Source organism: Acomys minous (genome assembly GCF_964271855.1).
Source record: "Acomys minous genome assembly, chromosome: 8".
Lineage (NCBI taxonomy): Eukaryota > Metazoa > Chordata > Mammalia > Rodentia > Muridae > Acomys > Acomys minous.
Genome location: NC_140489.1, coordinates 120,987,482 through 121,059,570, shown reverse-complemented (window position 1 = coordinate 121,059,570; position 72,089 = coordinate 120,987,482). Strand labels below are relative to the sequence as shown.

Here is a 72,089-nt window from a genome sequence, read left to right as displayed (position 1 = left end):
CCACACTACACAAAGAAACCTCATCTCAAGAAAAAGAAAAAAATAGACTAGTAATTGGCATGACCATGATTTGGTCACCTAACAATTAACTTGTATGAGTTACTTATCCTAAACCGCCTGCAATAGCACCTTCAAGGTATTAGAGGTAGACCTTATATTCTACTTGAGTTGTATAGGTACAATACCTCATATTAGAGGATAGATAGATAGATAGATAGATAGATAGATAGATAGATAGATAGATAGACAGACAGATAGTGTGTGTGTGTGAAGAGTAATCTTAAATTTTAATTCTACATGAATGTATCAAAAATAAACTTATTTTTATCAATATACATAATTCTATATCAGTGAATTAGAAATAACCTTATGAGAAACAATTAGGCCCTTAAGTTGAGGAGTAGATTCAATAATCTACTTTTTGTCCTATCATCCCTATATATTTCTATATTCTCCCTTCTTTCTTTTCAACCCTATCTCCAAACCTAAGAAAGAAAGATAAAGGAAAAGAGAAACATCTCTTAGTCCAACCTCGCTTTGTCTCCGAATAAGACCATGGTAACTTATAACCAACTCCCAATGAAAATAAGCATCTATAGCCAAAGAAAGCAACCAAAGACCTACCCAAAACCCCTTAAGGGAAATGGGGCATCGTTCTCTTAAGGTTTCTTCTGGCTGATTTTGGGACAAATAATACCTTTGTAGAGGCCCAAATAAAATTGGGGAAAAAATTGTTAAACAAGCTAGGAATATCATTTGTGGTCCAGTTTCTAAATGTTGAGAAATTCCAGGCTTGATAAAAGTCTGTGTGGGACAGTCTGAAATACTGGACCAATTGGGACCGAAGCTTTCTTCAAAGGTGTCCTGGGAGCCGTCCTGCTCTGATGAGGAACAGCAACTGAAGCTCTTGGTGCTGGAACATGAAGGATGCAGGATGTCAGTGTCCAGTATACTGGAAGGAAGGAATTCTGTCAGGTCTGATGCAATGGCAGTGTCTGGTTCTTTTGTTATGAAAACATACAATTTCTCACAAGCATTATACAGTCCTAAAATTATAAATATATGAGGTGTGCAGGATGCACAGAACAATTAAGGCTGGGTCTCTGCTCTTTGCATGAGCCGAAGAAAGACATCTGTAAATATTCGTTCATGGCATCTAATAAGTCACAGGGATTCTGTAGCCAACAAGAAGCATTGTGTATGCATAGACATTCATGTCTCAGCCTCAGCTCAGTCTCAGAGCTATTCCCATGTAGTGGGATTGCCAATATAAATTACCTGCTTTTTCTGCAATTTGAATTATTTACATCCAGGATGTCGCCGCCTCCCTCATTACCTCCTGATGCCACCCTCTTTCCCTCATCTCCTCTCCCTCCCTCCCCTAGTCCTTAGAAAGAGGACCCCCTCCTCCCCTGATACCTGATCTCAGCCTATCAAGTCTCATTTGTACTACCTGTATCCTCTTCCTCTGTGGTCTGCCAAGGTTGCCCTGCCAGGGGGAAGTGATCAATGTTGGCAGGTCAAGGGTGCATGCCAGAGGTAGTCCCTACTCCTCATATTGTGGGACTCACAAGGAGACTGTGCGGCCTATCTACTACATCTGAGCAGAGTGCCTAGGTCCTCACCATGCGTGGTCCTTGGTGCATCAGTCTCTGCAGCACCCTCCTTCCTCGGCCCAGATTTTTTAATGTACATTTTATTTATTGTAATTTATTCAGTCAGAGGTGATAAGATTTTACCCACACACCCCAAAGTCATACTGAGGAGGTGACTGCTGAGGGTCCAATACATTCTCAGTTTCTGGAAGTTTTTGCGCTGTGCAGGTGAGACAAGAGCTGATCCCACTCTGTGGTAGTCACCCTCAGGATGATGCTACCTGCATCTTTTCATCTTAGAACAAGATACAGAGTCAGCTGATGCCCACATTCACATCCTCAGATCTGAAACAGATGCGCTCAGCTCTCTTCATGGCCTCAGCTGTCCTCCCACACAGGCCAGGCAGTGAATTCTGACATAAGCACATGTCCCAGATGAAAAAATAAACATCAGAGAAATTATTTAAATCAAAAGTGATATCATGGCTAGAAATGCAACTTGAACCCTGAGCAGACACATGTCAGTACCTTGTTGGGTCCCCACTACACATCTCTGTCTTTAACCAAATACTAGCACACAGCGACAGGCAGCCACAGACTGACCCAGAGGCCCAGGCAGCCTGCATCCCTACTGATAGGCATAGAGGGGCTAGCGGGAATGCATGCCGGACAGCGTGACCAGATCACTGTAACCATTTCTGTTGCTAGGAAAACAACCAAAAGAATAATCTTGCTTATGTTATCAGTCAAGGTCCTAGAGAAAAACAATCTCATTCTGAAGAAGAGGATGTAATTATGGAAGGCTGCCTTCAGAGGGATATGCAGGACTAGCGGACCAACATGAGTATTTGGCTGCCAATTCTAGCCACAGGAGGAGGCAGGCTGTTCCTACCCTGCAGCCTGAAAGGCAAGGAGCAAAGTGGTATCACTACATCCTGGTGACAGAGAAGCAATAACAGGAGCTGTGATCACCTAGCCATGTTGGTAGCTAGTAAGGATGAAGTCCAAGTCTCTGTCTCCTGTTGGTACCCTCCTATTGGTCCTAAGCAGAAGTCAGGTAGTCTATGAATGTCAGCCCACTCAGACACTAATGGAGCAGGGAGAATATGGAATAGGCCTGAGGAGAAGAAGGCAGGGCAAGCGATGAATAAGATGAATAAAAAGATACCTTTACAGGGTATCTATGCACAGTGTAAGGAATTGTTTTACAAAAAGGTTTCTCCAGTAAATCCCTTAAAGACAATCCTTGTGTCTTAAGGTGTCTCTTGTGTGGCTGACACTGTTAAGAAGCTTCACAAGTGGGGCAGGGTCAGAAGGTTCAAGAAATTGAGCACATATTCATGGCTGTAAACTAACTTTCATTCTGGATTCCCATCCTACTCAACTGGCAGGGCCCTTGACACCAGTGACCTTTAGTTCTTTCCCAATCCGAGGAGAGTCATATCACACACACACACACACACACACACACACACACACACACACACACACACGCTTTGACAGGCACATACACTGTCCTGCTGTCACACACCTTTATATCCAGGGGCTCACTCTATCATCATCTGGGGCACTGGGCATCCCACCGGGAGCTGCCCAGCCTCCAGCTGTTCTTCTCTAGGCTTCTATAAGGGTACAGGGTCTAGTCCCAGCTACCAGTGAACAAGAAGAGCCTCTTGGTCAAATGTGAGGCACCAGAGTACGTGAGAAAGTCATATCCCACTCTCCACTCTACTGTGGAGAATGTTCTGACCATTGGCTGGATCTGGGTAGGGGTTTAAAGTTTTACCGCCTGTATTGTCCTTGGCTGGTGCTTTAGTTTGAGCGGGACCCCTGGGCCCAAATCTGCCTATCATAATGTTCTACCTGTAGGCTTCTAGGACCCTCTGGATCCTTCTACTTTGCCATTCTCCAATGCTTCTCTCATCTAGAGTCTCACTCAGAGGAAGGACAGCAGGTTACTAAGAAGAGACATGATACCCTATGAACATATACAGGGGGAGGTAATCTCCCTCAGGAACAGTCATAGGGGAGGGGAATAAGGGGAAAATGGGAGGGAGGGAAGAATGGGAGGATACAAGGGATGGGATAGCCATTGAGATGTAACAAGAATAAATTAATATAAAAATAAATAAACCAAAATAAATAAATAAATAAATATTTTTTTAAAAAGCTAAAAAAAAAAAAAAAGAGCCTCTTAAGAAATCTGGAAGCCTTCCTCCAGTGTGAGGAAAATCTTTGCTCTCCCCAGGTCTCTCTAATCAGCCTGTCTTCCACAAGTCTCTTTTTACTTCCTTTAAAATACTTCCAGGTTCTCAGAAGTTTGGGGTTTTAAAAGCAGAAACTGGGGGGCGGCAATTGAAAAGATGTTTGTCTGTACCCCACAGATCTTCTTTGGCACTGCTTTGTGCATCACTGGCTAGGAGGACCAAAGGTAGAAGGAGAGATCCAGACAAGACATAAGATAGCTCAGATAGTGATGACATGGCATCTTTGAGCCTGGACAGACTGCCCCTCTTGGGGTTAGCTAATTTGGAGGCGGTGAGGGACTTGGTTGTGAGCATGTGTTTGATATGCAAACCAACCAGTTCAAAGCCTGTCCTCTGAACCAGCTCTTTCTCTAATCTGGAGATAGCCCAGAAGGAAATGGTTTGGGGCTAATCCTGACAAGGAAGTTGCTTTCCATCTGGGATGAACGACCAGCCAGCTTCCTTCTTACAGAGTGACACAAAAGCCCTAGCCACACTTTCCCCTTTGCCCTGCTTGTGCCTCCTGATCCACTCTGCTCACCTCAGTGATCCCCCTTCGTCCTCTTTGGTGTACTGTGCCTCTTGTTTCTGGGGATCAGTTGAACATAAACTCTTCCTTCATGACAATTGTTTCAGAGCAGCTCAAGTCTACACAGAAGTAAGGGTGTGCATGATAAACCCATTCCTGGTTACCCACAAAGCCTGCCTTCCCAATTAATTAGTTTAGAGATGGTGAACAGATTTTACTGTATGGGCCAGCCTCTGACTGCTGACATGGCTGTGGAAAAGCTATATTGAAACAATATTGGTTCCATAAGAACTCAGTGTCATTATTGATTGCCAACGGCTTATGTGAGACGATTACATACTGGCACAGGTATTTTGGATCTGTTTACTGAAAATTAAACCATGTCTAATAACTATATGATGAAATGAGTTGTAAAAAGTAAAAGGTGGTTCGAGTTCATGCAAAGCATCAACAGAAGCACAAGAAGAATGCATCAGGAAGATCTTCCAAGGCTGGAGTTGCTGAGGGAACCCGGAAGTTGGAGGTGGGGGTGGGGGAAGAGCCCCGAAGCTGGAGGCAGGGGTGCAAGAGGAAGGAATGTGCACTGACTGCCGTGGGAGCACAAAGGTGAATAGTGTTCGTCTTCAGAGCCCACCTCTCACCTCAGAGCCAGGAGTTCCGTTGGGTCAGTTTTGTGATAATTATTCTAACTTGTCTTTAAATTTCATGTTTCTTTCACTCGAAGCGCAAGAGGGAAGTAGCAGCTGTTTCTGCTTCATACACCTCTGGCTATGGCTGAGCCTAGAAGCATGTGGCCACCTCCCATTGCCACTGTACTCATCCCAATCAACAAAAATTGAATTATTTCATTCTTATTTTCCTTCCGGAAACTTTTACTGCCCTTCCTCTTAGCACTGTAGATTTGTTGCTTTGCATTGATTTATGTGGAACTAGGGATCTTTGTCAGTTTAATTAAGAAAAAAATTACACTGCTGTATGTACTTGTCAACTTAATTTTCAAGATTTGCCCTGTTTTACATTGTAAAACTTTGGGGACAATTTGTTCTGCCTTTAATCAACCCTTGCAGGGTTTTATTTTATTATTATTATTATTTGTTTGTTTTCATTTTTCTCTTGTGCTTTCAAGGCCAATACAAATAAATATGCTTCCCATTCCCTTTGCTTCCCAGCCTGTGCCAGCAAGTTTATAGTCTCTTCGTTTTGAGGAGAAAGACAAAGCACTGTGTTTTTATGAAAGGAAGCACTTTGAGCATAATATAAACTAGTTTAAAGGGTCTTGAATACACAGTCAGATAATCTACTGCCAGTGCTGGCTTCATCTGTTTCCTAGATGGTTTTAAACAGTCACTTTCTCTTACATATACGGTAAGTATATATCTGAACTTCATGGGCTACATGAGGATTTATGGATTCTGTGTTAATGTTATTATTTGCAAGCAACAGAAAACTATTCTAGCTAGCATAAACTTTAAAATGGCGGGGACTTACATCATCTATAAAAGTGCAGAAAGAAACAAACTGTCAGGTCTAGGGAGTAAAGTATAAAGTAAATAGGTACTGGAAATTCCACAACAGAAAACCTTGGGCCCGTATGGTGATGCGCTTCCACCGGGAGTCAGCCTTCCATCGTCCTCTGCTTTGCCTCCAGCTTAGGAACTCCAGGAGAAACAATGCAGCTGGACCAAGCTTTCCCTAGAGCCAAGGTGTGAAATACTGTTTGGAGGCCAAACTGGACCATGCCAGGCATGCAGCATTTTTTTCTAAGAAGAAAGGATGGGAAAGGGGTTAGAGAGCTTGAAGCTTTGCAAGTATACTAGACAGATACACAATGATTACTATGGTCTACTATTAAGTAGGTGCCTAGTGCACACTTGTGTTCTCCTCCCTCCCTCTCTCTCTCTCTCTCTGTCTCTCTCTCTCTCTCTTTCTCTGTCTCTCTCTCTCTCTGTCTCTCTCTCTCTGTCTCTCTCTCTCTCTCTCTCTCTCTCTCTCTCTCTGTCTCTCTCTCTCTCTCTTTCTCTGTCTCTCTCTCTCTCTGTCTCTCTCTCTCTGTCTCTCTCTCTCTCTCTCTCTCTCTCTCTCTCTCTCTCTCTCTCTCTCTCTCTCTCTCTGTCTGTCTCTCCTATAAAATTCCATCTTGTTCTTAGTCTTATATGTTGTTGTAACTATAAAAATAATCTAATAAATTTACTATTAAACCTATAATTATTATGGTAACATTATCTAACTCACTATAATAATCGATAAAAGACACAGACACTTGTATTTTAGAATAAACCTTATTTTACCTGGGGCTGGGCAGATATTAACCCCCTAAAGTACCTTCCATTATTTCCCACCCCCATCTCAAGCCATCTACTTTAATGATTTCTACTTGGGCTACTTCCCATCCACAATCCCAAAATATTTGCTTATGCTGTTCATCTGGGCCACTTGTTTCTCTGCAGAAGTTCAGAGTTCTTACTCCTGGCCCAAGTGGCTCTTTCTATGCCATGGCAATTCTGTTCCTTCTTCCTCCTGCCATACCCTTTTTTCCTACCCAAGATCCTTCTCTCCCAGAAGCCCAAAAACACTGACCACACCTCCTCACTCTGTTTTGCCCAGGTGTATAGGCATTTATTCAGCCAATCAGGGATAACTTGGAGGTAAGAATTACAAACATCATTTTGACACATGAGTATCTGCTCGTTAAAGACAGCAAACAGACCTCAGTGGGGAAAATAATTGGCAATTAAATACAAAACACCAGACCTACTGTTACACTTATCTGTATGATATTCATTAATGGATGAAATGAGGGGGGGGAGCAAATAACCGCAAAAGGAGATAAAAAAGAAAGGAAGCATCAACATGTTCTATAATACGCAGAAGGTGGAAGCAGGGGTTTTACCATACGATCTCTGTCTGGCTATGAAACTGTGTTGGTATTTGGTCATGTCTAATATTTACTCCAAGTTCTTAAGACCTGACTAGAACTTCTGACAGAACTAGTAATGCTCCCAGAGTTGCAGTCCTCAGTGGCCTTTCCTGTATCCCTAGACAGCTCTCCCACATTAACAGTGACCACTGAGCACGGCTTCCTCAAATCCACCCACTTTAAGGAGTGACCACCTGTCCTCTCCTTGGTAGGCAAGGAGCCACCCGAACCAACTCCATAACCACCTGTGCCGGCTCACTGGTGATGGGAGTGGTCTCTCAGCTTCTGTGCCATGAATCCATCGCTGTCACTGATGAATGAATTCTGCCTTTAGCTACCAAGACTTCTAACACAGCAGAAGCCAGATTCCTGGGCACAAAGCTCACAAAGTAGCTCGTTTTGAATCCTGGGTGTCTCCTCACATCATTGGTAGAACAAGAACAGATGGCAAGAACTGAGCAGCTGAGAGCAACAGAAACAAACACCACAACGGCTTAAGCAAATGGGAGCCTATATCTTTTCTCTCGGGTAATGTTTTACTATGGCAGAGGCCAGATTCTATCTTACTGCTGGTCAGGTTCACTATCCTGGTGATTCGGTGGACTGGTGTGTTTCAGGCTATCACTGTTTACTGTAGAAAGAGAAGAGGAAATCCTCTTCCGCAGTCTACACTAGCCGTTCACCTCATTCTCCCGATTGCACCCACATGACCTCACAGAACAACATGGAAGGTGGAAGTCTATGCTGGCTGGCCATTCAGTCTTCCTGCATTTTTTTTCACTCTTTTCAAAATACTTCTTTGTTCATTATCCCACTAGCAGAACATTCCTTGCCACCTCCTAATACACTCCTTCCTTTCGGGTCCTTTGATGTAATTTCTAGCCATGGATAGTCACCCAGCCAGCTTTCAATAAAGGCCCAGATAGTAAATATGTTAGGCTTTTTGGACCGTCAGTCTCCATCACAACTACTCAATTTTGCCTCAGTTGAAACGAGAAAGGGGAAGCAGGCTATTTGGATGAGACCTGGCAGGCTGTGGTCATATGGTGGGGGAGGAGGTACCCTTCTGTCAGAGGCTGAGGGGAGGAAAAGAGGGTGAAAGACAAAGGGGGAGAATGAGAAGATACAAGTGAGGTGATGACAATCGGGATGTAATCTGGATTAATAATAATAATGAAGAAAAAGAAGAAGAAGAAGAAGAAGAAGAAGAAGAAGAAGAAGAAGAAGAAGGAGAAGGAGAAGGAGAAGGAGAAGGAGAAGGAGAAGGAGAAGGAGAAGAAGAAGAAGAAAAAGAAAAAAGGAGAAAAATAAAACAATAAGCATCTAAAGTCCACAGAAAGACATACACAATTGGATATGGTCATATGCCAATAATAATATAAGCACATATTTGAACTTTATACAATTCTCATAAACTAAAAGGGTTTTGTTCTTGTTGTTTTGTTTTGTTTTGTTTTGTTTTTTCATTTTTTTCCAAGATAGGGTTTCTCTATGCAGCCTGGGATACCCTGGACTCGCTTTGTAGACCAGGCTGGCCTCGAACTCACAGCGATCTGCCTGTCTCTGCCTCCCTGAGTGCTGGGATTAAAGGGGTGCACTACCACACTAGGCTAAGAATATGTTTTTAATCACTTAAAATGTAAAATCATTTATATCTTCTGAACCATACATAGATAGGAGACTGGTTTGGCCCACGGACTACAGCTTTCCAACCGCTATTATGTATAGGAGCTGCTGTTCCCAGAGGACAGAGTGGAAAATGTCGGAATCCAATGTCCTCCACCCTTCCAGTTCTCCTCCTAGACCAGTCCATAGCCAGGGATGAACCTAAGCAGCCTGCACCTAGCTGGCAAGAATACTCAGAACCCAAATACCCAGCTGTCGTCCACCTGCCTCCCTGTCTTCCCAGTTCATGGTCTATTCAATGCTTTTCAGTGTCTAAAGTGGGCTCCCTGATGCAGCTCCGACTGTCTCACTCTTATGGAAAATCTCCCCAAGGTTCCCATGGACCCTTGGGTTCATCTAGTCTTTTTTCCTTTTCTTTTCTTTTCTTTCTTGTTTAATCCTAAAATAAAATAAACTAAAAATAAAAAATTACATATACAGTCTTCTGACTGTATGCCAGAAGAGGCCACCAGATCTCACTATGTGGGTGCTGGGACTTGAACTCAGGACCTTTGGATGAGCAGCCAGTTCTCTTAACTCCCGAGCCACATCTCCAGCCCTAGTTGTTGTTGTCTATTTTGGTTTTTTTGCTTTTTCAGCAGTTCATCCATTGTTTCCCCGGAACCAGCACCTGGCTTCCTTCGCTGGCTTCAGCATCCACTTATGTCTCACATTCCTGTCACTCCACACTTGAAAAGGTCTCCTTCACATCACTGCTGTGTTTCCCATGGCACTCCTCACCTTGCTATCTGCTTCCTCTTTTAGGTTCCACTGCTAATATCATTTCTCCCGGGTGTTTGCTTTATGCTGGCCCCCTGTCTGTCTCCTTGGAGCGCATCCCTTCCTCCTACCCCAGGACTATCAGGCTGCATGGAACGTGCTGGTATCACATTAAGGAAATGTCACTTGATGAATGAAACATCTTTATATTTTCCCACAGCCTTTGAAAACTTTGTCGTCTAGGGTGGATTTAGGTCTGCTGCTGGATGAAAATTCTCTCTGATTTGCTCATCTTAAGTAATAAAACATAGGCCTAGTGGAGAAAATAGAATTACATCCTAATGTATGAATCCTCTCTTGTCTTCATTTATAATTAAGATTTCTATTTATTTACCAATCAGAAGCTTATGGCCTGCTGCCTTGAGAAAGGGAATCCGGCTTCACCTCCCTTTACCTCTCTAGAGTTAGAACATCCCCAAGGAAGAATCAGGACTCAGAAGCTCTCCCAAGACTCACTGGGGTCTTGAAATGGCAACTTACTCTTGTCCTAAGTAAAGTTAAAATTGTTCCTTCAAGAGACTCTGGAGTCCTTTTAGGGGCTCGCCAAATGGGATCTCCTGACTTATGCCTCCAATGGTAAGCTCTCTCACGCTCACTCTCTCTCTCTCTCTCTCTCTCTCTCTCTCTCTCTCTCTCTCTCTCCCTCCCTCCCTCTCTCCCTCCCTCCTTCTCCTTCTTCCACCTCAGGTTTTCTGGTTGTTTGCATCACCCAGAGTCCCTCTCCAATATCAGTGCTTTCTGACCTTTTAGATCACTTGGAAGAGTCACATGATAAAAAACCAGGAAAGCTTCCAGTCATATATGCACAAGGTCTGGGCAACACAGACTTGCCCTGACAGTTTCCTAAAGACAATTTTAACCTGGGTCCTTTTCCAAAGTCATTTCGTCCACATTTCTAGGGCAAAAATCAAAGCCAAGTCCACAAAGACACCAACTACCGGAAACACATCTTAAGTTCTTCAGCTTATCTCTCTGAAATCTACCTCCCTAGATTTAAAGTTATCAGATCAAATTAAGATTTTATTATCTTCTAGATCAAATGAACTCACAAATCTCAGTAGCTTAAGACAATATAGTTCTTGACAGGAGATAAGAGAGGGTAGGGCTGGACTATTTTCTCTAGGAAACGATTCAAGACTTGGGGATATCAGTTGCATTGTCTAGGTATCAAACAGGGGAAGAGGCAGCAGCTTAGGCAACGGGGTCTCTGTAGCTAAGCCTGAGAGTGAGCATTCATGTTCCACCTGTGTTCCATCACCAGCCCCATGGTCACAGACGAGGAAAAGTGAGAAAAGTAGATTTATTTGAACAGTAAGAAGTGAGTGAGCAGATAGATGGTCAGTCCTCGCTACAACAATTGGAACCATATTTTGGCTTCTATATTATTAGTATGGTTGCAGTCTGGGAAGACCATCAGCTCAGAATCCAGATACATAAGTTTATATCTATTCCTAAGTACTTGTTAGGCCTCAGGTAAGCCAGTTCACCTCTCTGTGAACCTGTGTCCTCATCTATTAAAAAAAAAAACAGGATTGGACACCCCAGGCTCCAGCTCTCTTCTTGTGGTGCTACGACACTACGGAGACTATAGATGGGGTGTGGCCACACTCAAATAGTATTAGTGCCTTGGCTAAGGAGGGAGATGTCTGGTCACACACACACACACACACACACACACACACACACACACACACACAAATTGTCCCCAATGATACCTCTTTCAAAGCCATAGAATAAAAGACCTTGAAGGCAACACCTCTAGAAGCTGAGCTGGGGGTTCTCAAAGACCTTCAGAAAATCCCAGCCTTTTTCTATTCGCCTTCCAACTTCATTCTCAAACTCACACTCGTTTCTTGCTCTGCCTTCCTCCCTGTGGCCCCTACAGAAACATTCAAGCCCTTGTATTGTTGTGGTTGCACTACAGATTGCTTATTTCAATTCTACGTTAAAGAGTAATTCAGATCACCGCTTTCTTAAGCACCCATCGCTGGAGCTCAGAATGCCCACCTACCCCACCCATCAAAATAAGTCTCTATACACCCCATTTCTTCCTTTTCCTACTCAAGCCATTACAACTGCTCCATGAAATTACTTAAAGCAAAAGCCTCTTGCCTTGTTTTCAGTCCTTCCATATTTGCCACGCACTTGTGTACTCTGGCTCCAAAACCCACTTATTTGGCTTCACCTTATCTTTTCAACTAGATTGTACGTTTCCTGCAGGAGGAGACCACAGATGACATTGCTTGCACTATGCACCATTCAAGGCGTTTAATTATTTATAGACTGAATGAAGGACTAATAACTGTGGAGGGTGATAAAAGGCAGGTGTTAGGCAGCCCTGTTGGAAACAGCAGCACGTCCTGCCTCAGCTTGGCAAGTATCTTGTCTTCTGCTTGTTTTTCTCAGCATCCACTGTGACCACACTAAATAATCTGAGGGAAGAACTGTAGGTGCGAAACTTCAGCCAAGACAATGATTGCACAGGGGTCTGGTTCACTTCAGGCTGGCGCAGGGACGGTATTTAGAAAGCCAGTTAAATGAGAGATTATATTCTGTCAAATCCTGAGGAAGTGGCTGGCCGCCCGCCAAATGAGAAATTGCAGCTGGACAGCAATCCCTCTCTTTCCCTTGTTTAAATGTGAAGCCGTGTTCTCTGAAACAAAACGGAGGAAGGCCATGAGGAGGTTTCCTGGAGAATTCAATCACTGAGGATGATTGTTCTATTAAATTCAGACAGAATAAGCCTTCCCTCCATGGCAGCAGGAAATTATGAGCTACTTACATGAACTGCTTCAGCCTCCATTTCCTATTGGCCTGTCTGAGTCAATGGCCATAGAAGGTGCTCAGTTAGCTCATAAGGGCACACCACCAGCCACAACCCTGGTACCTTGGCAATCCATTGGCTTCCCTTCCCCTGTGTGCCCAAGTATGACCAGGGAAGGTAAAGAATCAGGTCAAAACTTCCCTTGATGCTAAAAAGCTCAGATGGTGCAAGCTACCAGCACCAGCAGCCTTGTCCTGCAGCTCCGGGCACACAGGAAGGCTTTGTGTCCGTGTGATCATGTGTTCGTGGACATTACTCTCAGAAAATAGCAAACACCTGCCACTGATCTTCTCCTCCAGACCCTGCACAGAGTCTCCAATTTCACACCAATCTAAAGGAGTATAATCCACTTTAAATGTGAGAGCACTGAGCTCTCACAGGGCCCAAGGTCACACGGCCAGCATCTGACAAGGCCAAGATTCAAAGTGATGTTCAGCTCTTTCACCACACTTTCTACTTTGGCCTGCTGCCTAGTTTTATAACGGATGCCACTTATCCCATGTTTGGGTCATGGAGTTATAGAAATAGGGATGCTGAGTGCTCCTTTAGGGTACAGTGCTGCATCATATACATTATCTCATGTGTTCCCCATAACAACCTGACAAGGTTGGTAATGCAACTCAAACGCCTATTTTACAGGTCAGGAAAGTTCAGATTATGACGGATGGTGATCCCATCTCAGTTCTTTTTCTAGGTCTGAAGCCTGTCCAGCAACAGATGACATGGAAACTGAAGTTAAGGGGGAAAAAAGCACCTATGCGAGCTGGGCATAGTGGAGCATGCCTTTAATCCCAGCACTCTGGAGCCAGAGACAGGTGGATCTCTGAGTTCAAGGCCAGCCTAGTCTACAGAGTGAATTCCAGGACAGCCAAGGCTACACAGAGAAAAAAAAAAGAATGCCTATGCCTGGCTTACCTCAGCTGCCCAGAACCATTTTTATTCTAACCCTGACTAATTCATTCTTCCTACTTGAAAATCTCCCATGATTTTCCATGCCTGTAGAATTAAATTTATCCGTATTATGCCACTACCTGAGGATCCTCATAATCTGGTACCTGCTGCCCAACTGGGAACTCTCAGATCCCACTGACATCTTGAACCAAAACAACTGTGTACATAATCTGAAGATGTCACAGTGTCACACATCTCAGACTTTATTCCTGATAGTCTCTCTGCCTGTGAGAGAGGTAAACTCATACTTCCAGGATCAGGCTTTTCTCAGATCCCCCCAGGTATGGCAGGCTGCTCCCCGTTAGTCTTGCCGTGGCACCTGTTTCCTCATCTCTGAGTGACATGAGCCATAAGTAGTATACTGAGTCAGTGTCATCTCCAATCATGGGATTTCCTTCAGCTCATTGCAAGAAAGCCAAGGTCCTCACAAAGGACCAGCTCGCCATTGCTGCCCTCCTCTCTCACTAGCATACTAGCCTCCAGCATTCCTGGCATGCTCTCACCCAAAAGCTCTCTGCTTGCTCTTCTGTCTAGAGAGTCTTCTTCCATGCAGTCCCCAAGGCTATGCCCTTTGACTGAGGCTTTCTCTGGTTGCTCTACATAATCTGTCTCTCTTCCCCCCCCCAGGACCCTAATATTCCTTGAAGACTTATTGTTCACCAAGATATATCTCAATATCTAAAAGACTAGAAGACTGTATATATGTGTATTTTATCTTTAATTCTTTTTGTCTTTGAATTAGAGTAAAAGAATCTTTGTATCCCTAACTCCTTTGAGTCTCAACCATATGCAACGCTGGCTCTAATTATCTAGTAACTTCAGCTGTCTGGGATATTCTAAAGGGCTGGCCAGGGCCATCTGGTTTCTATAAAGAAAGAACACTCAAAGAACCAAAGGCAAAGAAAGCATAATGCAGAGTCAGAGCTCTGGGCCAGGATAGTCACTTTGTATGTAGAGAGCCCTTCTGGCAAGCATACGTACCCTGGAATAGTCACTATGGAGAACAAGTGTGCAGGACACAGAAACAGAACCAGGGACAAAGAGAACACTGGCCAAGACAAGGCCAGTCTCCTAAGGGGATCATAGTATGGGGAAATTACAGAAATGGTGGGCCGTGATACCTGTCTGGTGGCAAATTCCATAGGCAGAGCAGTGTGACGGATAAGCCATGCAGAAGCTGAAGGACCAGTGCTGCACTTTGGGGGCTCCAATGGCTTCCTGGCCTCTTTATTGAACAACCAGGCCATGCGGAGGCTGCGATTTTTATACTCTCAGGGGCAGGAGCCATGACAGCGCTGAGCTCTCCTATAGTGGGGAGTGCTCAAAGCAGCCTGTCCACCTCCTTTCCCTGGGAGTGAAAACAGTGTCCCCTGTATGCTTTGATCATTACGCTTTGATCATTTTGAAACTACTTCACTTGAGGTTTTTGAATGCTTTTACCTCGCTTCCAACCCACGTACCCTAGATGGGAGAGAAAGAGGGTTAATAGGGACAGGAGAGGTAGACCTTTCTTGACTCAGTTTCTTGGGGGAAATTCCACTCTTCCATCCAGCAATCCAGCAAAAGTGACCACAACCACAGCAGCAGGAACCTTGAAGCATTCTCTGGAGTGTTTCTCTCTAGGAGCACCTCGAAGCAGAACGATGAGCAGCCAAGCAATGCGAAGTGATGCAAAGGCAAACTCTTTTTGACTTGGGGCTATTTATATACCCGTCCATAGTCTGTACAGGATGTTTTTCAGCTGTCAAAGACCATGCCCCCACACAAGGTAGTTCCCTTTCTAGTGGACAAACATCACACACCCTCTCACACGTCTGTTTCCAATGGATAAACACCATACACTCTCCTATGAGGCAGTTTCACATCCCACACTTGGGATCAAAACAAAAACATGTTTATATCCACTACACATCCCTCATTTTGTTTTTAAAAAAATACCCTTTTATATAACATTAATAGACTACACACAATAAGAATAATTATGAGAATTATTAGGTAAAATTACATTTACAATGTCCAGTCCATTTGTATTTGACAATCTTAAAGAAAGTATTACACTATCTGTCCTACTCTAGTGAGTCTTATCCTAGTGTCCAAAGTTTTCCTAAATCATTTACTTATCATAAAGTACATCTGTTAACCTAAAAGCATGCTTTTAGATCTTAAACAAGCTTAGTTGTAGTAAAATTATGACTACCTATTTTTCAAACCTATCAGAGACTTGAGAAGGAAATATTATCTAATAGGTAGGAAGTGCAGGCAAGCAGCTTCCAAAAGCACAGACATAACAGAGACAGTTGACTGCCTGGACAGTCAGGAAAGGTTTCTCTGTGTCATTGTGGCCTCAAATCTTCAGCCTACCAGCCTAGTATCTGATAGACTTTTCTGTGAAGCAGGAATTTTGAAGGACTGGCCTACCTAGTCTGCAAAATTGGACAGTCAATTTCCCAGTGTCATGTTTGTTCATAGTTTGGACAAAGCCTGCTATCAGCAGTCAAGATAAGAACAGTTTTTGCCCATTTGCTCTCTTGCCACATTTGTTTCTTTGAAGTCCATCCTCTCCATTGAAGTAGACTGGAGGTACTGCCAGAAACAGATATGTCTCTCTGTCAGAAAAGCTCTTTATCATTAAAACATTGTTCAACACCATATTCTGTAGATTTCTGAAGTGCTTGAAGACCATCTATCTATTTACCATTATGTAGTGCATAATCATATCTATCTCAGTATAGCTAAATAGACAAAATTGCTTGTTTTTAGCTATATACGATCTGGTTAACCTTGAAAATATATACAAGAAACTAAATAAAGCTTATTTCTATAATTAATTAAACTAGTATCTAACAAGACTACAAGTAAAAATATTTATAGGTGACTAATTACTAACTTACATTTCCAATCGTCCTGAACAATTTACAATAGTTAGCTTTCATAAGACTAGAAATTTAAGGAAACAGTAGAGCTGATCAACTCTATCCCTTCATTAATTTGCATCCTCTTTTTTACATATGCATAATTTTTATTTCTTTCTTGCAATCCCCTCTTATTTGTTTTGTTTTGCTTTTTGGTTTTTTGAGACAGGGCTTCTCTGTGTAGCCTTGGCCATCCTGGACTCGCTTTGTAGATCAGACTGGACTTGAACTCACAGTGATCCCCCTGCCTCTGCCTCCTGAGCACTGGGATTAAAGGCGTGCCCCACCATGCCCAGCACAATCCCCACTTATAATGACCAGATGAACAATAAATCCTTGAGAAATTAATCCACTTCTTCCCAAGATTATTCCTATTGTTCTTGAAAGTAAAAAAACATAAACACCAGTGGTTATGTTGTAACATTAAACTTCGGGGGATAGTGTAAGAGACTTATCTGTGTCCAGATCCAAAGTTGCCTTGCCTTTATAGCATATATTAGATCATCTTCTTGCCTGCTCGTTATCTCCTAGCTGGCCCAAAAAATATGGCTCATATTGTTTCTTGAGGGGCCTTGAGCTGACAGTCCCCGCCTATCATTTCCCAATGACAAGAGATTACCTCCTATGGCTCTCTTAGACTTGCAGTCCCTATGCTAATGTTTTTCCTTTCCACAGCAGCTACAAAATACTGGAAGCTTTGGTATAGCATTACAGACAGAATCTGCTTGTTCTCTTCTCTAAATATCATGTTCTCCAGAGTTAACTCACCTGTTATTTTGAGGTCTGGAGCTCTTAACCTTACAATTTCTTTGTAAATGGACAAATTCACAGCAATTAAAGCACCAGGTGTTTTGATATCTGAGACCTCTAGCTATGGCATGGTGCTCCTGAGAGGCAATATCAGTTGTGTCTTATCCCTTCATCTATTGTTTGTGCTTTTAATGGTCTAATTACTCTCTAAAATTGCATTTTCAAAGGTCAAGGTCTGTATCAACTCCTGTCTGACATTGGGGTGTGATATTGCTCTACTTACAGCTGAAGTCAATCTCTGTAAAAAGTCTGTGAAGGTTTCTCCAGGGCCTTGTGTTACCTTAGTAAATTAAGTAGATCTTTTCTCTACCTCCTCAACCATATCCCAGGCTCTTAAAGCTGCAGCAAGACACTGTTCTATTCCAACATCATCAGATTGGATTTGTTCTTGTGGGTCAGCATAACGCCCTTCACTAAGCAGTTGATGTTTAACAATATTTATCCCCCTTGCTATATTATGTTGTTCTATTTTTTATGGCTTCATCTCTCCACCACGACAACCACTGTAATTGCTGACCAGCTTCTAGCGCAGCTGACACCAATCCCATTCTATCTTGGGGAATAAGTCTATGTTGCACAGTCCAGTTACTTAATGTTTGCTTAAGAAATGGGGAATGCATTCTGTAGAACACAATAGACTTCAAAACGCTTTGAGTCTAACATTTCTATTGAGAGACATGTCATCTCATCGTAAGCATTATCACCATCATTAGGAGGGAGGTATACATTGTACAAATACTGGGAAAGCTGAAAGTGCCTGTGTAGTCCCAGGCAATTCTTCGGGCAGTGCACTTGGCTCATTATGAACCCTTTTGCTCTGTACAGCCTCCTGCTCTTCCCAGCCCCTTGCTTCATTCAGGGGCCCCAAACACCTGGCAGCAAAAGTTCATGGAGCAGGGCATAGTGTCCATCTTCCTTCCAGCCTAGTAGGCTTCCCTGTTTCATCCTGCAGGACATTCCTGCCCTCAGACACCAGGACTGAACTCTCTCCTCTCTCTGGCAGATTTCATTTTTCAAGTTCTTCAATCTTTACCGCAAACTATCTTTTAGCACAGTTAACTTCAATCTTTTCCAAAAGGAATAGAGTGAACCTTCTGATTTTCTTATGTCATCCACTTTTTCCTTTTCACACTCCCCCTTATCAACTAGTAACTATTCTAGTTGTTCAGTAATTTTTCCAACCTTTTTAGAAATGGAATACAGGAAGATAATGAAACAAAACCAAAACTCCCCTCTGGGTGCAAGGCAAGACAGAACCCTGCGACAGTAGCTGTCATTTTGCTGATACCCTGAAAGAGTATTTTTTTTACCTTCAAAATCTGCAGTTTCCTCCACTGCATTAGAAATTAAATTATACATTATGCCTAAGCCACATATAGGCACCACCTGTAGGCTTTGATCTTTTTAAACCTACTTTATTTGGGGCACTTTAATGTTTCTACCTCACTTCCAACCCACCTACCCTAGATAGGAGAGAAAGAGGGTTAATAAGGACAGGAGAAGGAGACCCTTTGAGACTCAGTTCCTTGAGGCTACTCCACTCTTCGTCATCAGGATTCCAGCAGGCCCATTAAAAAAAACAAACTAGCAATCCAGCAAAAGTAACCACAACTACAGCAGCAGGAACCTTGCAGCATTTTCTGGAGTGTTTCTCTCTAGGAGCATCTCGAAGTGGAATGATAAGCAGCCAAGCAATGCGAAGTAATGCAAAGGCAATCTCATTTTGGTTTGGGGGCTATTTATATATCCTTCCGTATACCATATGGGATGTTTTTCAGCTGTCAAAGACCATGGCCCTGCATGAGGCAGTTCCCTTTCTAGTGGACAAACATCAGGCTCCTTTTCCCAAGTCTGCTCCCAACGGACAAACATCATACATTCTCATTTGAGGCAGTTTCACATCCTGCACTTGGGATCAAAACAAAAACATGTTTACATCCACTGCAGTCCCCAGCAGATTATCTTGGCAGAATTAAAACACTTGAAAAACAAAATAGGCAATCAGCACCTGCTCTGAGCAAGTACAAAGCAGAACATAAACCAAGAGATGCTACACCTGGAAGCACACTGGTCCAATGTTGTCCACATCTATGTGTTGTATTGGAGAGATGGAAGAGTGGGAACCAGGGCCAAGAAGCAGTCTCTGGTTCGTTTTGAGCCTTTTTGTGCCATCTCTTCATTCTATCAAGAGTGAGGACCTCGCCAGCAGACAGGACTCAGCCCAAGTGTCTGCTTTTAGAAATGCTCTCTGCATTATTTTTTTTTCTGAAAACAAAAATCTATAATCCATTTTAAGTGAACACTGTATGAACTCAAGGCTAAATGATATAAATATGGACACATAGGTCACCATGGACACAGGCAAAGGTTTGGGTATAGTTATAAAGACAAGTACAAACCAGTACATGACCCATTCTGTTCCCCACCCTGCAAAAACACTGTTCTTTCTGAAGGCAACCACCGATAATAACATGTCTTCAACTTATTTATGTATGAGCATATGCACACTTTTTTACATTAATGAGACTATTCAATTTTTATGGCTTTTGTCACTTAACAGAATGTCTCAGTGATCTTTCCATGTCCTTTTAATATTTAATTACAATATAGCATTCCAATGTGGACACACTAAACTGTAGTAAATCTTTTGAGGAACCTATAGAAAACATTAATTTTTCACATCTAAGAAAAGTAACCAGCCTGGTTTTGACTTTTTGTAGAGATGTACAAGAATGCCTTTAGAATTGCTAGGAATTCTAGATCAGTCATGAGTGTGGTTTCGATGTAAGAGGAAACGGATTGTGGAATTGACCACATTCTACTGTATATGTATGAAATTCACAAACAGCAAATGTGTGATTAGATAAAAATAATTAAATAAATAATTAATCTTACATTCTGCTTCCTTTTCTGTGATGATCCATGGGCCTCAGTGGTAATAGGACTAATATAGATGCTCCATTTGAGGCCAACTACTAAATTTAAAAGTTAACTAATTCACTAGCCAAAAGTAAATAAATTAAATTTAAGTATAGTAAGAAATCTACATCCTAGAAGATTTTTACCATTTTCCTGATCAATTTGCCCTTGCACCACAATGAGGATCATCCATCTTTTATATACGTGCCAGTGTGAGGAACAAGAGGTAGGGGTGTGTTTTATTAGAAACCCTGTGACTAAAAGTGCATCTTTTCACAGGGGTGCCCCTGTGACTACCTTACTCTGTGAATTACAGGTTGCTATTCTTGGCCTGATTTTTGCTGATGCTCTCCTCCTCCTCTTCCTCCTCCTTCTCCTCCTTCTTCTTCTTCCTCTTCCTCTTTCTCCTCTTTCCCCTTCTTTTTCTTCCTTGAAAGAGTTTTGAATAACTCCTCAACAAATAAACCAGTACTTTATTTTAATAATGCGGTTTTTTGATGCAGTTGATGTATATTTCATCTGATAAAACCCATTACAGTCTTTCTCAGGTGAGTATACTACGGCAAGTATGATAGTGCTATTTTTCTATTTGCTGAGACGATTTTAATTAAGTTTCTCTGTATGCCAGTGTCCTCATTTAATATTGTCTCAACTAATCTGCAGGTTCATCTTGAGACATCACCTTTATATAAATATAAGCTTCTACCTGGTAGTCTATGTTGCTGTTTTTGTTGCTTTGTTTTGTTTTCTCTTTTTTTCAGACAGGGTTTCTCTGTGTAGCCTTGGCTGTCCTGAACTCTCTTTGTCAACCAGGTTGGCCTCAAATTCACAGAGATCTGCCTGCCTCTGCCTCCCAAGTGCTGGGATTACAGGCGTGTACTTCTTCACCAGGCTCCATCAGGAACTCATATCGGATTCTAATTACAAGGATTAAAGGTGAGGATTCTCTCCCCACTAATCTCATCTGAAATGTTGTGGCCTGAAGTAGGGCAGTTTTCTGTTTACGGCAGTTTGCTATGTGAGCTATAAAACGGATCAGCTTTGTAATCAAATAACAAGGCCTGGAACATAGCTGGGAATACAGCTCAGTATAGTTCATTGATGAAGCACATTCTGAGCATGTGCAAGGCTAAGCTTCAATTCCCAGCACTGAGAAGGAGATAGAATCCAAGGACCTCACTTCAGAGAAAAGATGCTGGGCAGACTTTTAGCCACATATGGCTAAATACTGGCTGCCATCGCTTCTTAGTACACAACTAAAGGTGCCTGCAGACATGGTGTTAAGACCCACCATATTCAGTACAAATGCTGGCTCTCTACAGAGCTCTCTCACAAGGTTGCAGCTGCCATTGACAATCCCTGATCACTCAAGGAAGGTAACCACCTCAGGAAAATCTAGGCTTTCATTTCAACAAAGCCTTAAATTTAGTTAAATCTTCAACTTACTTTGTTAAATTGATGCACATCTCACTTTTCATGAAGTAGGTCTGACTTTCATTGTGCTTCTAGGGCCTGTACAAATACAGGGGACACATTTTAAAAACTATAGTAAGATTAAGATCATATATGTTTATTAATAGCTACATAAATATAAAGATTATAATAATTATGGAGACTTGCAAGTGCAGTTATAATTCAGCCTGAATAGTGAACATAAGACCTATTTTGAAGATATCACCCATCCATCAAAACAAGGCTGAGAATCTGGTCACAGAGTTTTCTTCAGGCTTCTGGAGGCAGCTGAGGAAGGCTCTGTCCAGAGAACAGGTCACGAGGAAGGCCTCCTTGGCAGTGAGGGAGCTTTCCAGTCAGATCCCCTAGCTTGAGAGAGAGCAAGGTGGCCACATGCTTAGCTGGGATTGAGACAATGGAAGTCTATGTCCCTTCCAGCAGAGGGTAGGGAGCCTCTGACTTGTAAAAGGCCAGGTAATGACCCTACTTGGTTAAAATAAAGACAGTCAAGAGTTGTAGAGCTAGATTTTAATTCACTAAACTATTGTTCTATCAAATCTTAAAAGAAAGACAAAGACAGAGAGAAACAAGGGGGTGGGAGAAGGGGGGAAGGGAGCGGCCCCAGCCCAGACCTCTGGGTTTTTTAACTAAGAATATCTGAATTGCAGGAGCCACACCCAGGACATCTCCCCGGGCTTGTCTCCAGGGCAGCTTTGATGTGTGTTTCTTCACAGAGCCAGCTTTTGACACCTTTTGACCTAGGGTCTTGTGGACTGTTGCCAGCAGGGGAACACCCGCCTATATCCAAGCACAAAGCCTCCTGGGACTTTCCCTACAGACAAAGGCCCACATCCTGGTGCCTTCCATTGGTCCTCTGACCCATGTGGGGGCTTCCAAATATCTCTTTTTCAGTCACCTGAGAGTGTATCACCAAACAGAATGTGGCCTCCTCTGTGTAAAGCAGTATCTAACAAATCTTCTCACATTAGTGCGTACCATGCCTGACTCTAGCAACAAGGCCAGTTACTTGACCGCTATGTTTCTAATCCCTAGAAAAAACTGAAATAAATTAGAGAGCCGTAACAATGCGTGACAGGGTGAAGGAAAGATGGCTCCTTCATGATTCTTATTCTCAGAGGGAACTTTCACCATGGTTACACCTTGCATCCAGTAACATTTATACATCCACACAATAACTAACATTCTTTAAATATTAAAGTTTCAAGTCTTCAAAATTCACAATTAACCAAGTACTGTTTCATAAGTAATAAATTGATGCCTGACTTAACAAATTAGACTTTCCTAGACATCCTGACATTGAATGCATACTTTTTAATTTAAATTCTCTTAACCACATAATTATAATTACAAATCTAGTGTCAGAGGCTTATAAATTCAGGAAACACTTAAAGAAGTAGATGAATCCCTTGCAAATTATTCTAAGGAATAAAGAACTTATCAAACAAATATTCTTGTGCTAGTGACACTAAGTGAAACCCTGCACCTTTCTAAAATTTTAGTAACTAGACATAAAAAACCCACCCCACCCCTCAAATCTTAGTCTGATCTGTTGAGCTTGCAGGGTCTGAGGCAGATATCTATTGGCCTTCTGGGTTTGCTGCTTGGTTGATAGGTTCATCTGGTTAACCCTTGAAACTACACGGTCCTTATTATGTCAGTAAGATTGTGAAATCATACTTTCCATTTTGAAGTTTCATAAGTTTCCCTTTGCCAGCAGGAACCATTGTCTCATCATTGAACCTCAGTGGCCCAGCTTGTCACCATTATTAGGAAATCTCATATTCCTAATTACTTCATTATGATTAGCAAATCCATTCAGGGGTTCTGTTTCCTAGGAGACGAGAGATTGATTTGGTAAAATTACCTCTTCTCCGTAGGACATTTGGACAATTAAAAATCTTACCCACACCCTGCTAACCTCTCCTTCTACACAGTTACAATGCTCATTGTGCCAATTAAACTGTATTGCCCCGTGTATGTCACTTTTATGTGAGACAGTGGGCACTGACCACTGACAGCTATACTGCTCCTTATCACTTCTGTTATTTTAATCCAGTGCTATTTGGGGACACATGGTGAATCACTACCATGTCACTACAGTGTAAGAGCAGATATAATATCAACAAGATCAACAAGACGCCAGTGTGTATCAATACTCTCCTGGTGAGGGAAATACACTTAAATTCGTGCATTCCCTTTACTATCATAACTAGGCTTGTTGCACATATTAAGTCTTTGACTTTAGAGTACAGTTCTGAACTTGTGAGCATTCAGATCTGGCTTTCTTTAAATAAATGCAATTTTGAGGTTCATGCGCTCACTTCTTGTAAGCTGGGCCCTTGTTCTATGCAGTGTTACTTGATCCCTTGGAAAATCACTTTCCCCAGCAGCCACAGAATTCTCTTGCCTGCCTGTGGCAGGACATCGAGTCCTGTCACCACCAGGAACCTTTGGCTCCAACTAACGGCCAGAAACTTCCAAATTGACTGTGCTCTGGACCACCTTAGGGGCTGATAGAGCTGAAAAAAAAATTATTTCTTCACAAGGTTATACGTTCAAAATGTTTTTTTCCAATTTAACACATTGTCTTACTCAATGTTTTATTGCTATGAAGAGATACCATGACCAAAGCAGCTCTATAAAAGAAAGCACTCAGTTGCAGCTTTCTTTCAGTTTCAGCTGCTTAATCCATTGTCATTATGGTTGAAAGCATGGCAGTGTGCATGCAGACATGGTGTTTGAGAGGTAGCTGAGAGTTCTACATTTGGGTCTGTAGACAACAGGAAGAGAGAAAGAGAAACTGGGACTGCCTTAGGCTTTTGAAACCTCAAAGCCTACACCAGCGTGACATACTTCCTCCATCAAAGCCACACCTCCTAATCCTTCTCATGTGGTGCTGCTCCCTGATGACCAAGTATTTAAATATATGAGCCAATGAGGACTATGCTTATTCAAATCACCACACTATACACCATGGCTCCCATATGCTTGTAGCCATATCATAATGAAAAAAAAATGCATCCGGTTCAACTGTTAGAGTCCCCATAGCCTTTTAGCCTCAAGACTGCTTTCAAAGTCCAGAGTCTCTTCTGAGACTCAAGGAAATCTCGTAACTATGACCCCTGTAAAACCAAATAAAAAGGCAGATCACAATGGCACAGAATATACATTACCATTCCAAAAGGGAGGAAAGGGAGCAGACTGAGGAAATACTTGACCAAAGCAAGACTGAAAACCAGCAGGCAAACTCCAAACTCTGCATCTCCATGTCTCATGTCAGAGTGCCCTTCAGATCTCCAACTCCTTCCAGCGTTGTTCACTTAAACACTCTTCTTTCTCTTGGGCTGTTTCCATACCCCATACCTGATGACTCTGGCATCTCTAACATCTTGGGGTATCCAAGGCAACCCAGGCTTCATTTTCAGCACTTCACACAACGACCTTTCTGGGCCTCCATGCAGGGACATCCCTGATACATGCCTGACCTCAGCAGCTGTCCTTAGCCATGGAAGGAGATTCCATAACCACTTTCTTATATCTTTGATGCTAAAGCCAGAACCATGTGGCTGAAGCTGCCAAGTTTTCCTGCTTGCTGCAGCTAGAACTTGGTTCCCTCATTCAAATACATTTTCATCAACTTTCCATTTTCTTTTCTTTCTTTCTCTCCTTTTTGTTTTTTGTTTTGTTTTGTTTTTTGTTGAGACAAAGTTTTTCTGTGTAGCCTTGGCTGGCCTAGATTCTCTTTGTATACTAGGCTGGCCTCGAATTCATAGAGTTCTTGCCTGCTTCTGCCTCCCCAAATGCTGGGATTAAAAATCTGTGCCACCATTCCTGGCTCAGCTCCCTGTTTTCAAGCTTCACTGCTTAAGATTTTCTTTAATTCTTTTTCTAAGTTGGAAACTTATCTGGGTGAGGTCTTGCCCTGAGGCCACCACTCTCTTTATTCTACTTAGCATCCAGCTTTTCCTTACATTGTTTGTCTCTTCGAGCATGGAGTTAGCTCCATACACACTTCCCCCTCAGACGGTACATTTTGTGCTTTCCTTACTCAATTTGCTCCGTTTCATTATAGACTTGCAAAGCAATGGCCACAGTCAATACTAGACTGTCCTTCAATATCCTCTGCCAATGATATTTTTTCAAAACTCTTCAATTTAACTTCAGGCAAAATTTTAGACACCGGCAGAAAGCAGTCACATTCTTTGACAAACTCTCCCAAAAACAGTCTGTATGCCACATACTAAAATTCTTCTCCTCTGAGACCCCTTGAGGTGGGTTGTCATAATCTACACTGCTCTCAGCAGTCTTCTATGCTTCTACTAGTGTGGAGCAGTATGTCGCGCTTAAAGTGTTCAACTGTGTTCCTAATCCTAAGTCTCAAAGTCCACATTCTGCCAGCAAACAGCATGGTCAGGTCTGTACAGCAGTACCCTGATCCCCAGTACCAACTTCTGTCTGAGTCGGTGTTCTACTGCTGTGAAGAGACCCTGTTATCATGGCAGTCTTCTACATGAAAACATTTAACTGGGGCTTGCTTACAGTTCAAACATTTAACCCATTTTATCATGGCAAGAAGCAGAGTGTTATGCAGGCAGACATGCTGCAGGAGAAGAAGCCGAGAATTCTACATCCAGATTGGCAGGCAGAAAGAAAAGAGAGACACTGGGACAGGCTTGGGCTTCTGGAACCCCAAAGCCCATACCCACGGACACACTTCCTCCAACCCACTCAAGTAGGGCCTTTCCCTGATGACCAACCATTCAAACATGTAAGCTTATGGGGCCATCCTTACTCAAACCACCACACATTTTATGATCATACACTTTAATGTGTCTTATGGATGATGTTGTATAGTCTTGAACATAGCTCGCTCCGTTATCTATTAAGATGTTTGTTACCTAAATGTTTGATACTGAATTTACAAATGTTCTACTTCAAAATGATTTTTCTCATCATCATCCTGTTACCCAGATACAATGAGATGAGTTGCTTAATCACCATCATCACATGTCCACCAACCCCAGCCTCTACCACCTGTTCCTCACAGTTCACAAACAGAATGAAAACATTTCACCAGATAGCTCACTTGCTGGAGTGTAGTCAGTGCCTAAGCCAGAATCAAAGTTATCATACAACCCATGTTCATCTCCCTGGAGTGAATCTCATTCTTCCTTCCTCAATTGCCTTGAAGATACTCAAACTCAGAAACACCGCAGGGTTGCTCAGACCCAACACCCATAGTTAACATTTTTAGTAGCCTTTCTTTGCTCCCATCCAAATGTTTTGTTCTTGGTTTTTGTTGTTTTGTAGTTGTTGTTTTATTTTGGTTTTGTTTTATGGTTTTGTTTTGTGTTGGATTCTTTGGGGGGCGTGTTTTGGCTTGGAGGGTCATTACGGTTTGGTTTGGTTTGGTTTGGTTTAATTTGGTTTGGTTTGGTTGTTTGGTTAGTTGATTTTGTTGTTGTTGCTTTGTTGCTCTACTTCTCTAGGTAGCAGTGCCCAAAAGTTATGAGTAATGATATAATACTCCTGAGCAGTTAATAAGATTGGTGGGCAGGACCCTTTATCCCCTCAATCTCAGCTAGCTAAGAGACTACCAACTTGATGTTTAAAAATCATGAGAACAAATCAAAACTAGTTAAATGTTTAAATGCAGGACAGCAAGTTTCCAGGGAATTAAAAGGAGGGACCAATCTCTTTATAGCCTGTGTTTCTTTTCTTGTTGGTGTGACACAAAATATGACCAAGGCAGTTTAAAGAATTTGGCTCACAGTTTGAGGGTCCATCATGGTGGGAAAATCATGGAGGCAGAAGCATGAGACAGTTGTTCACTTTGCATCCATGTCCAGCGGCAGAAAGATGGATACAGGTGCTCAGCATCCATGGTCCAGTGGCAGGAAGACTGATACAGGTGCTCAGCTTTTCCTACTTCTTCAGTCCAGGTCCCCAACCCATGAAACAGTGCTGCCCACATTCAGAAAGGGAGTCTTTCTTTTTCTCTTCCGGTAAACATTTCTTATAGAAACACCTAGACATGTGTTTCCATGGTGATGCTAAATCCAGCCAAGTTGACAATGAAGATGACCCATCATACATTTAAGGGAGAATTCTGTTATTGTTCTTGGTGGTGGTGGTGGTGGGGAGGGTGGTTTCATTAGGTTTGTTTTGGTTTTTCCAGGCAGTATTTCAGGATTTCTCTGTGTAACAAGTCTGGCTATCCTAGAAATCACTCTGAAGACCAGGCTAGCCTCAAACTCACAGAAATCCATCTGCCTCTGCCTCCCAAGTGCTGGTATTAAAGATGTGTGCCATCACTACCTGGATATGTCAACTCTTCTCCTAAGAAGAGTATTTTATTATTAAGTTTGTACTTTAGAGATGGCATTTTGAGGGCTGTGTGGTGAATGTGCCAGGCGTGGTGCTGTGCAGGATATAATCTGGAATAGAAATGGTAGATGAACAAGTGATGGAGATAGAAAGGGAGGGAGGAACTTTAAAGGTGCCTGAGATGGAAGGTCAGTCAGAGTCAGGGATGGGTAGGATGTGGAAGGAAGAAATGAAGGCTAAGGCATTTCTCAGTTCTTTGATGAGAATTGCTTGAGTGGTGGCCCTAAGCACTATGCAAAAGATGCTTGAGAAGGTATGGAAGTGAAGCAAAGACCTAGACTTACCATTCGTCTTCCTAGGAGGGAACATACAAGTTTGGCACAGAGAAGAAACCAGGTTCTAAGATGTGGATTAGGGATCACCTACAGGATTAGGTGTCATGCGGTCATAGGTCGCATAGGACAGGGAGGAGGGTGAATCTCACAAGCCTGAAAGATACAGGAAGATGTGAACCCCAGATAACAAGGCCGGAAGTTACCGTGCAGGCAAGAAATAAGAACATAGTGCTTGGTAGAGAAAAAAAAAAAGCACTGTGGTTTCATATTTGCCACTTTAATTAGTTTCCTTATATTCTATCTCATTCTTACAAAGGAAGTTTAAAAGATCTTACAAATTACAAGATAATTTAGTAAGACCCAAAATAGATACGAAAGGAAGCACGAAGAAGAAAGCAAGGTAATTTGGTTTTTGAAACTGTAAGCAAAATGAATGTGCTAATTACAGCATCAGGTTTTCAAGTACACTCGTTGTGGTCCAAATTCACTACAGAGCATTATGGCAGCCAAAACTAAAAGGAAAACATTACCGATTACAAGGATCTCGTGAGATAAGAATGTTTAAAGTCCAGGCTGAGGATATAGCTCAGTGTTAGAACACCTACTTGCCCAGTGTGTATAAGCTCTGTTTTCCATGCCCAGCCCTCCCAGGGCAGAAAAAAGAAAAAAAGAAAAGAAAAGAAAAAGAAATGACTATCATTCAAGTGTTCCTGAGGAAAGCAGATTTACATATCACTTCAGTCTACATGGAATGCCTCTCTTTCTCTCTCGCAAAGGCATGGTAGACTGTAGATGACGACACCTTAGTGCTACACTTTCAAAAGCACGCTAAGCAATTTGCAGCTTTCATATGACTTCTTACAGCATCCTTGTTGCTGAACCTCTACATCCTGCTCAGCAGAAGCAGTTAAAGGAACAAAACAGTGCAGGCCAAGTATGTGGTTCTATGATGACCTGAGTTAATCTAGGGATGGATTTGCAGCTACTTGGAGGACCTGACAGCCTCCCAGTAATCCCCTAAATACTGTGTTTCTCACAACTGAGCTTTCCATAAGGACCTACAGAAAAGCTCAAGGTCATGGCATCCAGCCACAACCTAGAGAAAAGAAATCCAGGATCAGATCTATAATATATAGATATTATAAGTATATATTATGAGTATGTGTATATGTACATATGTATGTATGTATGTATGTATTATGTGCACATGTATTTTAACATATGTATGAAACTCCTAAAAAGGAACATTCTCTTCATAATCATCTCTTCTGTGCCTCACAGGAGGACCCTGGTGCTCTCCCCTATGAAGCCAAACCCCTGCCTTTGCAAGTGAGTCAGCAGACTTCACAAAACTAATGTCCAACAAAGTCTCTGCATCCAGGCCAGCCATATCTCAATGGAACTAGGGATACTAGGAACATTATATTCCTATCTCCATTAGCCTCAGTATTCCTTGTGCTCCTTTCTTTTAGGGGCCCCTAGGGCACAGAGTATTCACCCTGAGTAGCCCAATAGATTTCTAGAATGTTCTCTTTTACCTAAGTTATCATAAAAAAAAACAGGCGCAGTGGCATGTGCATGTAATGTTGGTGCTAGGGATCTTAACTTGGGTCCTTAAGCCTGCTCAGCAGGCACTCTTCTGACCCAACCATCTCCTTAGCTTCTTGTTCATTTTCTTAGAAAGAGCAATGATCACACTGAGACCTGCTGAGACCTGAACTCTCCAAATATCAGTGGGGCATTTAGAGAGCTAACTTAGTTTATTTTAAAGAACCAGAAATATACTTTTTGAGCTTAAATGGTAACCTAGATAAAAGAGAACATTTGAGAAATCTATTAGGCTTCTCATAAGATGAGCATTGGGACTTTGTTTTCTTTAACAAGTTAATGACAACTTCTCTTGATGACTGCACAAAAGTAGGCTACTTGGCAATATTCAGAAATTGTACAGCAATGGTGGCTTTCCTGACTCACTTGTAGTCTTCAGTATCTGCCAGGTGTCAGTTGTATGAAACCCTTGGCAAAACAAAAGGACCACATCTGTCCACCATATTTTAAGGGTTGTTGGTAACCTGGGCATTTCCCTCACATGACCTTGTCTCCTTGTGTCACAAGGTCCAACACCCTCACAGTCACTTCAGTAGCTGAACACTTGATAATTACACTAAGTTGTACATGGTAGGGATGATTGATGGGTTTTTTTTCCATATCCAGGATGGCTTTCATATTCTAGCAAGTTCAGCCCACTCAGTGCTCTGGCAAAACAAACTCCAGATAGAGAGAACTCACTGGGTTACCAGATGCTTACCAATAGAGGCACCTATTCCAGATTCCAAAGCAGCAATGGGAAGAACTCTTGAAGCCAGGACTACCTAGAGGCAATGTTGAGAATGGCCTGTCCCAGCTGTAAAATAAGAATCAAATCCTATAGCAGGCTACCAAGAAGAGACTTGACACCCTAGGAGCATATACAGGGGGAGGAGGTCCCCCTCAGTCACAGTCATAGGGGAGGGGAGTAAGGGGGAAATGGGAGGGAGGGAGAAATGGGAGGATACAAGGGATGGGATAACAATTTAGATGTAATATGAATAAATTAATAAAATATATTTTAAAAAAAAGAATCAAATCCTAGGGAACAGGAAGCTTAGAGATGACTCACTGCCTCAAGAAAATATGAGGACCAGCATTTGGATCACTAGCATCCAGACAAACACTAGACAAACATGGCAGCCAACATTGTAATCCCAGTGCATGAACGGTGGACACAGAGGATCCCCAGAGAAAGATGATTAGTGAGACTAGCCAAATCAACAAGCACTGGGCTGAAATGAGAGAAATTGGTTGAAAGGAACCAAAGTAGGCACCAAACATCACTCTTTGGCTTCCACACTCAAATACATATTCACATACATGAGTAATGTCACATACACAAGCAAACAAATAAAGTTTCCTCTTTTAAAATAAAGAATCAAAACCTATACTGATAGGTATTTTGTTTTCCTAAACCAAATTAATCTTGTTCAGTCCTGTCTGGTGAAAAAGAGGTGTAGTCACCGTCATTTTTCCTTAGTAGAATCAGAGTTAGAAGTTTCATGAGGTAGTACATAAATTGTGATGGACTGCTTACCCCCAGAGTTGACCACAGCACTGACTTTACCTTTAGTCCTTTACTTGCGGCCAGTATTGTGAGAAGGATACAGCAAGCTAGAGAAGCCATCCTCCCTCCTTCCCACTGACAGGTCCGGCATCATTTTGCACATGGTGCTGTGTAGATTTTATAGTAAGACTTCATTTCACACATATAACATGAGCACAGTTTCCTCCAGCAACATCACTCCTTGTTTGCCTGCTGGGGTGAAATACATCACCATTTTATGGCACTCCATAAAGACCGTGGTGTAAGCAAAGAGCACCAGTTTGTCCGACAGCTCTGTCACCCAGATCTGCTTGAAGAGCCTGTGATGTAGAGAATGCTTTGGCTGCCAGTGGTAGAGGCCATAGATTGAGATTCTCTTGCAGCTGTTACTTCTATCTGACCTATTCATCTTGACCCTGCAATGCATTGCTTATAAAGCTCCTTAGCCCCTCATCATTTCTCCTTAAATCCCTTCTCTACCAGAGAACATTGTGGCAATGTAGAGGAGACTTTGTGGCTTACAATATTTGGCAAATGTAAGGAAATCAGGTTTCTTTAACAAACATTAAGACTGTAGCTCCATTAACAGAAACAAGTTCTCCCTCCCTTTGTCCTTCTCTCTCTTTCTCTGTCTCTCTGTCTCTGTCTCTCTCTGTGTCTCTGTCTCTCTGTCTCTGTCTCTCTGTCTGTCTGTGTGTGTGTGTGTGTGTGTGTGTGTGTGTGTGTGTGTGTTTCTGTATATGCACTTGTGTGAGTCTGTGAGGGTGAGATAGATGTTAAACTGAACAATCTAAACATAAGAATGAGTCACCTTACACATTATCAGATACCTTGATTATCTTTACTAGAAAACCTAGTCTCTCCTGTTATAATGAGAAACAAGAATTAATTATAAATACTCTCCAAAGAAAAAACAGAGGTGCTGTCGTTTGATCTAAAGTCAAAGAAAGTGTTTTACTTAGAGTTTTTCCTAAGTACAGATGCAGGCTGAGGCAGAAATGGCAATGGACAAAGTGTAAGAAGACTTGAAAAGAGATAAAGGGAAATAGCCATGCCTGCTAGCTCCACAGTTTTGCCCAGACCTTGTGCTGCTAGCCCTGTGCAGGCCTCTTCAGAACAGGTTCTCCAGGCTATCAAGGGGATGGACAAAGAAGCAGTCACTGGATTCATCCATAGGACAGATTCCATTCTTCATCTAATCAAAGCAGCATCTACTACGTGAGAGCACCCTGGCCTACAAGGGGTGGCCAGTGATTTGGAGGCATACAGAGCATGCACAGAAAGCAAACACTGAGCACTGATCTTCAGTAAGTGCCAAGGGAGCTGAACACCAACAGTGGCCTACGGGAAAGGGAAAGAGTAGTGGAGTTGTCAGGATCAGATAGAGTAGCTTAGGAACGTTCCAGAAGGATTTAAGAACTTAAGGCTTGATCTTGAACAACAATTCTTAGGTGAAAGTCAGTGTTCTCTTAAGAAGTTCAAGAATGGAGACTTATGGACCAGTGAACCCACTGGATTCTCATTTACTGAGATGAGGTTCCATGGCCTTCATCAGATTCTCAAACGGGTAAGTAGAAATGTGAAAAGTCCTTCCCTTACAAGCAATCGCATAAGCAATTAGAAAAAAAAATTATAAATACGGGGGCCAGTAAATAAGGAAATGTTGAGGAAATGAGCAAAACATGTTTAAATAGAAGTAGTGGCTGCATATCCATATAGGCAATGTCAAGAGACTGAACTGGGAAAACAGAAGGTGGTGGAAGAGAGATTTGGCTGTCCAGATTATCCTGTGGGCCAATTTCATTGGAGTTACATGGCAACCTGGTCTTTAAAATGATTACTCTAACTGCAAGAGACAAAGGTTAGTGAGAGTGAAGCCACAAAGAACCTAAATCCAGGGATGAGGTCAAGCAAACAAATTGAGCTGGTGGCTACAGTCAGGCAATAGATATCACTGGATTCAGGAGGTACTTTGAGGAAAACAGCTAAGATGTAGTAACTGTAGATGTTACTGTTTTGGGATACAGGTAGAGAGGAGAAATATCCAAGAACAACTGTGAGCCCAGACTGCATGACTGGCAGAATGAAGGCTTCCTTGTAGAAATAAGGAACTACAGAAAGCCCTTTTCCCCCAATGTCATCAAGCATTTGCTGTGGCCAAGCAGAGTATCAGACATGGCCACAATTGAGCTCTTCCTGCCCAGTGTATCTCATTTGACTTCTCGGGGTGCTCTGCACTGTTTAGCCAACTCGGGGCTGGATCATTCTTGTTTGTTATTAGCACTCGTTCTCTGAATGACGTTCCCACGATGTGATAAGGAGCCGGGCAAGGACATAAACATTCCAGGGAGATAAAAGCAGCCCCACTTTCCCAGTGTTCACCACACTTCAGCCTCATTCGGCTCCATGCTGTCTCATTAGAGCCAATGTCATTTAAGTTTTTATGTTCACGTCAAGGCTATTTGTTTTGACAAAAGGATTTTAAGAAGACAGTCAGAAGTTTCTGGGGTTTATTTAACTTTATAACCATCTAAAGAAATAAGTATGCATCCCTGTTACATTGCTAAAACCCTCTTTACATAACTTTGAAATACAACATAAGAGTCTGCAAGGAGAAAATTAGTGCCAAGAAAACGCTGGCCAGGCTATCTAGCCTTGATGCCAAGGTCCAGGGGCTCCACACTTTACTCTTTAACACGCACATGCTTCTTCCACTGGTATCTTGGTGCTTTTCTGAGAAAGTGTGACTCTGACCCTGCCACACACAAGATAGGTGAAAGGAGCTACCCAGAGCTGCAGCCAGGAGCAAGCATGACTAACAAGGTGTGGGGGTAACTCAGAAGTAAGGAGAATGGGTTGTCGGTTTTGAAGATTTGTCTTCCCCTCTCCTGGTAGGCAAGAGACAGGTGGATCTCTGGTACTATGAGGACAGTTTGGTCTGCCTACTGACTTCCAGGACAACAAAAGCTACATAGTAAGGCCCTATCTTCAGAGAGAGAAAGAGAGACACAGAGAGAGTTGTCCTCTTTTCTCAAAAATGACTCCAATTGATTCAGAGAGATCACTGTCTGATTAACCACCTCATAATTCAAGCCAGTGTTCAACCAAGCATATTTTGTTCAATATTGTTCTCTGCTAGGTAGAATTTCCTCCCTACCTAGGTAGGTACAGCTGATCACAGAGCCAGCTTAAATCATGCCTGTTCCCTGGACTTCTTTCAATTTCTTTCAGGATCTTGCACCACACCTTCTCTCAACAACCCACCCAGCAACAGCTGCCCAGTACCACCTTCTCTCCATGAAGACTGCAGTCACACAAGCCAGGTGGGCTTCCTCCTCAACTCCCGGTCTGACAGCTTGACCATCTAACGCAGGTGACGGTGACATGTCTTCTCTTTCCCTCACAGCATGGCCCCAGTTCTTAAGAAAGGTGTCGGTGAATGCTCCTGTGTAAAAATGTGCTTGGTTGTTTCCAGAGTCTGGCTAATTACAAACAAGGCTGCTATGAATATAGTCGAGCAAACGTCCTTGTTGTATGGTGGGGCATCTTTCCAGTATATTCCCAGGAATGGTATGACTGGGTCTTGAGGTAGAATTATTCCCAATTTTCTGAGAAAGCACCAGATTGATTTCCAAGGTGCTTGTACAAGTTTGCACTCCCACCAGCAATGAAGGAGCATTCCCCTTTCTCTATATCCTTGCCAGCATGTGCTGTCACTTGAGGTTTTTTTTATTTTAGCCATTCAGATAGGTGTAAGATGGAATTTCAGAGTTGTTTTGATTTGCATTTCCCTGACAACTAGGGATGTTGAGTATTTCTTTAAGTTTTTCTCAGCCATTTGATATTCCTCTGTTGAGAATTTTCTGTTTAGTTCTATACTCCATTTTTTAATTGGATTATTTGGTTTGGTGGTGTTTAATTTCTTGGGTTCATTATATACTTTAGATATTAGCCCTTTGTCAGATGTAGGGTTGGAGAAGGTCTCTCAGGCTGTAGGCTGTCATTTTGTTCTGTTGACAGTGTCCTTTGCCTTATAGAAGCTTTTCAGTTTCATGAAATCACATTTGTTAATTGTTGTTCTTAGACCCTGAGCTATTGGTGTTCTATTCAGGAAGTTGTCTCCTGTGTCAATGAGTTCAAGGTTCTTCCCCACTTTTTCTTCTAACAGATTTAGTGTGTCTGGTTTTATGTTGATGTCTTTAATCCATTTGGACTTCAGTTTTGTGCAGGGTGATAGATAGGGATCTATTTGCATTTTTATACATGTAGCCACCCAGTTAGACCAGCATCATTTGTTGAAGATGCTATCTTTTTTCTATTGTATGGATTTGGCTTCTTTATCAAAAATCAAGTGTCCATAAGTATGTGAGTTTATTCCTGGGTCTTCAATTCTATTCCATTGATCAACCAGCCTATTTCTATGCCCGTACCATGCTGTGTTTATTACTGTTGCTCTATAGTATAGCTTGGAATCCAAGATGGAGATTTCTCTAGAAACCCTTTTATTGTACAGGATTGTTTTAGCTATCCTGGTTTTTTTGTTTCTCCATATGAAGTTGAAAATTGATCTTTCAAGGTCTATAAAGAGTGGTGTGAGTATTTTGATGGGAATTGCATTGAATCAGTAGATTGCTTTTGGTAAGATGGCCATTTTTACTGTGTTGATTTGCCCAATCCATAAGCATGGGAGATCTTTCCATCTTCTGAAATATTCTTCAAATTTCTCTTCAGAGGTTTAAAGTTGTTTTTTTTTTTTCATATAAGTCCTTCGCATTCTTGGTTAGAGTTACACCAAGATACTTTATATTATTTGTGGCTATTGTGAAGGGTGTAATTTCCCTTACTTCTTTCTCAGCCAGTTTGCCATTTGTATACAGAAGGTTTACAGGTTTTTTTTTAGTTGACTTTGTATCCAGCCACTATGCTGAAGGTGTTTATCAGCTGTAGGAATTCCTTGATAGAATTTTTGAGGCCACATACATACTATATATATATATATATATATATATATATATATATCATATAATCTGCAAATAGTGATGGTTTGACTTCTTCCTTTCTAGTTTGTATCCCCCTGATCTCCTTCAGTTGTCTTATTGCTCTAGCTAGGACTTTAATTACTATATTGAAGAGATAAGGAGAAAGTAAACAACCTTGTCTTGTCCCTGATTTCAGTAGAATTGATTTAAGTTTCTCTTCATTTAGTTTTATGTTGGCTATAGCCTTGCTATATATTGTCTTTATTTTGTCTGGATATGTGCCTTGTACCCCTGCTCTCTCCAGGACTTTTAACATGAACGGGTGTTGGATTTTGTCAAACACTTTTTTTTTGTATCTAAGATGATCATGTGAATTTTTTCTTCCATTTTGTTGATATGATGAATTACATTGATGGATTTCCATATATTGAACCACCCTTGCATGCCTGGGAGGAAGCCTACTTGGTCATGGTGAATGATAGTTTTGATGTGTTCCTGAATTTGGTTTGCAAGTATTTTATTGAGTATTTTTACATCAAAGTTCGTAAGAGAAATTGGTCTGAAATTCTCTTTCTTTGTTGAGTTTTTCTGTGGTTTAAGTATCTAGGTGACTGTGGCTTCATAGAATGAGTTTGGTAATGTTCCTTCTGCAAGAGAATTGGTATTAGTTCTTATTTGAAGGTCTGGTAGAATTCTGTGCTGAATTCATCTGGTCCTGGCTTTTTGGGGAGTGGGAGGAGACTTTTGATGGCTACCTCTATTTCTTTAGGTGTGATAAGACTATTCATTTTGTTTACCAGATCTTGATTTAATTTTGGTAGTTAATAGCTATCAAGAAAATTGTCCATTTCATTTAGGTTTTCAAATTTTGTGGAATATAGGCTTTTGAAGTAAGACCTGATGATTCTTTGGATTTCTTCAGTGTCTGTCATTATGTCTCCCTTTTCATTTCTGATTTTGTTTATTTGAATACTCTCCCTCTGCCTTTTAGTTAGTTTGGCTAAGTTTGTCAATCTTGTTAATTTTTCTCAGATCAGCTCTTGGTTTCATTGATTCTTTGAATTGTTTTCTTTGTTTCAAATTTACTGACTTTAGACCTGAGTTTGATGATTTCCAGCTGTCTACTTCTCTTGGGTGTCTCTGCTTCTTTTTGTTCTAGAGCTATGCTGTTAAATTGCTAGATGTCCCTCGAAGAATGGATAAAGAAACTGTGGTGCATGTACACAATGGAATACTACTCAGCTATTAAAAACAAAGGAATCTTGAAATTTGCAGGCAAAAGGGTGGGTCTAGAGAATATCATCCTGAGTGAGGTAACCAAGACACAGAAAGACAATGTATGGTGTATACTCACTCATAAGCAGATATTAGCCACATAATAAAGAATAACTACACTAAAATACAGAGACTTAAACAGCAACCAAGGACCATGTATGATGTGAACCTAGACCCTCTGCTTAGATGTAGGAGCACAGTCTTCTTGTGGGTCCCAAAATGTGGAGAGTAAGGACTACTTCAGACATGCACTCTGGCCACCGAACTTGATCACTTCCCCCTGGCAGGGCGGCCTTGCCAGGCTACAGAAGAAGAGATTACAGGTAGTACAGATGGGACTTGATAGGCTGAGGTGAGATGTTAGGGGAGGAGGGCTCCCCTTTCTGAGGACCAAGGGTGGGAGGGAGAGGGGATGAGGGAGGGAGGGGGCATCCTGAGGGGATGGGGGGATACAATCAGCATATAAAGAATTTAAACTGAAGAACAAGCAAGTAACTTATATTGGTAATTCCCTTTATATAGGAATCACTCTGAGAATGGCTGAGACATGAATTTCCAGGCATAGACAATTCTGAATCCCTATGGATTATTATTAGATGCCATTCTTCATATGGAATGAATGAAGATTTACAGATGTTTTTTATTCTGCTCTTACAAAGAGCAGAGAACCAGTCTTAATTGTTCTCTGCATCATGCACACCTTAAACATTTATAATTTTAGGACTGTATAATGCTTGTGACAAACTATATGTTTTCAGAACAAAAGAACCAGACACTGACAGTGGATCAGACCTGACAGGATTCATTCCTCTCAGCATGCTGGACACTGACATTCTGTATCCTTCATGTTCCAGCACCAACTGCTTCAATTGATGTTTCTCATCAGAACAAGACAGCTCCCAGGACACTTTCAAAGAAAACTTCCAATCTCAATTGGTCCAGCATTTCAAACTGTTCCATCCAGGATTCTAATTAAGCCTAGAATTTCTCAACATTTAGAAACTGGACCACAAATGCTACCTAGCTTGTTTAACCATTTCCCTAATTTTATTTCTGCCCCCTACAAATGTATTATTCCTCCCAAATCAGCCAGAAGAAACATTAGAGAATGATGCCCCATTTCCTTTAAAGGGGGGAGGGGTTGGGTAGGTTTGTGGTTGCTTTCTTGGGCTATAGAGGGTTATTTTCAATGGGAGTTGATTACAAGTTATTATTGGTCTTATTTAGAGAGAAAACAAGGTTGGACTCAGGGATGTCTCTCTTTTCCTTTATCTTACATGATTAGTTTGGAGATAGGGGTTGAAAAGAAAGAAGAGGAAATATACAAATATATAGAGAAGATAGAACAAAAAAGTAGATTAGTGAATCTACTCCAAAACTTAATGCTTCAATTGCCACTCACAAGGTTATTTTTAATTCACTGGTAAAGAATTTTGTATATAGATGCAAAATAAGTAAATTCTAGATACAGTGATATATAATTCAATTGTAAGATTATTCTTCACATATATTGTATATATTTTTACTATAATATGAGGTATTGTACCCATATAACTCAATTAATAATACAAAGTTTACTTCCAATACTTTGAATGTGCAATTGCAAGTTGTTTAGGATAAATAAGATATACAAGTTGTTAGTTGACCATATCATGATCAATTATGAGTCTATTTTTTTATGAGTTTATTTTTATCACAAGAATATACATCTTAGGTGCAACAGATAGATATGATTCCACAGAAAGATAAGGTAAAATAGTTAGGTAAGGTCTTCAAAAACCTCAGAGACATACAGAATATGGCATTTAAAATGTTTTTTAAAGAATCATTGACAATGAGACAGGTTAACTCCTGGAAACATCCAGCCTACCTCAAAGAGGATGATGAGCATTAAAGAACCTCCTTATGGAGATAGTTTCAAATGTAGCAAACAAGCCACTGGGCAAAATGTCCTTGTTTATACCACTGACAGAATTCTGCCTTTAAAAAGGAAAGCTTGGAAGCAGTCAGAGTCTATGGCTAAACTCTGCCAAGAGAGGGTAAGCAAGTCCTCAATAGTTCCTGCCTCACAAATATGTCAGTCAGATAAATTGGGCCAGAAAGCTGAAGAAGATGTTCCAACATTATAGAGAACTTTGGATGACTCTTCAGGTAGCAAACTGTCTCTGACATCTTCTCATTTGTAAAGCTACTAACTTGCACTCATGGTATACTCAGATAATCAAGTTTATTCCTTCTCAAGTCTCTGATGGGGTTGAAGACCAGATAGTTTAGTTCTACAACTAAGCTTAGTTGTTTATGGGTTAAGATGTTTTTAGGTCTAGATAGAGGTTTTAAGTTGATAATGATGAGATATGATAGATATTGGTTTACATTCAGAATTTTAGATACAAAGATAGGAATGTGTTCTTCTTCAAGGCTGTCAAATACAAATAGCCAAAACACTTAGCATGTACATTTATATAATTTCTGATTGTGTCATGGTTCTTCTTGCTATAGGTAGTTTATTGTATATATGTGTAATAATAGAAATGTGTGTGTAAAAACTAAAAAAATTTAGTAAAAATCCACTCATAATACCATTAAATGTGCTTGGTGTATTATTAAGGAAAGAAGCAAGCACATCTTTAGACAAATTGGAAGACAAATTTAGAGTATGCAGCTAGATGGTGGTTTGGTTTGGTTTAGTTCTTTTAGCAGAAGAAACAAAATTGACCTTATATGATGGTGCATGCCCACAGCTTCAGCACTCCAGAACTCTAAGATCCCACTCAGGTATGTGCCAAGACTTTATCATTACATACATACATACACACATGCACACACATACATACAAAAGAGAAACAAGACAATGAACCCAATATCTCTAATGCAATAAACTAAGGCATAAGTTTGGGTGTTTCAGAAGATGAAAGTGGGTGCATCTTAGAGGTCTTGTCTTGGTAAGGGTGTGTGCAGACTGCACTTGGACATGAACACCAGCTTGTTCATCTCACCTGTGACAACAGCTGGACTGTGCTTCTAGAAATCACCCTGAAATTCATACACTCTTAAATCCAGATCCAGAAATTAAACTTTCCAGGACATCCTCTGGATACATAGCTTGAACTCCTTTGCAGGGTGGAGTGAAGGTTACCATCATAATCAACTATAGATAGAGGAGAGATAGATAGATAGATAGATAGATAGATAGATAGATAGATAGATAGACAGACAGACAGATACATACATACATACATACATACATACATAGATATAGATACATAGATACATAGATGATACATAGATACATAGATATAGATACATAGATGATACATAGATACATAGATAGCTATATAGATACATAGATAGATAGATAGATAGATAGATAGATAGATAGATAGATAGATAGATAGATAGATAGGGGTGCATCATGATGGAGTATATTCTTATTTAGTGGAAGCTTTTGTTTCTGCTTTTTTCCTGATTATGACGCCAGTGTCTCTATACTTTCTTTCCCAATACAGACTCAACTGTCTCATTTATTTATTTATTTTAATTTTTTTATTTTTCATGGCTCTCAGGTAGCTCATGTTGTCCTCTAGAAAGCAGTAAATAATTGCCCACCTGAACTGCTAGTTTCTCTCACAAACATATGGCAAGTTGTGCAGGCCTCTTAACTATTAGATTTCCATATCAAGTGCATGTTTTACTTAAATCTTTTACTTATAATACTTTTGAGTAAATCCAAACCAGCTGAATATATTCTGAAGCAGAAATTTTAGCAGAGGATTAAAGTTCTTTTTCATTTGTAACATTCATAGCATGGCCATTTTAGTGCAGAGGACACAGGCAGGACAATTAAAGATGTTGCCTATGAACTCAGAGGGAAGAAAGAAGAGAGACCTTTAGTTAAGTAACCACAAAAGAAACATTTCCTCAAACATATCCTTTTCCCAGACCAGAGAGGAGAATACATGATCATGCTCTGTAAGGACAGGAATCTGTGAGAGGGTTGCTGAGAAACTTATCTTTGGTTTCAGTTCTAAGAAGCCACTGATGTTTCTGTGATAAGGTACAAGCACTGAGCAAGCTGTCCTCCACACACATTCCTGTGGGATCAAAAACAACACACTCTTGGAGCTGAACATCAAAATGGTCATGCAGTGCATGAAATGGACACTGTTCTAGTTTCATTTCTGTTGCTCTGATAAAAATTCCTTGACAAAAAGCAGCTTTAGGAGAAGGGATTTATGTGGCTCACAGTTTCAGGTTACAGTCCTTTGTTGTCAAGAAAACAAGGTGGCAAGGACTTAAAATAGCTTACTCAACCATGCCCACTGTCAACACAGAAAGAAGAAACTCACACATGCTGTTTGCGCTTGTTACCGTCTCTACACAACACATCCAGGGGCCCTGCCTAGGGAATGGTGCTGCCAACGGTAGGCTGGACTTCCCCACATTGGTTAACAATCAAGGCATGATCACAGGTGAACCTCTCATTGACACTATCTTCCCAAATGACTCTGCTACGCCAAGGTAACAATTAAAACCAGACATCATGAACGCATTTATTGATAACCCAGCCATTCTATGGCTTCTCTGAGCTTCAGGTACAATGGAGATATAAAAACAGCAGCCAGTCAGCCCTGCAGTCAATACAGAGTATAAAGAAGGCCACATGATGTCCTAAACAGTGTCTGGCTGTCTAACATACAGTAGAAGCTCAATAAATGACTTTTTCTCTTTCTATCTTGAGAACCATTTTTCTATCTTATAGAACAAAATTGCTAAGAAATTGAAGCAGACATTCAGATATGTCTTAAAATAACATTTATTGTGGGCATCTGTGAAATAGCTCTTTGTCTTAGTTACTTTTCTATTGCTAAACACCATAGCCAAGGTAACTTATAAAAGAAAGCTTTCAGGGGTTAAAGTCCGTGATGGCAGAATAAAGGAGCATTTGAGAGCTCACATCTTAATCCAAAAGTGAAAGACTGGCCATTGCATTAGTGCTTTGAAACCTCTAAGCCCGCTCCAAGAGAAATACCTCCTTCAATAAGTCCACACCTCCTAATCCTTCCCAAACAATTCTACCAACTGGGAACCAGGAAGGAGCCATTCTCATTCAAACCTCAACAGTCTTTATATCATTTTGAATATATGCAAAATGGAAATTACATATCTTACCTTACCAACTTACAGTACTGAGGAAAAAAAAATCAGTGAGATGGGAAAAGACAATTCTAGACATGTGATGTTTATCAAACTCCTAAGCATCACTGCTCATCATTTCTCTTACATTTAATACAATCAATGATAATTGTATTACTTATTAGTTGTACTTAAATGTTGATAACATAATACTGACTATATGGGGATGTGGTGCATCCTTCTTTACCATTCTCTCTCTTAACCCTCATGAACTATAAGTTTCAGTTCATCCATCTATCACATAGGAAAAATTCTAGACCTCAGTTAAAGGGTACTAGAGAAATTAAGTGATATACTGACTTGTTATAAATAGAAGACAGTCTATATTTTCAGAATCCATGCAAGAAATAGTCAGCAGCCGAGAGCACCGTGTCGAAGGTAAGAACACAGTGGACCTTTGCAGTCACAAAGAGAGCTTAAAACACACTAGTGAGGAAGACAAAGTTGAATCTCCCACTTTTCCCATTTTCAGTTTTGGTCCCTGTTTCTCTGTTGTGACAAGATGAGCTAAGGGCTCAGGCTGAAAAGGGAAGGCTCCAAGGTAGGACATCACCTCCACACATTTCTGTGTTTACGGTTGGGCCCTTTTAACAAAAGATAAACATTATAATTGACCCCAACTTATGCAAAAGATGTTTCACATGACATGGAAGCTTCAGAAATGAAAACCCAATGCAACAGAGGAGTCTGTGAATTTCTGTACCAAGCTGGATGTGGCCATGGAGAGTTCTGGAGAACCATGACTAGACAAGGGGCCATGGCTCAACAGTTAGACTAAGACCTCTTCGTTTAGGGTCTTCTCTGCCAAAGATCAGAGTTAAAGTCTCTTGTATTGTATGGCAGACATCTCTCCTATTAGGGTCTGAGGAGGTGCAGAAAGAGGGCAGAAGACTTCATGGCTTGCTTCAGAAGACAGAGGAGAAAGATCAGAAACACCTTCCTGCCTCTGCTGTTTCCTCAAATGCGGAGGGTGCCATAATTCTAGCATGCACACACACACACACACACACACACACACACACACACACGCTCACGTGAACACAGAGGCATTGAAGAGACTCAGCCAAGAGGATAAGTGCTGGTTTTAGGTCAGCCTGGGCTGTACAGGGAGTCTAGATCAGCTTGGACTACAATAAGGTCCCATCTCACATACATACATACATACATACATACATACATACATACATACATGAAGCAGAGAAGCAAAAGCATGCACACAGGCATCCATCCCTTACTTCTGACAACTTTAGGTTTGCCAGTTTCTCAGCAGTTCAAGGGACTCACTGAGCAGCAGAAACTGATAGGATTGTTACAATTAAAATACAACTGATGAGCCTTCTATTTAAATATGACAGACTAATAAGTACATTTCTCTTCAAACTCTACTAAAATAATGGTCATGCTTAAATTATGGGAAGCACTAGGTAGATGGCCTGTGACAAACGACCAGAAAAAGTTAAAACATAAACTAAGAGGAAAGATGGCTTTGTCACCTACTCCAGGAAAATTTAAGAAATGGAGTCATCAGCTGGGCTTAATGGTGCATGCATGTAGTCTAAATACACAGAACTGATTGTGGGAGGCACAGACCTTTTTGTGATTCTTAAAGAGAAAGTGCTACCCTGAGGCCTTGATTCCGCCTATCTGTCCTCAGTGTGAGACTGAGGGAAATAAATCCATTCAAAATCCTGCTACTGAGAGCCGTGGAATTGGAGAGCCACTTATTAACATTCCAACAGTCTTTTTTTCCTTAATCTGTCTATCTGTCTATCATCATCTATCTATTTATTGGTCATTTTTGAGACAGGGTTTCTCTGTGTAGCCCTGGCTGTCCTGGAATTCACTCTGTAGACCAGGCTGGCCTCAAACTCAGAGATCCAATTGTCTCTAAAGGCATGCAGCACCACTGCCAGGCACTAACAATCTTTTCAAAGCCAGCTCAAGGTAGCAGAACGTCCCCTTCAACAGTCTGGACAACACCAGAACACAGAGTAAAAGCAGGAGCCAAGGAAGTCAGCCTGGTCAGAAGTGTTCTCTGTATCCACTGCTCAGCCTCAAATGCAGTCTCGAATTACACTCTGCATGCTTGGTTTCTAGGTTGAAGAAAATGTCAACATCCTCATCAAGTGAATAGGCTATAGGTGCCCCTTTCTCTTTACATGACTTCGTTTAAAAGCAAGGTTTTTAAACAATTATTTTAATCATCTGGGTTTCATTATCTGACATAAATGTTTTTGTTTCCTTTCAGTTTTTCCTTTGTTTTTTCAATGCTGGGATCAAACCTAAGGCCTTGACCATGCTATGCTAGATAAGTGTGCTATCTCTGAGCCACAACCTCACCTGTTGGATACACACACACACACACACACACACACACACACACACACACACACACATTTGAGACAGGGTCTCATGGAGCTCAAACTGGCCTTGAACTTGCTATATAGTGAAGATGACCTTGAGTTTCTTATTCTCCTGCCTCTGCCAACCAAGGGCTGGGATTACAGCCTTGTGCCACAATGTCTTGTTTTATGTGGTGCTAGCAGTCAAAGCCAGGACTTCATACATGCTAGGTAAACACACTACCAACAGAAGCCCACAGAGTTTTGAAATAGGGTCTGTTTTAGTTACTATTCAATTGTTATGAAAAAACACCATTACCAAGGTGACTGCTCAAAGGAAGCATTTAACTGGGGCTTGCTTACAGTTACAGAGGGTTAAGTCCATAATCACCATGACAGGGAGTGTGGGAGTGTGCCAGCAAGCACGGCACTGGAGCCGCAGCTGACAGTTCTAGTAGGCAAGTTGCAGGCAGGAGAGAAAGAGGGAGAGAGAGAGAGAGAGAGAGAGAGAGAGAGAGAGAGAGAGAGAGAGAGAGAGAGAGAGAGAGACTGGTTTTGGTGTGGGCTTTTGAAATTTCAAAGCCCATTCATAATAACATGCCTCATCCAACAAGGCCACACCTACTTTGACAAGGCCACCCCTCCTAAACCTTCCCAGACAGTCCACTAACTGGGGACCAAGCATTCAAATATATGAGCCTATTGAGCCATTTTTATTCAAACTATGACAGAGTCAAAGCCAACCTACACTTCACAAGTTCTGAGATTACAGGTAGGTCCCACCTCAGTTACATATTTTCTGCTTCTTGCAACGAAAGATCTATTTTACCTCAGACACCAGTTTAAACATGGAAGTCCTTAAGGCAATCTTCGGGTCAAATACCTGGTTATAAAAAGAGCAGTGATCACCATCATGCTTGGGTTCCATGGTGTCTCTAACATGCCACAGAACTAGGAAAGCTCTTGTGACTACTACTGTGCTAGCAACAGGACCCTGACTGAAGAGAGCAGAGAGCACAGTCTGGGAGAGCCTGTGTGCAAAGCTCTGTAACTCCAGGGACTCACTACCTTAGACACCCAGCATGACAACTCAGATGGACTACTGTAAGCAGAGATACTGACCCAACTTCCAGCATCCAGAATTTTGGGGATTCATCACATGAGAATGGCTACACCAAGAGGCTCTCACAGCCCAAACCATCTAACCACATGCTTGTCCTTTCTGGGCTAGACAGACCCCATCTTGAGTCATCTCATTAGCATAAACTATCAGGTCATGTGTGGAGTGTGTTGGCTACCATCAACAGCAAAGACACTCCCCTTGAGGCAGGAGCAAAGACAATGGCCACACATCTTTTTCAGTGAATTCTCACTCCAGTGAGTCTCGGTCATGGTTAAAAGATGGAGGTCACTAGAAACAAGTGTGGCTCTCAGTTACATAAGACAAACTAGGTCTCGATGAATGCCAAACACATATTCAGATGAAATGGAGGGTTCCACTACTTGCATGGGGCTGCAAAGAAAAGGCAGCCTGCTGAATCAAATTATAAACTAGACTTTTTAAAAAAAAATGTCAAATCTAATCCTTCAGTGTTGATCTACCAGTTAGTGAGAAGGATGAGAGTACCAAAAGAAGTAAGTATTGTCACCTTGAAACTAATTATTGGAGGTGATATAACTAAACACTGATTTAAAAAAAAAAACTCTTCTAAAATACCCAAGGACATCCTCCTCCATTCCTGCCCCACCCCCAAAAAAATTCAAAAAGTATGAAATATAAAAAAATCTAATTGTGCAGAGGCTGAAAATGTGCTTTGTGAAGTCCTGAAGAGTGCAATTTCACAGCTCGGGCACTCCCCAGGCATGGGTGAGGCACTCCTGGGGGCCCATCCAGTCCAGCATACCCTGTACCACACAGCCTTTCCCAGTGTGATGATCCCACAGAGGAGCAGTGGAAGTTCTTATCATGACAAATACTCAACTTGGAAAACAGAATGTTCTTGTAGGAAAGTGAAACAGCTCTGAGAAATGTTCCTCTAAAGATTTCAAAGAGCATATTCATGTGTGTGTGAGCATGTGTGTCCCTGTATGTGTGTGTGCATCTAGGGAGTGTGTGTACATGTGTGTGTGTGAGCATGTGTGTCCCTGTATGTGTGTGTGCTTCTGGGGAGTGTGTGTACGTGTGTGTGTGTGTGTGTGTGTGTGTGTGTGTGTGTGTGTGTGTGTTTAAAAGGAAAAATTGTGAGGTCTCATCTGTTTCCTGACATGTGCTCCCTTTCTTTGAGTTTTCTGAAATGTCAAGTCTACTAGATTGACATGATCTGCCTAGAACTCTAAGAGAAGAGCGAGGAAGAACTATCACAGGAAAACAAAACATGGACTCCCACACTCAGGGAGTTTACAACCTATCTCACAGTATTTCCTTTACATTGATAACATAATAAGTATCTTGAGAATGCAGAGAGAATAAAAATTGAGAATCCACTGAATCTGAAGAAAGACCTGAAATTTAATTTCTTTGCCTAGAACTCTAAGAATCCAAGGTGAAACAATGTAAAACTTAAGCTGAGTTAAAGAAAAGAAAAAACACTATAGGAATTTTAGCCCATAGGGAATGAGGGATATAGAGATACCCTAGAGACGAGAGCTAGTGCTTGGGAAAGCTCACACATGGGAGAGAGAAAATGTTCCCCAAGGAAGCTTGTGGGACGGGAGAATAACCTGAGAGAGAAGGACTGGTCTACTTCATGTTACAATAATTAAATGCTTGGGAGAAGTCATAAAGAGGCTTGAGTTCATGGTTCAGGAGGTTGAGAGACTGTGTAAAGGTAATGTGGCTGGCAGAGTCTCAAAGCAGCATAGAATGTCACGTGGCAATGTCAAGAGACAGGGACTGGATACCAGTGATGTGTCTACCTAGTATCTCTAGGGCCAAGAGGATTCAATCCTAGAAGTCTCACCTATGATCTAAAGCTATCAATGTTCATAAGAGAAATTGGTATGAAATTCTCTTTCTTTGTTGGGTCTTTGTGAGGCTTAGGTATCAAAGTAACTGTGACCTCATAGAATGAGTTTGGTAATGTTCCATCTAGTTCTATCTTTTGGAGTAGTTTGAAGAGTAACGGTATTAGCTCTTCTTTGAAGATCTGGTAGAATTCTGCACTGAAACCATCTGGCCCTGGCCCATAATACGGGCTTTTTTTGGTTGGGAGACTATTAATGATTGCTTCTATTTCTGTAGAGGAAATAGGACTATTTAGCCTGTTTATCTGATCTTGATTCAATTTGGGTAAGTGGACTTGATCAAGAAAATTGTTCATTTCCCTTAGATTTTTCACATTTTGTGGCATATATGCCTTTGAAGTAGGATCTTATGATTCTTTTTATTTCTTCAGTGTCTGTTGTTATGTCTCCCTTTTCATTTCTGATTTTGTTGATTTGGATAGTATCTCTCTGCCTTTTAGTTAGTTTGGCTAATGATTTGTCTATCTTGTTGATTTTCTCAAAGAGCCAGCTTCTGGTTTTGTTGGTTCTTTTAATTGTTCTCTTTGCTTCTAATTTATTGATTTTGGCCTTGAGTTTGATTATTTCCAGACATATACTCCTCTTGGGTGTTTCTGCCTTTTTTTCCCCTAGGGTTTTCAGGTGTGTCATTAAGTTGCTTATATGGGATGTTTTCTATTTCTTTATAAATTCACTTAATGCTATGAATTTTCTTCTTAGCACAGCTTTCAATGTGTTCCACAATTTGGGTATGCTGTTCCTTTGTTTTCATTGAATTTCAATGCTTTGCAAAGTTCCTACCTCTGGACACTGCAGGAAGATTAAGTGTCCACCCTTTCTCTACCTCACAAAGAGGAGTGAACTGCACTATATGTTTGATACCTTTGAGAAAACTCAAACCATTTCCAAACCACAGCAAATACAAAGCATGGCCCGTGCCTCTGAGAACACTGACACAGCAAGTATGAACCGTGGCCAGTGTTCCTGCGTGGATATCCATGGCTCTTAAACCTGTTCAGATAGACAAAGAGAATCGGTTATTTCTCTATTTTCTAATGACAACTTCAAAGGTTTACAGGATAGAGAAACAGCAAATAATACAGTAGGTATCTGAATAGGACTGTGGTCTCTATTCTAGGGTGAAAAAAAAAGTATTATCTCTTAGAGAAACAGTATTACTTAATTATGTGATGGCCCAGAAGGTACTTTTCTGACCCCATATTTTTCTGTGATCCATAATACGGGTGAAATTCAAACATATAAACAGGCATTCATGGGGAATCAGCATCAGAGGAAAAACAACCAGCCTTCAGAGACTTCAATTCTAACAAACGTTCTTCAAATTCCAGCCATGATGGGTACAGGCTGATAATTCAAACTAACATCATTTTAACGTCACAAACCTGGGAGAACTGGAGAATTCACTGAATGAACAGAATTAGTATTTCAACAAAATATAAGATTATATGATGGTTGCAAGCTGACCAGATGTATTTAAACAAAAATAAACCCAGTGTTTCAGTGTTAGGTGTAGAACGTGTAGCTTGATAACGTAAGTAGAAAGAAGTAGGAATTGCAAATGTATCATTTTCCCTAACACAAAAGAGAAACAGATTTGGGCTGTGTTTAAAGATGTCAGTGTCCACAGACAGTGCAGGCAGGGACAGTCCAGTATATTCTGCCCAGACAGCACCATGTGGTGTCACCACCACACACTCAAGATAAGACTGTAAAGGGCCAAGGTGGGTACAACCCTGAGAAGAACACAAGTGTCACTCTCAGTGTCATTTGCTCTCTAGGGCCAAAGTGGAAAACATCAGCCTAGGGAATTAATGGCTGACTTCAGTGTCTGGAAGTCTCACCAAGGGGTTAGATCGATTTTTTTGTTTTGTAACTCCAAAACTTTCCAAATCCCAGGGCACAGGATGAGACAAAGTACCTTTGTGCTGTTTTCAAGTGCATGAGGCAAGCCATGGTGTGTGGTTTGAATACTGAGAGTCAGAAAATTTCAGGACTCTGAGCAACTTGTAAGATGGTATTTGAAGTTCAATATGATGTTCTAGAAAATCTGGGTCTTATATTAAAAGAATGTAATCATAACAAATGAGTAGAAATGTGGGAATGATAACTTTTAGCTCAATATAAAAAATAATATTCCAAAAAAAAAGAGTGAAAATTAACCTTAGCACAAACACTAGTCCATGTTCTATCTGCCTATATTAAATGGGCATATTTACTGTGAATCTGATAGGTAGCAACTACCACTGTACCATCGATTCACTCAGAGCATGAAGTGGAAGACAAGCAAAAGAGCTTTATGAAACCCAGAATCAGAGGGAAAATGTTTAATAGAATGTTCAATAAAGTTCAGACTCGGAGACTAGAGAGCAAATGGTACTGAGAGTGGACACTTTTGTTCTTCTCAGGGTTGGTTTCAGTTGAAACAATGATATTAACCTGGAATGAGAAATGCATGTAGTGAAGGGATTGACATAATGCAGGAAGGCCTAAGTCAGAAAAGAAGTAACTACAACAAATATTATTTTTCTTGTTGTTGTTGTTGTTATTGTTGTTGTTGTTGTTGTTGTTGCTTTTGTTGTTAATAGTAGTTGTTATAGTAGTGTATAGTGGATGGATTTAGCAGCCATTGCTAATAATGTTGGAACAATCAAGACTTATGCTGAATAACTAAGACTGTTGTTGGTGATATAGTTCCTTGACACATTGAAGCTCTATTCATTCAGAGAAAACACATTTTTGTTAAAGATGAATTTGGTCCTAGACAAGAATTTGAAGAACATGAAGAATAGCCACATGGCGAGATCAAGAAGGCAGCTAGATCTGGCTTATATTTTCAGACGTTTGGGCCATTATCATCATGGCAGGAAGCATGTAGCACAGTTTCTTTATCCATTCTTCAACTGAGGAACACTTAGGCTGTTTCCAGGTTCTGGCTATTATGAATAAGGCTGCTATGAACATGGTTGAGCATATGTCCTTGTTGTGTGGTGGAGCATTTTCTGGATATATTCCAAGGAGTGGAGTAGCTGGGTCTTGAGGAAGCTGAGGAAGCCCTATTCCGAGTTTTTTGAGAAAGTGCCAGATAAATTTCCAAAGTGGTTGCACAAGTTTGCATTCCCACCAGCAATGAAGGAGTGTTCCTCTTTCTCCACATCCTCTCCAGCATATGGTGTTGCTTGAGGTTTTTATCTTAGCCATTCTGATGGGTGTAAGATGGAATTTCCATTTTTGACCACCTCCCTTTGGTGAGGAGGCCTGATGGCAATCAAAGAAAGAATAAGCAGGCTACCAAGATGAGATTTGATAGCCTATGACCATATCATGGAGGAGGAGGTCGTCCCCCTCGGTCTTAGACCTAGGGGAGGGGAATAGGGTGAAAGTGGGAGGGAGGCAGGAATGGAAGGATACAAGTGATAGGATAACAATTGAGTTGTAATCTGAATAAATTAATAAAATTAAAATTTAAAAAAGAAAATACGGAAAAGGTCCTTTAAAAAGACGAATATCAAAGAATTGAAAAATATCACAAGAAAAATTTTCAGCAGCAGCATTGTTCACTACAAGGCAGGCAGTTAAGACTACAGTATCCTCTGGGGAAATTATGCCCAATTTTTAAGTCTATACCCAGACAAACTATGAATGTAGAGTGAAGGTAGACATCCAGGTAAGATGGAAGACTAGATGCTGCGGATGTGTGACAAAGTGAAGTTTCAAAATAAGAAAGAAAGAAGGAGAGAAAGAGCTTCCTGGGTCCAGGAAATGGACAGTAGGACAGCTGCAAAACAAAGAAACAGTAGAAAAAAAAAAAAAAAAGAGGGGGGCCAAAAAGAGGAAAGGCAAGGCAAGCACAACCCCACCAGGGCACCTGGAGGCAGAAGCCTCATGTGAAAGAAAGTCCTGGTGAAAAGAAGTTGGCTTTGCCATCCACAGGACAAGCCCACAGCCTCACAAGTATTAGAGCTGGCTGCTGCTCCAGCCAATTGTAGATCAGCAATAGAGAGATGTGTCCTCAGGCCTGAGGGTAACTTCAGGCACCATCTTGAGAGAATGCTGAGCTACCCTAGGTGCCTAAAACTAGGACCATTGTAATGAGTGAGCCTAGATTCAACCTGCCACAGCCCCAGGGTGAGAACTGCCTTGGGAAACAGGGAAAGCAGTGAATTTTCTGTCGAAAGTGAGGCCCACCTGTGGTGCCTGTGAACAGAGGGTAGTCCACTGGGAACAACTCAGCCATTCAATAGCCTTGAGCTTGAAACCAGCAGTTTGCTCAACCTCAGGACCCCACTATCTGCCATGAAGCTCATGGCTTCATGAACTTGGACCTCCACAGCTGCATCTCTCCATTGATGTCCAGTTGGTTTGAAAGCTCAAAGGCGTGTCCATATCTCAGTACTGAGGTGGCTTTCCCAACCGCACCTTTGGGGCTGCAAACCAAGCAAGAGTAGGAGAGCCTGCCTACTGGACAGATAGGCATACAGAGTATTGTCAATGATGGCTCCCATTATGAAAAGGTGGGATGGGGTGGAGAAGAATCTGCCAAAGAGAAACGTCAGACACTTGTCCAGTTCTGTACAGACTAATAAGGAAGAGCTGCAAACACTGCATACAAAAAGAAATTTTAAAAACCTCCAAAGCCTATGAGACGGCTCCAAGAATAAGGATGTTTGTGTTGCAACCCTGGTAATCTGTGTTTGATCCCTGGAATTCATATAATGGTGGGAGAAGAGAACTTACTTCACAAAGTTGTCTTCTCTCCTCCACACACAGGCCATGACATGCATGCCTACAGACAGAAAGATGGCGGTGAATAAACGAATGTTTAAAACCACTGTTAATAAATGGGCAAATGAACTGAATAGATAGATGTTAAGGGGAAAAATGTGAATGACTAATAACTATTTGACATTTTTATTCAATACACTCAGTGATGAGAAAAAATTAAATTAAAGCTATTTTTGAAATTCTGTCAGCCGAGTCAGTATTGCTACCACCAAGAAAACAGAAGACAGCAAATGCTGGTGGGAATGTGGAGAAGAAAAAGGCTTCCACGCTGCCGGTGTAACAGAAACCAGCAAGACCAGCATGGAGATTCCACAAAAACCTAAGTGTAGAAATATCACGTGATACATGAAAGTAGAAAGGGTGCTATGACATGGAGGGAGGGATGTGAAAGGGGGCCTGGGATACATGCTCTAGAAGAGCAGGAAGGCGGCAGTCAGTGCTTAGGGAGAGGACCAGCAGTGATGGGGAAGGAGGGATGCAATGGGTGGAGGAGCAAAGAGGACCAGCAGTGATGGGGAAGGAGGGATGCAATGGGTGGAGGAGCAAAGACGACCAGCAGTGATGGGGAAGGAGGGATGCAATGGGTGGAGGAGCAAAGAGGACCAGCAGTGATGGGGAAGGAGGGATGCAATGGGTGGAGGAGCAAAGACGACCAGAAGTGATGGGGAAGGAGGGATGCAATGGGTGGAGGAGCAAAGAGGACCAGCAGTGATGGGGAAGGAGGGATGCAATGGGTAGAGGAGCAAAGAGGACCAGCAGTGATGGGGAAGGAGGGATGCAATGGGTGGAGGAGCAAAGAGGACCAGCAGTGATGGGGAAGGAGGGATGCAATGGGTGGAGGAGCAAAGACGACCAGAAGTGATGGGGAAGGAGGGATGCAATGGGTGGAGGAGCAAAGAGGACCAGCAGTGATGGGGAAGGAGGGATGCAATGGGTAGAGGAGCAAAGAGGACCAGCAGTGATGGGGAAGGAGGGATGCAATGGGTGGAGGAGCAAAGAGGACCAGGAGTGGTGGGGAAGGAGGGATGCAATGGGTGGAGGAGCAAAGAGGACCAGCAGTGATGGGGAAGGAGGGATGCAATGGGTGGAGGAGCAAAGAGGACCAGCAGTGATGGGGAAGGAGGGATGCAATGGGTGGAGGAGCAAAGAGGACCAGCAGTGATGGGGAAGGAGGGATGCAATGGGTGGAGGAGCAAAGAGGACCAGCAGTGATCGGGAAGGAGGGATGCAATGGGTGGAGGAGCAAAGAGGACCAGCAGTGATGGGGAAGGAGGGATGCAATGGGTGGAGGAGCAAAGAGGACCAGCAGTGATGGGGAAGGAGGGATGCAATGGGTGGAGGAGCAAAGAGGACCAGCAGTGATGGGGAAGGAGGGATGCAATGGGTGGAGGAGCATGTGAGATCAACACAGGATGATATGTGCATGGAAACGTCACAGCAGGATGCATTTCCCTGTACACTAACAAAACAACACTTACAAGGAAAATCCATTTTGGTTTGTTTGGGTTTTTTTTTTTTCTTTCTCAGAAAACTTCTACAAGATAAACTTCTGCAAAAAACAAAGGAAGGCATTACTGGAAAAGAATAAAGGCAGTGTGGGAGATTTGGGCAAAAGAGGTGAAAAGGACTCGGGGTATAAGAAGAAAGCAAGGTCTGTGGGCAGCCATTTTATGGGGCCACCATTTCAGATTAAAATGGGACAGCAAAAGGGCTCTGAGAGATAGGATTCCAGAAGAAAATAAAAATAATAGTTCTATGACAGGCTCGTCGTAAGGAAGAATGGGTTGTGAGGCATTTGACAGAGTTATAAGCGAAGGAGAGAAACATATCAAGAGATTGGAAGAAAGCTAAGTAAAATGTGTTAAGAGGCCAAAGGAACTTCTGGAAAACCAAAATGAAGCACAAGGGAAGAAAACCATTCATAACGTAGTTCCGTGCTCTGCACTGAACCAGTGTCAACAGTTACTAACTAGGAAGAGAATGACCATGCATGTTATCAGGCGCATGACAAAGATACAAGGAGACGAAATGTGTATGAGTGATGGGATGTCATATCAGAAATCTATTTCTGTGTAACACATCACTCCCACACAGGGAACTGAAACAACTGCAGTCTTAGCTGCACATAGCTTAGCAACTTGGACTGGCCTCCGATGGGCAGGCCTTCAGTCACGGCTCCTCACACCTGGGGGACCTGGTGAAGACAAAATACACAGAAAGGTTCCTACTCGTATGGAGGGCTGGTGATGGCTGGCAGCTGGCGGTGGCTGGCAGGCCTAAAGGCCTCAGCAAGGACACTGTGCTTCTGTGTTTTATGTGGGCTACCACACTTCCATGGATAAGACTCAGCTTATCTACTGAAAGCCTCAGGACAGTGCCCCTCAAGGGCAAGAGCAAAGGTGAGTCGTTTCTCTATCTAGTTTTAGAATGGATTCCCAGAATACCTTCTTGTTCAAAGCAAGTCATCAGGCCCTCCCAGAGTCAAACGGAGAGGAAATAAATTCTGTCTCTTGGTAAGGGACATTACAAGCATGGACAGGGGGATTTATTGCAGGCTCATTTCAAACACTCTACTATAGTAGTGGCACATAAGACTGTGTAGTGACTCCAGAGTGAGAAAGCAGTATGAAACATAATGTGGAAATCAGCAAATAACCATTTAGAAATGAGGAAATTAAGACAAATAGCTAAGGGTCCAAAGTGCTGACTCTGAAGAAAGGGTGGAGTAGAGAGAGGCAGGGGAGGGGCTGCTGTTGTGTATGATGTCACCTAGGACAGTCTGCCATTTAAAACTGCATGTGTGACTGCTGTAAAAAGCAAAAGTCAACCATAGGTGAGCCAAATAACCATTCCAAAGTCTGTCCTAGATTCCGAACAGTTGAAAGTAGGGTCTTGAACAGACACAGACACCAATGTTCATTTATCTCAGTATTAGTCAGAGTGGCCCAAGGCAGAAACCCAAGCATCTCAATAGCCAAACAAAGTGAGATATGTATGTACAGAGGAATAGGCACTGACCGATTCCACAGCACACGAGCCTTGATGATGCTGAGAGGAGCCGACACAGAGACCACTACTGCATGAGCACCCTCTCACCCAAAGCTTCTAGGGTAGCCGAGGTCATAAGGATGAGAAGAAGGGTGGTGGTAGTTTCCAGGTGCTGGGGCTGAGAGAAACAATGAGTTATTTACTGAATTTCATGAATATGGATTGGGGTTTGAAGATTCTTTTTAAAATGGAAAATAGATGCTAATAGTGGTTATGTGACAATGCAAAGACGCGCATAATGCCACTGAACTATGTGCTCAACATGGTGAAATTGTTTTTATATATTTAATACAACAGAAAAGAAATATAGATGTGGCCCTGCCCCCTTTCTCCAAAATAGGTTTGTTCATGAAAGCATGGAAAGCTCTGGAATGACTCTTAGTTAATGCTCCTATTGTTGAGATGAAACACCATGAACAAACAGCAAGTTGGGGAAGAAAGGGATTATGCAGAGTACACATCAACATCCCTGTTCAGCATCTAAGGAAGTCAGGACGGGAACTCAAACAGGGGAGAAGCCCGGAGGCAGGAGCTGATGCAGAGGCCATGAAGGGGTGCTGCTCACTGACTTGCTCATCAAGGCTTGCTCAGCCTGCTTTCTTATAGAACCCAGGACCACCATCCCAGGGATGGTACCACCCACACTGGGCTGGGTCCTCTCTCATTGATGACTAATTAAGAAGGTGCCATACAAGCTTGCCTACAGCTGGAAGAGAGATCTTAGAGAAAAGGATAGTTCTAAGGATTGCCTACTTGTTCTCATTTTCTTTTCTTTCCTTCTTTTTATGAAGAGAAGACTTGCACACACTCATAAGCTAACTGGTACAGACTTGAAGTTCCTCATTGCTGAAAAGATAAGTATAGGAGTGAGTGTCTGCTGAAGATCTCTGAGGGGTAAATAAAGCTCCCTCCCACTGGAGGTGATAAAGAAATCTAGGTGAACCCCTCCCATCATGAAATTGCCACAGATGACAGCAACGTCTCCCTCTGTTCCTGAAAAAAAATCCTTGTAAAGTTATACAGGCCTAAAAAAATCCTATAAGGGAAATACATCAGATGACAAGGGCATTTACCAAGCTCCTTCCATTTATCAATCTCTCTGACTGGGGAACTAGTCTGGGGAAAAGAGTATTTTTATACAGAATATCGGGATCAAAATGTCTGCATATTGTCAGTGGTGTTTCTCTAAGGGATGAGCTATAAATACTTTTCTGGTTTAAAGGGCAAAGTCTCGGCAGTCACAGAACAAGTCTCAAGAAATGTGGCTCATGGTAGTCAGAGGCATCTGAGCCTACGAGGAATGGATTCTCCTGTTAAGGAGGAGCCATCAATGGGTTGAGATGGAAGAAGAAGAAACGGAGAGAGGAGTGCCCCAGAGCAACCACAGGAGAGAAGATTCTCCCTGCATGTTCGGGTTTCTGTTGCTATGAAAAGACACCATAACCATGGCAACGATTATGAGAAAAACACTTCATTGGGGGCTTGGCTTACAGTTTGAGAGGTTTAGTGCATTATCATCATGGCAGGAAGCATGGAGGCATACAAGCAGATATGGTGCTGGAGAAGGGGCTGAGAATTCTGTATCTGGATTGGCAGGCTGCTGCCCCATGTCTGCTCCTCCCCTAGGGGTATTCAGGATAGTTGAGTACTGAGCTGGACTGGAGGGAGGACTGGAGCCAAGCAGGGGGTGCAATGAAGAATCTCAGTCAGTGGTGAGTGTGAGAGAAACAGCCTTCTCTTCTCAAGAGACAGCTTTTTAAATTGGGGAGAACAAACCTTTGGGGAGTAAGCAGAAGCTTTCTGGGTAAGTGTACATCATTATCCAGGGCCAAGGTGCTAGGAATGCCTTATTTGCATGATGAGGAATTGCAGATGCTTGCTGGACATGACCTTATAAGGAGAAAGGCTAACCTCTGGCCACCAGCCTACATGACCACCTCAATGTGGGGGCTGTAAGGCTGCATGCACTAGGACATATGGGCCCAGGGAAGGCAGGGATTGGTCTTACTCCTGCTAGTCTCAAGATTTTCAGAGTTTGGACACACCTCGACCTCACTCTTGTTCCAGGCAGGCCTCCCCAGTCACAGAGCTCTCCCTGGTCTCACAGCAGGCAGAAGTGAATACCTCATCCATGTGGCTTGAGAATCTGAGAGTTCAAAGCATGCCCCCTACTAAGACACCTCCTCCAACAGAGCCACACCCACTCCAACAAGGCCTCGCTTAACAATAGTGCCCCTCCCTACAGATTTTTGGGGGCCATACCCCACTCCCTAGCCCCCACAGACTTGTAGCCATATAATGATACTTCAAAAGCCCCCGTAGTCTATAACAGTCTGAAACTTGTTTAAAAGTCCAAAGTTCAAAGTCTCTGATAAGACTCATGCAATCTCTTAACTGTAATCCTCTGTAAAATCAAAATGAAAAAGCAGGTTGCATACTTCCAACAAACAGTGGCATAGGATATACACTGACATTCCAAAAGGGAGCACATCGAGGAAATACTGGACCAAAGCAAGACCAAAAACCAGCTGGGCAGACTCTGAACTCTGGGATATCAAAGCACTTTTCAGACCTCCAACTCCTTTCAACTCTTGTTGACTGCAACACACTTCTATCTCTTGGGCTGGTTCCACTTCCTGTTAGCAGCATTCCTTGGCAGCTATCTATGCCTCTGGCATATCCAACATTTTGGAGTCACCCAAGCAATCCAGCTTCACAGAACAGCCTCTCTGGGCCTCCCTGCAGGGACACCTCTGACACATGCCTGGCCTCTGCATCTTTCCTTAGTCTCAGAGGAAGATTCCATAACCCGTTTCTTCTACCCTTGGCCAAAGCTGCCAAGTTCTGCTGCTTGCTAGAGCTGGAACATACCCCCTCTTGGTCAATTAGATCTTCACTAGACTTCCGGTTTCGATGGTTTCTTTTACTGGCTAAACTTCACTATGCTGAAACTTGATCTGCAGATCAGGTTGGCCTTGACCTCAGAGATCCACCTGCCTCTGCTTCTGGAGTGTTCCACCATGCCTGGCTCTGAGCTTTTCCTTGAATTCTTTTTCACAAGTTGGAACCTTAACTGGGTAGGATCGTTCCCTGAGGTCACCACTCCCTTTATTCCATTTAACATCAGGATTTTTTATAATCTGTTTATCTCGTTGAATAATTACTTAGCTCCATTCCACTTCCTGATGCCCTCTTTATCCTAGAACTTCCATTTTTGTAATTTTCCTTACTGAGCTTTCTCCTTTTCATTACAGATCTTTATAAGAGTGAATAACACACACAGCAGATAACAACACAACAGAGTCAATTCTAGGCTATGTTGAAATTTCCTTTGCCAATTCAACTAATCCAAATCTTTAATTTAGCCTCACTCAGATTTTTTTGGACAAGGGCAAAAAGCAGCCATATAACACCAAAATATAACAAGAATGACCCCCAGACCACATGCTAGTCTTCTTCTCCTATGAAACCTTTGAGCCACACCCCCACAGTTCCCCCTCAGCACCACTGTCTTCTGTGCTCTTTCCAGGCCCCAATAAGCCCTACTGAAAATGTCTAGTTGCTTTTCTAGTCCAAAGTCCCAAATTGCTTCATAATTCCTCCAAACAAAAAAATTGGTCAAGCCTACCCCAGTCCCTGGTACCAAAAGCACAACACGCACCAAACAAAAAAGGTCAGAGGTCTTATTACATCTTGTTCAGTCTTTGCCTAACAGGCTCCTGCCTCCCACCATGCAGGAGGGTGTACAATCTCCAAGAGGGATGGCATCTCCAAGAGGGAGAAAAGCCCTCATATCAGAAAGGAAAATAATGTCCCAGGGATGTACTCAGAGACGGAATTGGCACCCTGCCACTGAGGTCAAAATACTGGGATAATCTGAAATGAGCTCATTAAAATTTGATGGACTATACAAAAAATGTGGTACTACAAATTTGGGGAAATAATTAAGACAGTACTGGCATCCATATAACCACCAGAGTCAGGGAACATCTCAGTGGCAGCACCCTTTCCTAGCCTGAGCTTTTTGCCTTTTTTTTGAAATAGCAACTCACCACGTTTGATATGGGAGGGTGGGCAAAATTTCTTCAAGCTGTGACCATTGCTCAGAGACATGAACTTTATCAATTTATAAGTAAAGAACAGTAATAAAACACTTCAACAGCTATTCTAATTTTCCAACCCTTTACCCTGACAGGCTCATTCATCTCTCTTCTTACAGCAGATACAATAATAAATGGTCTGAAATAGAAGCAACGGCTCTTTAGAAACTGTGGCTTGAGCCTTTCTCTGTGGACAGCAACACAAACCTCAAAAGACTCTCTGTCCTCCTGATCCCCTCACCCTGGGATTCTAGGGGCATTCTTGGCCTCTGATGCACCCAGGACCTGACCTTAGATCATTTTGGCAGGATTCGGGTTCTGGAATCTGTGTGTTTCCATGACAACTGTGCACAGTTATAGAATCTGCCTCTTCAGGCAGCATTTTATGGATTCTTTCTAGAGGAACTGGGTAGCAGGGAAAGAGGGGGTGGGGATAGAGAAAGGGAGAAGAGGGGCAGGTGAGAAAATCAGAATTGAGAGAAGGGAAATTAGTGTTGGGAGAAAAGTCACTGGATAGGGAACTAGCAGACCGTGCAGCCTACGGATGTAAACGTTATACTGCTCAGTTTCTGGAAGACAGTGGAATCTTTCTACTGTGATTTTCATTTTTCTCTCTCCCTCCCTCCATTCCTCTCTCCTCCTCAACCCTGAAATTCCCAGCACCACTCTAGCTTTTCTCAATATATTTCATCTTTCCTTTGGGAATTTCTATCAAGCAGCACTCTGGCGACTTCTCCCTTTCCTTTTGAACATTTAATATACAAAAGAGAGTAGGGGGTCAGCTTCCAGCAGCGAAGCCACTAATCATTACAATACTCAAACTGTAGACTCCTGGTGTATGAAAAATTGATTTTTCTTTACCATGGTCAAGAGTATAAGGGGTACACCCAGGGCCGCACTATGAAGGGGAGTACAGCTAGCAACCATACCACAACCTTCCAACAATTTTTACAAAACTAATGAGGCTGCGATGCTCTTCAAGATGCTACAGAGATAGCATATGGGTGTGCGTACACACACACACACACACACACACACACACACACACACACACACACACACACACCATGACACACAGCTCATTGTCTAAATAGTCTCCCCATCACTCTCCCAACCTTTAATTTACTGGGAGTGACACCACATTGCTTCAGATTGCTTCATTTTTACTTATAAGCAGTTACTTCACAAACAGTTTAAAGATTACAATAAAATACTGCTCAGCTCTAGAGACTCAGTTACAGCTCTTCTGAGGGAAGGTCAGAAAGGTAGGGGGTGGAAAGCAATAGCATCCTTTTCTTCAGAAAACTCTATGCTAATGGAGATGAGGTTTAAAAAAAATGCACCCTTTATTTCCTAATGATTACTATTCTCTGAGTCTTTAAATGTCCAAAGAAACAGAATTTTTCCAGTGCACTTAATATTTTGTTTTTATAGAGAAATCTGAGTGTGTGTAATGATAATAAAAGCAAAAGAGTAAGACCAATTTTTTTGGTTGCTTTATGCTTTACCCCTCTGTTTTGCTTAGCCACCCTCAAAATGTTGGAATAAAGGTAAAGGAGAAAGGGGGTAGGAGAGGATGAATGCGAGCTGCCTTCCCCTCCTAAAAAATCATCTATAAAACACAGAGGATAGTAAAACGAGAGCATGCAGCACTTGCCCAGTGGCAGTAGAGCTCTGACACATCTATGCCAGTGTTGAACCTGACAATTGTGAAGAGAGAGAGAGTTATCTTAAAGGTGCACTATGGACAGCCCTGGGGGTTTCCAAGTGGGAAATTTGGTGGACAAGATAGGCGGGTCTACGGGAGCAGAACAAGTTAGTCACGAGGACTCCTGAAACTAAGACATGATTTCACGGTCTTAACAAGGCAGGATTGCAAGATGATTGTTAACTTTGAAACAAAGGCGTGGCTGCCATCCCTGGATCAGGCCGTACAGAACCATTTGTAGTCAGGGTTACAGGTGGGGCATAGCCCAGTCCTTGAGAAACAGGGGTTTAATCATAAACAGGAATGAACCCAGCTTGTCTTTAATATAAGATGGCTTTTAAGCCTAAGACGGAGGCAGGCTGGGTCTTCACCAGCCTAGTCTCATCTGAGATGACAGCTACCAGGGCCACCTCCTCTGGGGTCTTGGCTTGCTTGAGCCAGCACCCTGAGAATGTCGTGGGCGGGGGCGGAGGGGAGGCAGGACCTGGCTGCAAGGTAACAATTCAGGATTTTTCACTTCTCGCCTGTGGGTTGTGGTTCTTTTATCTGCTTTATCTATGGAGCCAAATGAATTCCTGTAAAGACTTGATAGCAGTTGTCTTCCCATGTAAATCTTCCCCTGATCCTATTTACCAAAGTTTACAGTTCAGAGTGCTGGGTGCTCAATCATGTTTTTACAAGCATCACTAAATGCTGACTTCAGAAAGTGGTTATGTTGCCAAGAGGGCTCCCCAGGAAGGAATGAGTGCAGCCTAGTGGGTAGGTAGCATTTCCTCCTCTCTTCCACAGGCTGCATCTGCTCTTTCCGATGCCCTGGGGGAATCTTCTAGCATCTCTGCTGGCCTAATTCTTCACTGGATAGAGAAATGGAGAGACAGCCAGAAGTCTAAAGCATGTCCCAGTCTCGACCTGGCTAGCCAGGTGAGTTCGGCAAGTTTTTCAAGTGTCTCTGCCGTGGTTTTCACAGCTGTGCAGTAGCCTGCCTCTTCTACACAGCAATGAGAAAAGAACATGATATAACTGGGTAGAAAAGGTGGATGGATGCTGCACAAAGAGCCCTTAAGTACAAAGATGAAGATAGGCAGATAGCTGGAGCCAGGTAAGAAATGTCTTGAATCTCCCAGATTCTTCTCAGTCCTTACCTGTAACAAGGGCAGAAATTATACACAAGGTGCCAAGATTCTTCATAAGGAGTTTAGTTCTTTAGATTAAAAAGAACTAAGGGGCAGGGGGCTGGAGAGATGGCTCAGAGGTTAAGAGCACTGTCTGCTCTTCCAGAGGTCCTGAGTTCAATTCCTGGCAACTGCAGGGTGACTCGAAATCATCTGATACCCTCTTCTGGCCTGCAGTATACAGATGTACATCCAGATAGAACTCTCATATACATAAAATAATAAATTTAAAACACAAATAAGCAAATAAATACTACAGTAGTGGGTGGCCAGGCAGGTAAAAGTGCTTGCCATCAAGCCTGAGAACCTGAGTTCAGTCTCCAAGAACCGTATGTCTGAAGGCAAGAACCAGCTCCCAGAAGTTGTCCTACTACTCCACATACATGCTTTTTTAAAAAATTAAGTTCTAAGCAGCCAGGTGATGGTGGTGCATGCCTTTAATCCCAGCACTCTGGAGACAAAGGCAGGTGGATCTCTGTGAGCTCAAGGCCTGGTCTACAGATTGATTTCCAGGACAGCAAGGGTTACACAGAGAAACCCTGTCTCAGAAATAAATAAGTAAATAAATAAAGCAAGCACTATACAGTCCTGGGTGCCATCTCCCGGTTGCAATCTCTGAACCTGTCTTACAGCTCCAATCCTTCCATATGTCCAAATCCCCCTGGCTTTGCACAAGGCCCTATCTCTGTTTTGGCTAAAGTTGCCCCAAGGAAATCCCAGGTACCTCGTAGTGTGAGGTTGCTAGAATTATTTTCTCATGGGGCCCAATTCTTAGAATCATGCCAAATGGTATCTCCATCCAATCGTTTTGCTATGAAAGCGGAGGCCCATTAAGAGGAGACAGCCAGCCTTGGGCAGAGTTCAGCATGCTTTTTCTTGGGTCTCTTACCCTGCCCTTGCTTTCAGAGATGATGGCATAGTCTGTTCTAGATGTCATTTTTAGGCCTTTCCCTGGAAGTAAGTTGTTTCATGCAGGCAATTATGTATAAGGCACAGTATACAACTTGGATACTTGAATATTTTACCAGGTCTTTGGGTTTGGGTTCAAGCTGCTGAATATGACTTCAGAATTATCTGACCCCCAAACAGATGATGCCTAAGTCTTGGTTGTTAAATCTGGAACATACGGAGAACCAGAAAAGCACCCACTGATATGACATTGAAAGACCACACGGATTATGTAAAGTAAAATGCAAATATACCAATGAATGCTAACTCATTAATGATCTTGACTAGTCTTTAATTTTTAAAGTGTGTGTGTGTGTGTGTGTGTGTGTGTGTGTGTGTGTGTGTGTGTGTGTGTGTACATGTGTAGGGGTTTCTGGAATAGAGGCAAACATTTTTAGTCACTGAGCTACCTCGCCAGCCCCTTTGCTAGTCTGTACCATCTTACACAATCAAGCCTTGAGACCTGTCATAGTTTAGACAGTGTAGTCCTAGTGGCCCATCTGGATAGCTCTGCCACTCAAAACTGTCCTGACACTGGAAGAAAGACCTTGTTTTCTCCTTCCCCAGATAGTTCTGCCATGAAGGTCCACACCTTACTCAGAATCACTACACATTCCTTTACTCTTCCTCCAAAATCCACAGCCATTGGTACAAATGCTTCATTGAGACAAAATACATACTACGTATGGTGACATCATGAAAACAGAAGTCAGCCTGTCATAGTCCCCTGACTGGTTGAGGCAGCTCAGTGGCTGAGCCTAGGCAAGCCAACCTGCAGCCAAGAGTTCACTCTGACTTCAAGACTTGATGTTTATTCTTTGGGTTTCTGCAATTATTAAATCCATGTCTGAGTGGTCTAAAAAGAAAAAAAAATCAAGCCTTTATGGGTGGTACATGGGAAGGAAATAATTAACTAAGGTGTACTAGCTATATTGGGGCCATGGTAGAGCAGTGGACACGTTGCTATGTGGATATACATAACAATGACCTCGGTCTAATTTTGATTTGGGGGAGAATGTATGTGACTCACCAAGGATAACAAAATTGATCAAAATGGTGAAAGTAAGGGGGTAGGAAGTAGGTGGAGCAGAGAGTGGGAAGAGGACACTATGGAAATGGATAAGGAACCCAGCAAGGGCCATTGGGCCATCCGAAAGGCGAGACTAAGAGACTGAACGAGCTTGAAGGGCTGACCTGTAGTTTACTCCACTTTCATGACACTTCCTGTTCATTTATCCTGTAAACAATTAGTGAATGCCTACTACATCCAAGCCAGCGCATCTGCTGGTGCACAGTGGCCATCAGGGTGAGAAACAGCATTCTGTTTTCCACAGGCCCAGAGCAACAGGCATGCACAGAATCCTGCCCCTTTAATGCAAAGTAGATAGGGATGCTGGCTGCAAAGCACACAGACAAAGCTCTGTGGCCAGTGCAGGGAAAGCAGACAGGTTTGGAAGATGAGGATTTAGGAAGGCTTCCTGAAGTAGATCATAAAGAACTGTGGCTGCCTTTTAGATAAGGAGAAAAGAGAAACAAAGTCTGAGTGGGGAGACAGGACAGATGACAGTGCAAATCGAGGAACGTACAGAGCACTCATGAGGAAGAGAGTGGTTTTATTTTTAAAAGAATAAAGGAGTGTGAAGGTTGTGGAGCTGTAGTTGTGTTCTCTTTTGTTTTGTTTTTCCAGGCAGGGTCTCTCTGGGTAGCCCTGGCTGTCCTGGACTAGCTTTGTAGACCAGGCTGGCCTCCAACTCATAGAAATCTGCCTGCCTCTGCCTTCCTCAGTGGTGGGATTACAGGCATATGTCTCCATGCCAGGTTGGCACTCTACCTTAAAACAGCGCACCATAGTACATTAGATATGCTAAGACTAAAAACAAAAGCAAATAAACCTGTAAAATGGCAAGCCACAGGCAATATTTCTGATCACTCCCCTCCCCTTTTTTAGAATTATTTTTATTTTTTGTGTATGTGTGTTTTGCCTGCATGTATGTCACAATAACCTGTGAGCTGCCATGTGGGTGCTGGGAACGGAACCCTGGTCGTCTGGAAAAGCAGCCAGTGCTATTAGCTGCTGAGCCACCTCTCCAGGCCCTGTTTGCTGACCTTTTGAAGCAGACCCATCTGAAAGCCCGAGGAAAGAGGTACATCCTCCCCAAACACACAGGACACCAAGGGAATCCAAACACAAAGTCCTTTCTTTTGCCCCTAGTTCATTAGTTTCCCGTACTCTGTTTCTGGCTGGCTGTCAGAACACTAGGGCTTACTTACTTTGGGTCCTTCCTTAACAAAGTCTCCTGACATGGAAATCTTGCATACACTTTTTCTGTTAATCTAGATTTTGCTATATAGAACCTTCAGTGAGAAGAAGAAAAGAAAAATTTCCTCCCCTACAAAAGAAAAAGAAAAATACAAAGTCTAAAATGTAGCATAGGCGGGGCCCGTGGCACAGGCCTACGATCCCAGCTAGCAGATGTGAAGTATTTTGTTCAGCCAGACAGTGTCAGGCCTTGATGCTTGGCCTTACCCCAGACTAACAGGAAGCAGAGGCAAGCGGATCTCTGTGAGTTCTAGGCCAGCCTGGTCTACAAAGAGTACAGGACAGCCAAGGGTACACAGAGAAACCCTGTTTCAGTGGGGGGAAAAAAGTAACATGGGCTCAATTTCTGCAGAAACCCAAACAGACCTGGTAACAGTAATGACAGCAATCAAGTTCTTTTGGGGACCAGAATACCAAATGAACCTGATTTAAAAAAAAAAAAAACCTACCTTCCAGACTGGTTTGAACATTCATTCAGTAGGGTAAACACACACACACACACACACACACACACACACACACACACACACACACACACAAACACACACACGGCTATTTAAATATCAGAGTCTAGCTCACAGGAAATGCTTCGTGATCATGGTGAATGGAAGTGCTAATGAGGGCAGTCACGTGACTGGGGCCGAGCTTCAGAAGTGCCTAACCAGGGCAGTTGAGAAAGAAGGCAGATCTATTCCTTGAAAGCTTAGTTCTCTTAGCCTATGGTTCTATTGGGGGCAGGGGGTAGAACTTTAGGGAGAAAAGGTCTCTGGGGAACATCCCTGAAATGGCTACTGGGGCCCCTGACTCCTCCTATTTCTCCCTTAACTTCCCAGCTACCAATATGTGAAGTATTTTGTTCAGCCAGGCAGTGTCAGGCCCTGATGCTTGGCCTTACCACAGACTAACAGAAACAAACAACCAACATCTTTTTTTTCCAAGACAGGGTTTTTTTTCTGTGTAGCCTGGCTGTCCTGACTCACTCTGTAGACCAGGCTGCCCTCCAACTCACAGAGATCCAACTATCTCTGCCTCTCCAGTGCCAGGATTAAAGGCATGCACCACCAGCAGCTAACAAGCAACTACCATCTTAAGCCTCCAAAACTATGAGCCAAAATGTATCTTTCTGCCTTAAGAGTGGATTATCTCAGGTATTTTTGACATCATAATGAAAAAGTGACTAACATAAGTAGTGGTTAACTGGAAAATATTTAGTTTTCTAAGGTTTGCGAATTTCTTAACACAGATAAGCCAACATAGAAAGGTTTTGATATGGCAACTCAGGGGTGTCTCTGCAAACAACAGCATCTTTCTTAGCTCTTGGGGAGCTTGGCTTGGGGACCCAGGGTCCTGAAAACCTCAACCACCGTCAAAGTCATTCCAATCAGCTCTCCCTGTCTAGACATTTTGAAGAATGAAATTCATGGGAGGAAGAATGACTTAGAGAGACGTTCATTATCGATTCATAGGCAGGGCTTTGAGAAAGAGAGCGAGGGCTCCTATACAGCAGGAGAGAGAGAACAGAGGCATCCCAGATGATAGGGTACCATTGAGCCACGGGGTCTAAAAGCTTTTAGTACCATATAGAGGAAACTGGGGTGAGATCTGAGAAAAGAAAGGAACAGAGGGCCCCATTGGGCCAACCTCATGGTGTCCAGGTGCCTCCTCCTCAGTTCAGCCATGTGCTTACCTGTGGCCTCAAGGAGAGGTGTTCGCCTAAGAAATACAAAGCAGCAGGAAGCAGAACTCACTTCTGGCTCCCAGCCTTCAGCAAGGACATCCTCAGAACTGCTGCATGGAGTTCTGGCCCCAACTGTCCACTTTCTCTTATTCTCATAATTTGATATTTTTAGCTAGTGACTGAAGGGCCCCATGTTGAGATGGCATAAGAAATCTCTATAGATAGGATGCCGAGAGAGCAGAGGGGGATGTAGGCAGAACATGTCTATTCTGCCAGCAGCTGCAGTAACAGGCCAGCACCTACCCTAAGCACCTACCCTGGTGTTAACTATTCAACCACATAAAAGTGCAAGCAGAGCGAGAGGGAAAGGTGACCAGCTGACTCAAAGGAGTCTGTTCATTTGTGGCATTTCCAGAGGGTCATGTGAGAATTTGTGACAATTCCATGACCATCAGACGAGGCTCTCTGAATTAAACTTAAGTATCTCAATGAAAAACAGAATAACATGTTTACCGAGGTGCCTAGCTAGCAAATCTCTGTGCTTCCTTAGAGAGACAAAGACAAAGCGTACAGCCACTCCTGTTCAAACACCGCCAATAACCTAATTGCTTTAATCTCACTGTGGATCCACAAACGATCATCTTAAATGTGTGGGACTCCAACGTTCATTAATTTAAACCTGGTGTTTTCATTTGGACATTTGCTTTTAATCAACCTCGATAAAGAGCTTGATTACCTTGTGTATTAATAATAATAATCAATTTGCTAATGACTTCTTTTCCCTCTAAGCTGCAGGATTAAGCACCCCCATTTAATCACTCTCATTAGCATTTTCTTCACTGGAGAAAGGAAGTAAAACGCGAATGCGAGAGCTCCTTTTCCATGTACATCCACACCAGCTTGTCAACACATCTTCCTTCTCTCTCCTAGGTTTCTTGCTTTAATCCCCAGGCTAGAAAGCCACTTACTGTACTCTCCAAATACACTGGACCTGAAGTCAGATAGTCACCAGGAAGCGGGGTAGGGGTGAAGGGAGGAGGGGGCTACACACCTGCAACACCAGCTCTTGAGAAGTGGTGGGAGGGGTTTGTGGGGTAGTTTATAACAGGTTTGTGGCCAGTGTGGGCCGCAGAAAACTGTCTCATAACACAAAAAGCAGGACAGTGGAGATGGCTTGGCTGGTAAAGTGTTTGCAATGCAGGCATGAGGACCTGAGTTCAATGCCCAGAGCCACATAAAGAAGCCAGATGTGATAGCACACTCTTGTAACCAGTGCTAAGGACATGATAGCACAAGCTTGTAATCCCAGTGCTAAGGATGTGATAGGCACACACTTGTAATCCCAGTGCTAAGGACATGAGAGCACACACTTGTAACCCCAGTGCTAAGCATATGATAGCACACACTTGTAACCCCAGTGCTAAGGACACGGAAACAAGCTTGCTGGCCTGGGTCTAAGCTTGTCTGCTTGGTGAGTTCCAGGGTACTGATGCACCCTGTCTCAATGAACAAGGTGGACAGCACCCGAGGAATGATGCCCAAGGTTCTCCTATGGCTTTTATACATACACAGAGACATGTGCACATGTACTACACACACACATGTATGCACAAACAGAGAGAGTACAAGCTCCACATGCATCTCATTTAAAATCCTACAGGGCTTGATACCGTCAGGTAAGGAAACTAAGGCAGAGTGGCAGGAGTGAACAGCATCTTGTGGGTACCCGGGTTGTTCAGAGAAGCATACATTTAGAGGAACCAGGTAAATAAATGGCTATGTGTAGACCTGTGAATCAGTTTGCACAGACATGTCATTTACTGACACGAACAATCTGCTGAAAGGGTTTGTTGGCTCATTTTTATTCCCTGTGATCCTTGAAAAGTCAGGAGACACTTAGATCCTTATGTCAGGAGGGTGACATTTATTTTTAGGATCAGATTAACTGAGACATGATTCTACCATAAAATTCACATTTTTTAGAGTGTATATAATTTGATGAGTTTTAGCGTATTCACCATTCTATATCTCACCACTGTGCAATTCCAAAACATTTTCATCACTCCAAAAAGAAACCCCATGGCACACTCTCTACTTCCTCCTTCCTCATCCCCTGGCATCCACTAGCCTGCTTTCTATAGAGAGAGACTTGCCTACCTTAAACATTATTGTGGACGGTGAGTTCACATAGACCTTTCAGGACTAGGTTCCTTCCCTAAACATAATGTATTCAATATTTATTGCCCACGGGTACTCTACTTCACAGATACACCACACACTGCTTTTACAGTCATCAGTTGATGGGCACATGGATTGTTTCTTGTTTTTAACTCTTATGTACATTGTTGACATAAATATGCGTGCATAAGCCAGTACCTAGTTTTATGTTTAATAAATAAGATATAAGGCAATAAGATAATAAGGTACCAGATGCCAGATATTAGAATATATGAGCTTTATTAAATGAGCAGGAGGGAGAAGGAAAGGGGGAGGGGTACCCCAGAGAGAGAGAGAGACAGACAGACAGACAGACAGACAGACAAAGACAGAGAAAGAGAGAAAGGACATAAGGGAGTAAGAGAGAAAGAGCCATGAGGAGAGGCTGTCCTTTTATATATTGGGCAGAGCCACACCCCCATGGCAGGTAAGCAATGACATCACAGGTAGGCGGACTGAAGCAGGATCTTAACACCCAGGTCTTTAGGCATTCAGATTTCTACTGCACTACACTCCCCACCAGCTGGATGAGCCTACGATAAACAGTACATCTTCCTGAAGGAAATGGGTTTACACTCTTTCTCTGGTCATCCTGACTCAGAGCTCTCACAGGCCTAGATCACATATCTTGCTTTACTGTTCTTGGAACTGCTCTTCATGGAAGCAATTCTATATACAAGAGCCCTGACTAGCACTCAAGTTTGGCATCTCCTTCCTACAGTATCAGCTCCACTCATTCATATTTTTTTCCTAGTATCTGTATTGGAAACCTTTTTTTCTTTTTTCTTTTCTTTCTTTCTTCTTCTTCTTCTTGAGACAGGGTTTCTCTTGTAGTCTTGTGCTGTCCTGGACCCACTATGTAGACCAACCAGACTGGCCTCGAACTCACAACGATCTGCCTGCCTCTGCCTCCGGGAATGCTGGGATTAAAGGTGTGCACCACCACCCCTGACTCCTGGAAGCCCTTTCTTTAGCCTACTCCTTTACTCTATTCATTCACTACCCACTAGAAATCACTTGGTACATGTTTCTGGCATCTTACACCTCCCTTATGCATCCACAAACAATGTTGAATTCTGAGACATGCCTAGGCATAGTACTGGGCACCAAAGATACCAATATAATTGGAAAAGTCTATAGTCTTTAGTGCAGCGGTAAACACACACGTTCATAGGGAGTAAAAAGGCAGTATCTATGCAAAAGTGAAGTATGTGCCCAATCCTATGGTGACTTGGACTACTTTTTTTTTTTTCTGAACTATGGATGAAGTTGATGAACATATTTTAAACTGTGATTTTTGATAATAAATGTTGAAGCTGGGGATTTTTTTTTACACAAAGATTACAGGAAAAGAAAGAGGAGAGAGACATAAGTAAATACTATTCACTCTACCCCACCCCAACCCCACCCCCAGCAGTTTCTGAGACTGGAGAAGGAGAAAACCTCCCTGATAACCCTGGATAGCCAAGTCTGCAAGCCAGCATTATCAGAATTACCATGACAATGACCCTAGGGCCTTTCCTCAGATAAAGTCTGCAAGCACACAGCTGGCTTTGGCCACATCCAACTACATGCCCTTGAGGTTTGTGGGCTATTAAAAAAAATCAAGGAGAGGAAAGAAAGGAGGAGGAGGAGGAGGGAGGGAGGGAGGGAGGGAGGGTACACAACAAAGGAAGAAACCAAGGAAGTCTGCACAACTTGGATTACACCACTCAAACGCTCAAACCCAAAGAGCTCACTGGGCATCTGGCTTTATTTTTCTTTTGAAAGGGTTGAGGAGAGACCATCAGGTCCCTAATTCACACTGCAGTTCTTGTGTGCTTTTCGGGTGGATACACTAAAATCTAGAAAATGGAGAGACTAGAAACTCATCACTTATGGATA

General features: G+C 42.3%; 1 long non-coding RNA gene across 1 annotated transcript; it reads right to left on the bottom strand.

Moving 5' to 3' along the window:
* Nucleotides 1-12,045: 12,045 nt before the first annotated feature.
* Nucleotides 12,046-60,488, bottom strand: LOC311603112. Its single transcript, XR_014780953.1, has 3 exons — nt 60,370-60,488; nt 21,595-21,660; nt 12,046-12,385 (listed from the first exon to the last, which is right to left on the bottom strand). It is a non-coding gene; the product is annotated as an uncharacterized lncRNA (long non-coding RNA).
* Between the last annotated feature and the right edge of the window lie 11,601 nt (nt 60,489-72,089).